The following is a 60,948-nucleotide window of genomic DNA, read 5'->3' on the forward strand; positions in this document are numbered from 1 at the left end:
CTCTCTCTCTATTTCTCTCTCTTTCTCTCTCTCTCCCTCTCTCTCTCTTCGTTTCTCTGTATTTCAAACAAGGGCCCTCCCCCAACCTATAACCTAATATCACCAACGCCTCTCTCTCTCTCTCTCTCTTTCTCTTTATCTCTCTCTCTCTCTCTCTCTCTTTCTCTCTCTCTCTCTCTATTTCTCTCTCTCTCTCTCCTCTTTTTCTCTCTCTCTCTCTTTCTCTCTCTCTCTTCTCTCTCTCTCTCTCTCTCTCTCTCTCTCTCTCTCTCTCTCTCTCTCTCTCTCTCTCTCTCTCTCTCTCTCTCATAGCGCTGCTTTTGCCTGTGCAAAAAAAAAAGTTGCCATGCACTGATCCCTCTCTAAAGGTTTCACCACTTACGAAAACATGTTGGCATTCTTTTTTTCCCCAAAGTAGTAATTAAAGCTGGAGTCCCTGAGAGTACTCGCCCACTTGACGTGTCCCAACGGAAAAACAGATGCGCGAGGGCAAATACGTCCAATACAAATCTTATTCTGAATACTCTCACTCTCTTTCTCTCTCTCTCTCTGTTTTCTCTTTCTCTCTCTCACTTTGTTTTTTTCTGTCTCTCTCTCTCTCTCTCTCTCTCTCTCTCTCTCCCTATCTCTCTCTCTCTCTTTCTTTCTCTGTTTGTCTCTCTGTCTGTCTCTCTCTCTCTCTCTTTCTCTAGCTCTCTAGCTCTGTCTGTCTGTCTCTCTTTCTCTAGATCTCTCTCTCTCTCTCTCTCTCTCATTTCTCTCTCCCTCTCACTCTCTCTCTCTATCTGTCTCTCTCACTCTCCTATTTTTTCTAACTTTCTGTACATATCTTAATTGTATTATGCGTTCGCACACTTCACTGATTGACATACTGACCAAATCGACATTGGGCGATGTGTTCATTTTCCCTTTTTGTTTTTTGTTTTGTTTTGTTTTGTTTGTTCGCTCACTCACTTCATTGTCTGACAGACTCTTCAAGTTGACGGGATGATTTCATCACGCTTCACGCTACTATCTTTCTTTGATTCTCTTACCCTTCTTTATTTTCTGCTGTCCAGTACTGTCCAAGCTATTAAGCAAGCGACTTTGCCCAGCTAATCAAATCACTCATACGACCAACGCTAACCCCTTTGTCGCGTTCCCTCCCTGCATATCGAAGACAAACTACCGCAAACTAAGCTCAGATCCGCGCGTTGGTCCAAGGTACACATTTACACACACCTGTCACACACAAAATTTACAACGACCATCGAACGTTTTCTTGGCGTGTCTAAGTGTTCGGTAAAATGTGCGTGTTGAAAACTTCGATTTCAGCTTTCGGTTTACATTGGTTTTAGTGGGAACAGATGTTTGAAGCGTAGCATGACTGAAAGCAGAGGAAAAGGGAGTGGAAGACGTCGTATAAGAGGCGTTGGTGATATTAGGTTATAGGTTGGGGGAGGGCCCTTGTTTGAAATACAGAGAAACGAAGAGAGAGAGAGGGAGAGAGAGAGAGAGAGAGAGAGAGAGAGAGAGAGAGAGACACACACACACACACACATACACTCACACACACACACATACACACACACACACACAGACATACACACACACACACATACACATACACACACACACACACTCACAAACACACACTCACTAACACGCGCGCACGCCGGTGTTACACGACACTTGAGATTGCCACAAGTTCTCAAATGTCGTATAGTTGTGTTCTTTTATTCTACGTCGCCCGTCTTCGCAGCAGCAGAAAACAACTCGTCAAATTGAGTTCGAGGATTTATTCAGCATTCAATACATACAACTGCAGATCTAGCAGAACTCAAATAGAAGCTGTTTAACATTCAAATCGCGCTGGCATATATAGTAAATACTCAATCTCGAGAATATTCCAGACCGAACATGATACAACTACATTATATGCGAACCGCCCATGGACTAGAATGGTGACGTTCTCTGTGACGTACATCAAAAGGTGCCGACGCCCTTAATCCGATCGAACGCCACGAACTCACACTAAAACAGCATGGTAAACAACTTGTTTTGACAGGACTAGAAAGTTCACCTGCATTCTCGTCCAAGCATAAATATTGTGTTTACAAAATATAATATCGGTACCTTCCCACAAAGTACAAATAAGTCAACTACATGCAACACACAAAACCGAACCAAAGTTCAGCAACGGTAGCGTTTGCTAACATTACCCCCAACACCAGAAGAAATTTACCTAATTTCTTTCAATCATTGAAACGCTACTTGTACACATATTATGTATACATAACAGATTGAAATCCAGGTATGTACATTAGTCTGCTGGAGAATGAACACAGTTTCACTCACATACTCGGCTGAGAAAATCTGCTCCAACATTGTCTGAACCTTTGATCGATTCCACTCGCATATCAAAGTTCTGCAAGTACATCACCCACCTCATGATACGATTATTCACAAACTTCGCAGAGTTCAGGTAGGTGAGGGGTTTGTGATCAGTCTGAAGCACGAATTTCACCCCTTGGAGGTAGAGTTCAAATTTCTTGATTCCCCACACGATGGCTAAACACTCTTTCTCCATGGTCGAGTAGTTCTTCTCGGCTCCTGACAGCTTCTTGCTGGCATAGCTGACCGGAAACGGTTTACCTCCATGTTCTTGCATCAACATGGCGCCGATCCCTTCGTCCGATGCGTCTGTACGCAAGATGAACTCTTTGGCAGTATCAGGAAGGCGTAGCACCGGGTCTCGTGACATCAGGTCGCGCACGGTCTGGTATGCCTTCTCCTGAGCTGGTCCCCAGAGTATTCGGTTGGGGCATCCTTTTCGGGTCATGTCCGACAAAGGCGCCGTTATGGCGGCAAAGTTTGGAATGAACTCTCTGTAGTACCCAGCCAATCCAAGGAAGGATCGCACCTGCTTCTTGGTTTCAGGACGTGGCGCATTGAGGATCTTGGTGACGTTTTCCAACAAAAGCCCCTTTTGACCTTCCTTCAGTGAATGACCTATGAAGTCAACGTTGTCGGTCCCCAAAATGCACTTGCTGGGTCTCACGGTCAGATTGGCTTTTGTCAGGCGGGAAAACAGTTCCCTCAAAGTCTCCAGATGCTCCGCAAAGGTCTCCGTGTGGACTAGCAGATCATCCCAGTAGTACACAACATTCTTCATTCCTTTGAGCATTTTTCGCATTCCCCTCGTAAGGGTAGCACCACTGTTCACCATGCCAAAAGGCATCCGCAGGCACTCATACGTTCCGTCTGGAGTTGCAAAGGCGGTCTTTGGTATGTCCTCTTCGCGCACAGGAATCTGCCAATATCCCTTGCTGAGATCGATCTTTGAGAAGATCTTACTGCCGGTTAACTGTCGGAATAGATCAGTTGCCGTCGGCATTGGTTCAGGGTCAAACACGGTGATCTTATTGACTTTCCTGAAGTCAATGCATACCCTGTTTGTGCCGTCTTTCTTCTTGACAACAACAACGGGAGATGAGTAAGGGGATGATGATTCACGGATGACCCCCATCTTCAACATGTTGTCGATGTCCTTCTTCAAGGATTCCCGAGCCTGAAACGGGATAGGGTATGGTTTTGAGCGAACAGGAACGTCAGATGTGAGGTGGACTTCATGTTCGACCAAGGACGTAGAGCCTGGAACATCAGAGAACCTATGGGTGAAGTCGCCCATAAAATCATGCAGCTCCTTCTGCTGGTCTTCTGTCAGGTCAGGTCCTAACTTGACGTCATCCACTCCCTCTTTCTTGTGGAGGTCTCCCAACTCCGGTAGTTCCTCACCGTCGAACTCGTCTAGTTCGGCTGGTTCTTCCACACTTGCTGCGACCTGTACTGCTTCCGGAGGTCTTTCCACATACAGTTTCAGGAGGTTAGCGTGGTAGATCTTGGACTTCTTGCCGACATTCACCTTGTAGTCGTTGATCCCTACCACGGCCTCAACCTCGTATGGGCCTTTCCACTGCATCAGTAGTTTGTTGTGATCAGTGGGAAGCAGTATCAGCACTTTGTTACCTGGTGTAAACTTCCTGTTTACGGCTTTGCGGTCGTAGTAGTGCTTTCCACTATCCTGAGACTTTCTCAAGTTTTCTCTCGCAATTTCGAGAGTCTCCTCCAGTTTCTCTCGCAACTCGAACACGTACTGGTAACTGTTCTTCACTTCAGGTGTGTCCACATCTTTCGTCCACAATTCCTTTAGTATCTGCATCGGGCCTCTCACGGTCCGCCCGTACATCAGCTCGAACGGGGAGAATCCAGTGGACTCTTGTGGCACCTCCCTGTATGCAAACAGCAAGGCATTGACGTAGCGATGCCACTGCCTTGGCTGCTCACTGCATAGTTTCTTCAGCGTGGACTTCAGCGTCGCATTGAATTTTTCGACCAGCCCATTGCACATCGGGTGATAGGGTGTCGTAGTCAAGTGACGAATGCTCAGCAGCCTGTTGACCTCTTCCATGCATTCAGAGACAAACTGTGTCCCCAGGTCTGTGAGGATCTCTTCAGGAACCCCAATTCTGCTGAAAATGTCCACAAGTGCCTCGGCAACAGTCTCGGTGTCAATTTTCTTCAGAGGCACGGCTTCTGGGTACCTGGTTGCATAGTCTACCAGGGTCAGTACCCAACGATGACCCGCTTCACTTGGCGGTTTGATCTCGCCGATGAGGTCAATGGCCACCCTCTTGAAAGGTCGGTCGATCAAAGGCATCTTCTGCAACGGCACTTTCGGGACCCTTCCTCGAGGTATGGTTTTCTGGCAAATATCGCACGATCGGCAGAATCGAGTCACATCTGCATGCAGTCCTGGCCAGTAAAACGCAGCCTGGATTCTGTCCGATGTCTTCTTGACCCCCAGGTGACCTCCCATAATAGAGTCGTGGGCCACCTCCATCACCTGGCGCCTAAGTGGTTGAGGCACCAGAACTTGACGTAATGGCTTCCCACCGTTGACTCTCGCGTGCTGGAACACTGTACAGGATCTTGGCCTTTACTTCAAAGTGCACAGTGCCTTCGCCCTTAGTCATCTCCTTGACAGGACGACTCCTGTACTTTGTCAAGGTCAAATCAGCTTCCTGTAGCTGAATCAGCCGATCCCTGTCCACGACAGCAGTTGCAGAACTGTTGGTGACCCTGAGTGGCGTAGTTGTTTTGTCCTTCTTCGCCTGGGCTCTGGTCGTCACAGCGCTTACAACCTGCGGCTGGTCGCGGCGATGCACAGTAGCTCTGTCATCTCGTAACAGTTCGCTGATATCTTCATTCGCGAATGGCAGTGGGTCTTCCTCCTCAGCAGCAGGCTGAGCTGAGCCCATTCTCCATTCGAAATCAGGGTCATCAGGACGTCTCGCACCCCCAATGTTCCCAATTAATAGATCGTACAAGGGCTTCTTCAGGCAGACGGCCTCAACTTCTCCGGTGAAGTATGGAGTATCGATCTGGATTTTTACCACTGGTGCCTTCACGCATTTGCTGTCAGCCATGAGTGTCCACTTGAAGTCACCAGTGAACTTCTCTGTCGGCACCAGATCCTCTTTGACGATGACCCCATTGCAGCCCGAATCTCTGAGAACAGTCACTTCCTGCTTCTCAACAAATCCCTTCGACACGGGCATGTTCGACACTGACACAGCTGCGCTGGCGACGACAGAGATTGACCTGCCATTGGCGAGTAGAAGCTGGCCATCAGATATACATTCTTCCACGTCCGATGGTGTAGCCACTTGCTCGGCAGCCCTTGGAAGTATGACGCTGCTCGCACATACTTGTTGGTTCGAGCCACTCGTTTGCCTCTTGTTGTCGTAATATCTCCGTCGATGTTCTTGCGCTTTGTCATTGACATGTCCGTTATTTTTCTTTTGGGGACAGTTGGCGACTCGGTGACCCTTGGCATTGCAATGGAAACACGTTATGTTCTGCCCTTCATTGGATGATGGTGCGGACTCAGTTTGTCCCTTGGCAGGTTGGTTTCCCTGGTTCCCGCTCTTCTGGAAAGGTTTCGATGACTTTGACGTCCCCAGGGTCCTTCCATGAGCAATGAGATAACGCTCAGCAGCATCAGTAATGTCCTTCAAACCCCGCAGTTTTTGCTCTTCCAAGCGGGTCGCCAGGTCCTTCGGGCAGGCATTAAGGAACTGCTCCTTCACGATCAAGTCCCGCAGACTCTCGTATGACTGCTCTTCACCTGATAACTCCACCCACTTCTGCAGGTATGACGACAGGCGCTCCACAAACTGGCTCGGTGTCTCTCCAGACAATGGCTGGCATTCGCGGAAGCGTTGACGGTAGCCCCTTTCAGTGAAGTTGTAGCAACGCAACAGAGCTTCCTTCAGTACATTATAGTCTCTGGCGTCATCGTTTGAGAGTCTAGCGTAGACCTCAAGTGCTGCCCCAGTCAAATGTGCGCTGAGTAGAATCGCCCAGTCGTCGCGCTGCCATCTAGCACTCTCAGCGAACCTCTCGAATCTTGCAAGGTAGCAGTCGATCTGGTCCTTCCCGTCAGCGAATGCTGGAAGTTTCGGTGCCCTGTGTAACATTTGCTGCTGGTTATCTCTTTGGCGTGGTGCCTCGTGCTCATTTTGAACATGTACCATTTCTGTCTGAAGCTCTAAACGCTTCGTCTCCATTTCTATTTGGAGCTCTAAGCGTTTCAGCTCAATTTGCCTTTCTCTTTCTTCACGCTGCGCTTGTCTTTCTTCACGCTGCGCTTGTCTTTCTTCACGCTCACTCTGCGCTTGTCTTTCTTCACGCTCACGCTGCGCTTGTCTTTCTTCACGCTGCGCCAGGAGTCGTGTCTGGGACTCGACGAACTCCGTCAACTGCTTGCCTTTTAGTCCCAGTTCAATTCCTTTTCCCCAGAACTCAGCCATTCTGGTCTTTTCCGGTGCGTTCGTCTGTATTCTTTCACAGCCACGAACGTAGACGAATGTAGTCTTCTAAAAGAACACAGTCTCTACTGCACCTCCGATGCTTCTCTCGTCGCTGTTCACCTTCGTAGACGCAGGCTGCCACCCTCCTCGTCTAACGTGACGGCGCACTCTGCTCACGATACGTACACGACGTACCTCAGTCGTATTTCGTAGTATTAATGCACTAGCTCCGCGACGAAGTCCGTCTCGTCCAAACGGCAGCTAACCTCTGTAATCCCGATACACTCCGGCGTCGCTCACCGTACCGAGCTGCGGCGATTACCAAACTCTTCACCAGTCACACCGAATCCACGGTTCCGTAGTCTCAATACTGATCCCTCAGGATACACCCGATTGATGGCTACCTCCTGTGACTGTCTTGACGCTAGTCCTTGTTGCTGGAAAACCCTTGGCGTTAAACGTAGATCCTTGGCTTGGCCCCCAATTGTTACACGACACTTGAGATTGCCATAAGTTCTCAAATGCCGTATAGTTGTGTTCTTTTATTCTACGTCGCCCGTCTTCGCAGCAGCAGAAAACAACTCGTCAAATTGAGTTCGAGGATTTATTCAGCATTCAATACATACAACTGCAGATCTAGCAGAACTCAAATAGAAGCTGTTTAACATTCAAATCGCGCTGGCATATATAGTAAATACTCAATCTCGAGAATATTCCAGACCGAACATGATACAACTACATTATATGCGAACCGCCCATGGACTAGAATGGTGACGTTCTCTGTGACGTACATCAAAAGGTGCCGACGCCCTTAATCCGATCGAACGCCACGAACTCACACTAAAACAGCATGGTAAACAACTTGTTTTGACAGGACTAGAAAGTTCACCTGCATTCTCGTCCAAGCATAAATATTGTGTTTACAAAATATAATATCGGTACCTTCCCACAAAGTACAAATAAGTCAACTACATGCAACACACAAAACCGAACCAAAGTTCAGCAACGGTAGCGTTTGCTAACAGCCGGTCTCACGCACACTTTTGTTTCTCAGGCAGGCAGGGTGTGTCGAAGAAATTGTTTAATTTGTACGTAATATTTTAATGGACAATACACTGCTGTTATTGTTACATGTATTGTTATTGCTCTCTCTCTCTCTCTCTCTCTCTCTCTCTCTCTCTCTCTCTCTCTCTCTCTCTCTCTCTCTCTCTCTCTCTCTCTCTCTCTCTCCGTCTCTCTCTCACACACACACACACATACACACACTCTCACACACTCTCTCTCACACACACACACACACACATACACATACACACACTCTCACACACTCTCTCACACACACACACACACACACACACACACACACACACACACACTCACTAACACGCGCAAACGCCGGTCTCACGCACACTTTTGTTTCTAGGTTGCTTGTTTACGCCCTCTCTCTCTCTCTCTCTCTCTCTCTCTCTCTCTCTCTCTCTCTCTCTCTCTCTCTCCCTCTCTCTCTCTCTCTCTCTCTCTCTCTCCGCCATCTCTCTCTCCGCCATCTCTCTCTCTCTCTCTCTCTCTCTCTCTCTCTCTCTCTCTCTCTCTCTCTCTCTCTCTCTCTCTCTCTCTCTCTCTCTCTCTCTCTCTGTGATTGACTATATTATTACTGCGCAAATGAGACCGAAGATGAAATTCATTTTGTTTTGAAATGTCCAAAATATGCTGGTATTCGTGAGTACTACATACCTGCAAAATATTACAACCGTCCATCAAGCTTTAAACTGGCGCTACTTCTAGCGACACCAAACAGATCAATATTACTTAGACTTGCAACCTTCATCATGAACGCGTTTAAAATACGCAGTGAGTGGGGACAGTGAATATGAGATATTGCATGATCTTGTTTTATGTGTATGCTATTTTTGTTGTTTTTGTCGATTGCTTAAAAAATAGTAATAATGTTTTGTTTTTTGGAAACGTCAATGTGATGCTATGTATCAGAGATGCAACGATTATGCATATAACTGTTTGCAGATTTGCGTGTGGAAGGGCATGTGAAGGGATAGATGGAGGGACATGAGATGGATGGAAGGATGGATGGTATGGATGGTTGGATGGATGGATGGATGGATGGATGGAAGGATGACAGAGAGACATGAGTGAAGTGTGACAGAGACTGGATTTTGTGTTGATGCATTACTGTCCTTTTTCAAACGTTTTGCTGTTGTAAATGCCTGTTTTCACTGTCGTCATGTCGACTGTCATTACGATGATGATGATTATTATTATGATTAATATTATTATGATTATTGAATCAATAAACCATCCAGACTCCAGACTCCAGACTCTCTCTCTCTCTCTCTCTCTCTCTCTCTCTCTCTCTCTCTCTCTCTCTCTCTCTCTCTCTCTCTGCACGGACTTTCACGCACTTACAGTTCCATTGCTTTGGGTCAGTAGACTGACTGAATGTTTATTTCGTTATTCAACGCAAACACGCACATAACTTGAAAATCTGACATTTGCATAACCTTCTGCGCAATACCATTTGCATTTATTCAAGATTTTATATAATGATTCTGTACTTGCTCAAGGCAATTCTTGAGGAACGTCCAAAACAGCTTTGACAGAAATGTTTTAAAGGGTAGGGGAAAGGCTCATAATATGGACCGGCTCCGAATATGGACCACCTCCTTTTCTGACAAACTAACGGCGCTAGAGCGCTAAAAAAAAAAGTTGTATTCGCTGTATTCACCCTCTCTGGATTATTTGCACATGTCAAAACAGTTGCAGAAACACAAATCTCAAAACCGTCAGGCTTTTTCTCTTTTTTTCACTTTTGGCAGCGTTCACTCTAAATTTGCCGCCTAAAACGGACTCGTTTCTGTCCACAGCCAAAGCTTTTATCACACAAAAATTGCTAAATATGACAGCTAAGACCGTATTTGTTACATTTTAGCAGTGTTGACCCCGGGTTTCTACTGCAAACAAAAAATAATAGCAAAATCTCAAAGTATGTGCGAGTCCCCTAATATGGACCACCTTCAATAAATCGAAGAAAACAAAAGCTAAAGGCTATTTTCATTAATTCATTAAAAAGCTTGCTGGAAATAACCTATAACTAGCCCTCGAGATTTCAAAAAAATATAACAAAAAGTCTTCGTTTCGTGGAAGTTGATAATTTCACTTATTTTCACTCTGTTTTTGATAAGCTTCTTTAGTTTCCTGGTGTGCTTCAAATAATGCTCTCATCAACCCGAAACAGATAAATCTAAAGCATATTTTAATTAATCTGACTTGTACACTAAGTTGTATCATGTTATTTTGAAGTATAGGGGGCTTTTTACAGTGATTCGTGAAGGCCGCTTCACTGGTCCATATTAGGCGCCCAGGCTCCTAAATAAGGACCATTTGTGATTTTTTTCTGTATCTAATTTTTGATGAATGTCTATCAAAGCTATTTCACTCTAATTAGGCCTAACGGTTAACCTAAGAGAGAAGGACCACCAAACACAAAATTAAACTTTTTCGCAAGAAAACAAGCTAATTATCAGCATGAAACAAAAAGTGGTCCATATTAGGAGCATTTCCCCGATCTACGCGAAATGTTTGCTTTGGTTTAGACCAAAAAGCTCCTGATGATTTTTTGTTTGTTTGTTTGCTTAACGCCCAGCCGACCACAGAAGGGCCATATCAGGGCGGTTTCTGTTGATTTAAATGATCAACTATCTTTGAATATCACTTTTCGTGTGTAGTGTGTGTGTGTGTGTGTGTTTGTGTGTACGCGTGTGTGTCAGTGTAAGTGTGTGCGCGTGTGTGTGTGTCAGTGTGTGTGTATGCCTGTAAGTGTGTGTGTGTGTGTGTGTGTGTGTGTGTGTGTGTGTAAGCGTGTGTGCGTGGGTGCGTGCGGCGTACGTGCGTGCGTAACTGGTGACAGTGTGTAAAGTAAGAGTCCTGTGTGAAGTAATGGTGGCGACAGCTGCTGGTCTGCCGACAGGTTTTATTGCTAGTAAAACCAACATCATGCCCCCTGTGTTCTGTCACGTTTTGTTCTGGGTCAGAAACAGTGAGGCTGGTTATTCTGCCGCCTCCTCCAACACTGACCCCCCCCCCCCCCGAACCAACCACCACCACTCCCATCCCCGCGTACACACACGACTATCCAGCCAACCTCACCGCACCCGGCCTCATCTTCTCTGCGCAAATGGACAGTATTGATGTCCTGTAGTGAAGATTTGACCGGGCCCCGCCAGTGCAGGCATTTGTTGGAGCCGAGATGATGTCAACACACATCTATGGATAGAACGAAGAGTGTGAAAAGCGCACTCGGCACACCCATATACGCGCACATTTGGACATACAGAAACCCAGGCAGTCAGACAGACAGATAGGCACACAATTAAACACACGCACGCACAAACTCTCTCTCTCTCTCTCTTTCTCTCTCTTTCTCTCTCTCTCTCTCTCTCTCTCTCTCTCTCTCTCTCTCTCTCTCTCTCTCTCTCTCTCTCTCTCTCTCTCTCTCTCTCTCTCTCTCTCTAACTATAAACAATCATTTATTTAATTATTCAAATTGTGGAGCCGGCCTAACTCTTCAACGTTGGAATATGAAGATGCCCCGGGCGATACGCATAACTAAACGGTTTTTGGCTCACGTAAGTGTAGCCCATGCGATCGTAACTTTGTCTGTCTCACACCGGTGACACTGTGACGGTTCCCCTACGCTTTGTGTTCGGTGCCCTGACCCTTTGTGTTCGGTTCCCACTCGGTTCCCACACGCCAAAATTCGCGGACAAGATCGAGGTACTGTCACCCAAAACATCCATTTATGGTAGTATTACGCAATGTTGCTCTCTGAGAATGGTCTTGTTAGATCTGTGAGTGTTTACACTACATGCCTAGGTGCTGTTGGATTGAAGGTTTTTGATATTTTAGCCGTTATTAGGTAGAATGCCTTCCACTTTACTGCAAAACTGCATAATTCGTAGCATCGGCAAGAAATATCCTACCAAAAAATGCCTGCTTGGAACTGTCGTTGGTCCAGCAAAAAGTTCAACATGTCTGTAGCAGACAGCCCAAGTTTCAAGATTGTAGGGCCATCCAAACAGCCGTAATAATAAAAACAACAAAAGTAGTCAGTGAAATTGGCTGTGTTCGGTCCCCCCACACTTTTGTGACGTAGGCGTGACGGTTCCCATAATTCATTGTGTCGGTCCCCACTTTCTGTGTCGGACCCCACTTTCGACCTAATTTCTCTGTGACGGACCCCACAACCAGCCTATTTTGTGTCGGTCCCCACACCTTCTTGGATTTATGACTTGCCGGTTACTTGTATCATTGTAGTTGAATCTAATTGTCTCGGAGTTATTTTTCAGCAAAAACCGGCAAGGCAGCACCTTTTGTGATACCAAGTAAGTCAGATGACATCAGTATGTGTGTGTGTGTGTGTGTGTCTGTGTGTGTGTGTGTGTGTGTGTGTGTGTGTGTGTGTGTGTGTGTGAGAGAGAGAGAGAGAGAGAGAGAGAGAGAGAGAGAGAGAGAGAGAGAGATTGACACCTTTCCAGATCACTCCGGTTATGCGACACTACCGCGAGCGTCACTACCGCGTGTCATACTACCGCGAGTACGACACTACCGCGTGTAACACTACCGCGTGTCACACTACCGCGAGTACGACACTACCGCGAGTATAACACTGCCGCGTGTCACACTACCGCGCGTACCACAACCGCGAGTACCATAACCGTAGAGAGAACGCATGCAAACTTACTTCTTGTGAGTTTGTGTTCTAACTTTGATTGGAAGCAACCCATTCTATATGTATTCTGATAGTGTGTTCTGATCGTTTTGAGTTCTTGGTTAGCATGACAAACATTGAATTAGTGTTCAGAGAACAGACCAGGCCTTTTTGTTTTATATTTCAAGGAAACATTTCAACCTTTGCCTTCAGCCATGGAAGTCATAAAATGACACGCGGTAATGTTATACTCGCGGTAGTGTGACACGCGGTAGTGTTATACTCGCGGTAGTGTCGTACTCGCGGTAGTGTCGTACTCGCAGTAAGTTCTGTTTCCGTACCCGCGACAGCGGCAGCGACAAAAGAAAACGCGCGCAAACGCGTGACGTGTTTCCGTACTTGCGTTTTAAACATGCGGTAAAATCTGTAAACTCCCGCGTTGCCGCGCGACAACGCGAAAAAATCGCTCCAGGACCCTTTCAAAAAAATCGCGTCGCTTGCCGCTTGTCGCGCCGCTAACGCGTCGCGCGTGTGGAAACACTCCTGGTCATTTTCTATGTGCTTGATTTTCGTCGCGCCGCTGGAAAAACGCTGTCGCGGGTTCGGAAACACAACTTTAGTGTGAGACGCGGTAGTGGTACTCGCGGTAGTGACGCTCGCGGTAGTGACCAGCACCCGATCACTCCACATAAACGCTGGTTCTGGTTGCATTGTGCCGCTGACATACAGCTAATAGGATTTTTTTTAATCCTTTTGTGGTATTGCTGATGATGCTGAACATGTATTTTAGTTTACCAATATGTATCTTTGACCCTGATAGCCTACGAAAACGGAGCAATCATGGCCCAACATTGGCCCAATGCTGAATTTATTGGCGCGGTGTTGAGCCTTAGTCGGGCCGTTGTCGTAGGCTGTCAGGGTTTATGTAGCCTTGTTCCATTGTATTCTGACTGTCATAAAGTAATTAATTTTAAGAGAAAGCAGTCATGAACACAAGGAGCTGGGAAAAGTTGCCTCTTACTGACAACAAGCGTGGATAAAGACACATACTTGACATAGGCAAGTACTCTTTTTTTTTTCAGTCACCACTAGAAGTCCCTGGGCAGCATTTTGCTCTGAAAACTGAATCTCACATACCAGGCCCTTCAATCAGGAGTGGGCTTATGATATGCTGGGTGATCTTAGAATAACCCTTTTTAGCGGATGAGCGTATGATACGAAGAGCGGGGCACGAGGTGAGTGTCTGCAGAAAAAATCTAATAACTCCTAAAATACTAATTATCCTGCAACCATATTACAGTTGTCAAAACCCGAAATATAGCGCTACTTATTCACGTTGCTCTTTTTACAAAAAAATGCGTATCTATTAAATAACTATCCAAAACACAAGGCAGGTCGCTGATTTGTGGTCGGGTGCTCTTATGAAATACCCCCTGTGCGCTTGTGATAGCTTGATTTTTCGGATCGGATGCGCTTATGACTGGTTTTTCGCTGCGCTGCCTAGTTTTTTGCTTGATGACCTGAATGATCTTAATTAAATGTTCTCATTTTACAGATCATGGATTATAGATGTTACCATTGTGGAGAAGGGTTCTCCATCTTCAAAGAAATCATAACCCACACAGTTGATAAACAGTTCGAGTGGATATGACAGAAGCTGAGACCAAACCTGGAGTGGATACAGATGAAACAGAAGATCGAGAGAGAGAAAGAAAGAGAGAGAGAGAGAGAGAGAGAGAGAGAGAGAGAGAGAGAGAGAGAGAGAGAGAGAGAGAGAGAGAGAGAGAGAGAGAGAGAGATTGAAATTAATATTTTGCAGTTTTCTATGCTTTTATTAAAACCAATGATATGAAACTAATCTTGCGTCTTCATAAAACCAAAAGGAGTAAAATTAAAACTCTAACAAACAAGTGTTTATTTCCTTTTCACAAAGTTCATGATAACCGGGACATATTATGACCAGACAAGGCTTCAATGACTGTACATACAATTTAATTACAGTTAATTAATATTAGAAAGTATAGAAAGTAAACTTATGAGAGAGAAAGAGAGAGAGATTGAAATTAATATTTTGCAGTTTTCTATGCTTTTATTAAAATCAATAATATGAAACTAATCTTGCGTCTTCATAAAACCAAAAGGAGTAAAATTAAACTCTAACAAACAAGTGTTTGTTTCCTTTTCACAAAGTTCTGAACAGTAACTTTAAAGCAGTTGCAACATCAAAGGTGGATAAGAATCCTTAGATGTTTTTGTTTCCTGGGCAACCCTGCATCTGCTTTTGACATGACGATCTCTTCCCTGTCTGAACTTGAACTCCACGCCACAAAACTGGCACCGAAACTCTGGCATTGGTGCATGCTTCAGCCTGTGCTGAGTTAAAGCCTTCTTCGATGGGCACACTTTGGGGCATTCATCGCACGGAAAGCTCTGTGGTTTGCTGCTGCAGGAGTGCTGTGCAAGACTGGTCCTGCTCTGGTAAGTCTTCTTACAGGCAGCACAGCTGAATGGCTTCTTCTTTTCATGGCCGTTCAAGTGAGACTCCAGCGCGACTTGACTAACCAGCGCCTTTTTACAGATGAAACACTGGAAACCCTCTTCGTGAGTAGCCCTGATATGTCGCCTGAGATTTGGCAAGTGCTTGTAGGTGTTTCCACAAGCGGTACACAGGTGAGTCTTCCCCCTGTCCTTCTTCGCAGGCTTCGCAGGCGTGCTGCTGGCTGGGGGTGGTCCTGGGTCAGCCTGGGTAGTTTCCACTTGAATCTCCTGAGATATGTCCAGGTCAATACCACTGCCGTTCATGATCCCAGAATACTCCATCTACAAACAGAACGCATCTCAAACCCTAGTAGTGTTTTTGTTTTCAAATCAACATTCCTTTATATAGCTATTCTGATGAACACGTGGGGGAATTCGGGGTCTGTGATTGGATGGTCTCTTCCGATCATCAAAGCATAATGCGGCGGAAGTCGGCCATTTTACTCAATATCCAAAAGCATATTGTCGATAACAAAGACGCATGGTTCCGATTTCTTCCACGTGCATAAAGTACACGCATACCTCGCCAGGTTTGTTTCTGTGACTAGTCGACAGACGATGCCATTTGCTTTGTGTGTGTTTTTGTTGTTGCTTACTGTACATGACATACATTACGTGTAAAATCCAGTTCTTTAACAGGCAACAAACCTTGCAATTTTCCAGAAGCTGCAATCTGAAGCGACCTATCTCTGATTCTAGCAGACGATCTCTCCAATGTTTAACACAAAATCAGCAAACTCTCCTGTCACATAGAACGTCCATTGTATAGTGCAATGTTGAAATGAAGTTACTGGTCTGAAACATTTAGTCGTTTCTTTTGAGACAATCCTTGTTCTCTTATCATCTACAGATTTACCGCAGTCTTCACCACGCGAATTCCCTACAGAAGTCAGAATTTCGAACATACAATCTACGTAGGCAAGCATGATACGTCATGACGTCATATGATTCCTAGCATATTGACGTAATGCTAAACATCCGGTTATCTCGAGTTTTCTCCGTAATACATGTCCGTGGGTTTTTCAATGTTCGGTTATTTCCGTGGCTTCATGCGGAAAGGGAACCGTCGTCTGCAATCAGCGACCTGGACCATTCTGGCACTTGTTGCTGACAAAAACATGATTTTAACACAGAATTTAATGTCAGAATAGCTATATAAACGCCATTGTGATTTCATCGTAGCAATAGGGTCCGATATTTAGACTCGACCAAGTATAATGCGACTCGTCTTCGACTCGTCGGCATTATACTTGTCTCGTCTAAATATCGGGCCCTATTGCTACGCTGAAAACACAATAGCTGGTAATGAAAGTGGTGTGTGTTGCTAGGATAATGAGCGTGAAATAATTGAGAGATGTCATTGAGGCTGCATTTTTGTCTAACCCTTTTTCTGTCTAGGCGCAATAGTGCAATTCTGGCTAGTTTGTCGGCAGTATTAGTAGGAAGTATAAAAAGACACAAAACATCTCACTATTGTCGTACATTTGGTGAAGCAGAGAACTGTATTTTATTCCCCCCTCTGCTTCTTTACCTCTGTAAACTTGTAGAGCTAGTTATTTTTCGATAATGACCCAGCAACCAAACAAATAACGAGCCAGCAACAGCCTGAATCCTCGATAGTGCAATGGGTTGAGAAGCTGTTCTGTTTTGGTACTACTTTTGCGACTGAAAAGTTCAAAACGCTCTATACGTACGAAATATACATCTCTGGAGCAAACAATACAAACATACCGCATTTAAATTAACAACTACAGGCCTGAACACATGAATCTCCATATAAAATCCATGAGTTCGGTTGTTTTCTGAATATAGATCTGCTGTGCACACACCGTTCATCACAAGCAAATTCCCAAGGCAAGTAACTCATACTCTTGCCGACAAGAGTAGTTCCCCTTCTTTTAACGCAGTTTCTTCGACAACACTGACTGCAATCCGACGGTCAGTTTTCAACAATATTTCATTTTATAAACAGATCACACGCAACCAAATGCACACATCTCATCAATTTAAACAACATAAAGCGGTTTCATACACTATTTTCCCCAAAAAACTGAACTTCATACAGTAATTAACGTTGGAACACGGGTGCAAAAGTTCGTCTGCTAGTCCCATTTGACGAAAGAACATTATCTTTAGCGATACTAAAACATAAACAGAACACACAATATCTGCCTTTACCGCCACAGCAGAATAACAGCTTATCTGTGTACTTGATTTTAGTCTAAAACAGGGAAACTGACAAGAAGTGTTAACAGAATGGAATGATTTGCACGGAACTATACAACCGCGCATTAATCGATCGCCTGCGCAGGTTGACTGGTTGAGTGATTCGGATTCGATCAAACTTTCGCACAAAAACTCCTGTTTTCTTTGAATAACTGAAGAAAGGGGGAATAAAGAGGTTACACACCTCGTCTCAGTGATTATTAAAAATAATGGTCTCAGTTCGCGGTCATGAAAAAGCTCGCTGAAGCTCGCATTTTTCATGATCCGCTAACTTCGACCATTATTTTTAATAATCACTGAGACTCGGCATGTAACCTCTACTTATCCCCCCCTCTGCTTCTTTCTCTCTGTAAACTTGTAGGGCTAGTTATTTTTCGGTAACTTACCCAACAACCAAAATCACTTACCCAACAACGGGCCTGAATCCTCGATAGCTCATGGGTAGAGACTGTACACATTGTGGATCTACTTTTTGCGACTCAAAAGTTCAGAACACTCTAACGTACAAAATATACATTTCTGGAGCAAACAATACAACCATACCGCATTTAAACCAGCAACTACAGGCTTGAACACATGAATCTCAATATAAAATCCATGAGTTTGGTTGTTTTCTGAATTCAGATCTGCCGTGCACAATCGTTTATCGCTAGCAAGATTCCAAGGAAAAGTAACTCTCATACTTTGTCTAGCGACACGAGTAGTTCCCCTTCCAGATTTCGGCTGCATCGTGACAAGACTGCAATCCGACGGTCAGTTTTCAACAATATTTCATTTTATAAACAGATCACACGCAATCAATTGCACACATTTAATCAACTTGAAGAACATGCAGCGGTTTCATACACTATTTTGCCCCAGAAAACTAAACTTCATACAGTTTTTAGCGTTGGAACACGGGTGTAAAACTTCGTCTGCTAGTCACATTCGAGGAAAGAACATTTCCTGAGCGATACCAAAACATGTACAGAACACACACTATCTGCCTTTACCACCACAGCAGAATGACAACATAACTGTGTACTTGATTTTAGTTCAAAACATGGAAACTGACAAGAAGTGTGAACAAATTTGAATGATTTGCACGGAACTATACAACCGCGCATTAATCGATCGCCTGCGCAGGTAGACTGGTTGGGTGAATATGATTTGATCAAACTTTCGCACAAAAACTCCTCTTTTCTTTGAATAACTGAAGAAAGGAGGGATAAAGAGGTTACATACCTCGTCTCAGTGATTATCAAAAATAATGGTCTCAGTTCGCGGTCATGAAAAAGCTCGCTGAAGCTCGCATTTTTCATGATCCGCTAACTTCGACCATTATTTTTGATAATCACTACTGAGACTCGGCATGTAACCTCTACATCTCTATACCTTCCTGTCACTGGAAGCAGCAACACTTGAAAGCACAAGTTCCCTTGACAAACGTCATTTATGATTGGCGTCATCTATGAATGACGTCACTGTCGAGACAAGTGCCGGTGTCGGCAAACCTTGTCGCGGCAAACCTTGTCGCGGCAAAGGGCTAAACAGAGATCTGTAGTATCTCTGGGCTAAATAAAATAATGTGTATACGTTTTAGTAGCAACAAGGTAGCAAGAAAGTGGGAACTAAGCAGCGCAGCGAAAAACCAGTCATAAGCGCATCCGATCCGAAAAATCAAGCTATCATAAGCGCACAGGGGGGTATTTCATAAGAGCACCCGACCACAAATCAGCGACCTGCCTTGTGTTTTGGATAGTTATTCAATAGATACGCATTTTTTTGTAAAAAGAGCAACGTGAATAAGTAGCGCTACATTTCGAGTTTTGACAACTGTAATATGGTTGCAGGATAATTAGTATTTTAGGAGTTATTAGATTTTTTCTGCAGACACTCACCTCGTGCCCCGCTCTTCGTATCATACGCTCATCCGCTAAAAGGGGTTATTCTAAGATCACCCAGCATATCATAAGCCCACCTCTGATTGAAGGGCCTGATACGACAGGTGGATCTTTTATTTTAAAAATGTGCCAAATTGCTGCAAGTTGAACAGACTGTATCAAAGTATCACAACAATGGCCAATGCTTCTATTCAAATATTTTTTTAATAATCTTACATTGGTTATAAACAAAGGAAAATCTTCTTGGGTTTCAGAGGTTCAAATGGATTATCGATGCTACAACTGTGGAGAAGAATTTGTGAACTTTAATGATATTATATCTCATAACGTTGACAAACACTCGTCACTAAGGTTGAAGATTCGAGTTTTGACTCTAAGTGCAACAACTGGGAAGAATTCCTATGTGACACAAGACTCCGAGACAATTAGATTCAATGAATACAATGATACAAGTAACCGGCAAGTCATAAATCCAAGAAGGTGTGGGGACCGACACAAAATAGGCTGGTTGTGGGGTCCGTCACAGAGAAATTAGGTCGAAAGTGGGGTCCGACACACAAAGTGGGGACCGACACAATGAATTATGGGAACCGTCACGCCTACGTCACAAAAGTGTGGGGGGACCGAACACAGCCAATTTCACTGACTACTTTTGTTGTTTTTATTATTACGGCTGTTTGGATGGCCCTACAATCTTGAAACTTGGGCTGTCTGCTACAGACATGTTGAACTTTTTGCTGGACCAACGACAGTTCCAAGCAGGCATTTTTTGGTGGATATTTCTTGCCGATGTTACGAATTATGCAGTAAAGTGGAAGGCATTCTACCTAATAACGGCTAAAATATCAAAAACCTTCAATCCAACAGCACCTAGGCATGTAGTGTAAACACTCACAGATCTAACAAGACCATTCTCAGAGAGCAACATTGCGTAATACTACCATAAATGGATGTTTTGGGTGACAGTACCTCGATCTTGTCCGCGAATTTTGGCGTGTGGGAACCGAGTGGGAACCGAACACAAAGGGTCAGGGCACCGAACACAAAGCGTAGGGGAACCGTCACAGTGTCACCGGTGTGTGTCTGTGCGTGTGTGTGTGTGTGCGTGTGTGCGTCTGTGGTAGAAACTTTAACATTTCGTCATTTGAAGACGTCACATTATGGCGTAAGAGGGTTAGACGTCACGCGAAGGAATTACTGAAAGTCTCGGTCATTTTGGCTCATTATTTTGAGCGGGCCGAGACTAGTTGGAAGGCACTATGGCGGAAAAGAGAGTTATCTTTTCATGTCTTGACGTCTCAAATCTTATTAGTCAGAAAGCGCATGCACGTAGTCTCGACCAGCGCGTAGTGTGCTTCTTTCTGAGTACTTTACGTCACAAATTGTACTTTACGTACTTGATGATGACGTAAGTTAATTGTATGTGTTCTATTTCGTTGACTGAGCACGGCCGGGACCAGTTGGCGTGAGCGCTGGGATTTCGAGTTTCATTCGACATGTCAATGCATCGCAGTATGAAATAATACAGGTAGGAGGTTAGACGATATCGACCAAAGTCGATAAGTGCATTCTTCACTATGGTATTGAGTCTGATTTCGTCGTCCATATTGAATCAAAAAGCACTCTTCTTACAAAAAAAAAAAAAAAATTCGTTGGGAGCTACGGCGAAGCTTCGCATGTCAAAACTTGAGAAGCGATGTTGGGGTCAAAGTACCACGCCGTAGCTGCGGGTTTTTGGTATTAAGACTTTGCGAAGCTTCGTGTAGTCGACTACGGGCTCAATTAAGGACAGGCTTAAGTAGGCTAGATCTAGATCTAGTGTCTCACTTTCATGCACAGTGTCACCTATGCTTACTGTGTGTGTGTGTGTGTGTGTGTGTGTGTGTGTGTGTGTGTGTGTGTGTGACGGAGTGATTGAGTTTGTGTTACTGTTTGTCGATTTCTTACGTGAGCCTTGAAGGCTTCGCCTCTTGTTTTTCAAGTATTGATAAACAAAACATGCGGGACGTATGCATGGAACGCCAAAAGGCCCACGTTCTCGAGATCGACCCTCGATACTGGGAGTATCGATACTCGCAGTATCGATACTCGCAGACTCGATGCTCGTTCATTTCATTGGTCTGATCACAGGCGGAAGGTATCGTCTACTGGACTACTATAGAGTGCCTTTAGTTTTCAGCTTCCGTCCGCTGCAGGTTGTTTTTAACCATCATTTGCTTTTAGTCATACCTCAGGCAGCTATCCGTTAGAAGAACTACCAAGTTTCATTGACTTAGCCTACACCCAAAGAGTCAAGAACTGCGATTTTTTTTACGAATTAATTTCGTACTCGGACCCGGCTGGTTTTGGCCTATTTTTGGATCTAAATTTAGATCAGGTAGATCACCACATCATGCACAAAAAGACACGTCACTAGCAAACTATGTCAGACGTCATCATGAGTTTGTGTAAATCAAAATGGAGGCCGGAATCAGCTTGCTAGGGGGGTCCGGGGGCATGCCCCCCCGGAAAATTTGGAAAAAAAGGATGCAAAATGGTGCAATCTGGTGCATTCTGAGGATGATCATTACCAGTTTCAGGCAGCAGATTTTGTCACTGATTAAGACCCCAAAAATTGAAAAAAACACACAAAAATATTTTTATTTTTTGGCTGGGGGGGGGGGTGGGGTGGTTCCCCAACCCCCCCCCCCCCCCCTCGTCCGCCCCTGCCTTTGGTCGGGCGTCAATCCCCGATGAAGACATAGAGAATACTACATGGCTTGCTGTGTCGTACCAGATTTACACGAGTTGTTTTTTAAAATATTGAACTGCGAGCGAAAGCGAGCTGTTCACTATTTGAAAAAGCAACGAGTGTAAATCTGGTACGACACAGCAAGCCATGTAGTATTCTGTTTATCCTACATACTGTACTTAGGGGAAGGGAGGGCAAGTCGACCCCCTCGGGTATGTCGTCCCCCCTCGATTTTGAGAACATGACACTGCAGGGGTGATTATCATCGATTTCATAAGCCAGAGTTACCCAACCTGAATCAGTTGAAGAAAAAAAAATGTCGAAAAAAACGGGCCCAGCAAAGCGGTAAGTCTTTGTCAATTTTGATGGTTTCCACTCTAAAATTGTTGCACGAAAAAACAACACAGTCAGTGCATGGGAGCCGCTGATTCGTAAAATGCACCAGATCTGCAAAAAAGCTATGGCTTTCATAACAACTAGTCGAAAGTTATAGATCTCAGGCTATCCCAGGAGCAATGGTAAATAGCAATGTTCAGCGAGTACCATGATCGGGTAATTCGTCCCCCCCTTTGTCGTGTAACTCGACCCGGGTCACAATACCCGACTATGGGTCCATATCACTCTCTCGTCTGTGTAGACTCTTTCATCTCAAAGATGGACTGTTATAATGCACACTCTTTTATGTTATTATTTATTTTTAACAGCCAAATTGACGTATTGTTGATTTAAATTATGTGCACGCGCGTGTGTATGTGTAGGTGTAAGCTTATCACTATGCGGTGTGTGTGTATGTGGGTGTGCGAGTGGGTGTGTGTGTGTGTGTGAGTGCATGAGAGACAGAGAGAGAGAGAGAGACAGAGAGACAGAGAGAGAGAGACAGAGAGAGAGAGAGAGGAGGGGGTGCGCTTTCCCGTCATTGGAAGTGCGCGTATACTAGTAGGCCTATTAAACTATTTCACGTTCACGCAACCTGAAAAGGGCGACACAAATCAATTACAAGTCCAATTTGTAAATATATTTTCCCATTTGCTTTGCTTTGAACCAGAGCAACTAATAAGTATAGATGTTTGAACATCTATCCCTTCAAATACTCACCCTCCCTGCATAGCCAAGACCTCGATCGACTTTTGACGTAGGCCGACTCATTATGACGTCATTCTCACTTCCGATTAACAAAACTGACACAGAAAAGTTACTTCAGTCAATTTTATATGTCGAGGTGATGCTATTGGGTAATATGAACAACCTTTTCCACCTGGACGAATTACCCGCCCCCCATGGACGAGTTGCCCTCCATGGAGGGCAAGTCGTCCATGCTTCAGGATTTTTTTCTTTTATATTTTATTTAAAAACCGTGCCAGTTGGATCGTTCATATTCCACACAACGCTTACACGAAAGAGAACACACCAGGTTTTACAACAAAAACAATATTTTTTTTTTAAAGACGAGAGGTATAAGCTGCATTCGTTAGAGGGGTCGACTTGCCCTCCCTTCCCCTACATGTATTTTACTAAAAATGTCCTGCATTCGAGGCAGCTAAATTGAAGACGCTTGTTTTGGAACCTCGATCTCTTCTAAAGCCTCGTGCAATCTATTACGTCAAAGCAAAGAAACGTCACTCTGAAAGTGTGGCGTGACGTGTTAGTTCAAAAAATTCATCGAGGGTAATTAGCGAGCGCAATTTTTTTTTCTATAATGACGTTTGTCTCGGTGACCCCGTCGCGATATAACCTTGAATGGTTGAAAACGACGTTAAACACCAAATAAAGAAAGAAAGAAAGAAAGGCATCATGAGCAGTAGAACAAGAGGCGAAGCCTTCAAAGCTCACGTAAGAAATAGACAAACAGTAACACAAACTCAATCACTCCGTCACACATACACACACATACACACACACACACACACACACACACACACACACAGTAAGCATTGGTGACACTGTGCAAGAAAGCGAGACACCAGATCTAGATATGTCTGTCTGCATGTAGCCTACTTGCAGGGACACGACTAAGAGTAATACCTAATATTCTGGACTCGCAACGAAATATACAAACAAATGACAATGAACAACGTTTCGACCTAATGGTCTTCAACAGGTTAAAAAAAAAATGAAAACAACAATACAAATATAAAAACGACTTATCATAGAAGATGATGTCCTCCAAGCGCAAAAGAAGGGGGAAGGGAGATAAATCAAAAAGAAAAATGAGCAATGAAAAATGAAACCAAAACGAAACAAATCAGAATAATAACGCTTGAAAGGCCTGAAGTTGAAAAAGAGAGAGAGAGAGAGAGAGAGAGAGAGAGAGAGAGAGAGAGAGAGAGAGAGAGAGAGTGTCAACAATACCTGCGACACGACTGCCAACTAGTCTCGGCCCGCTCAAAGTAACAATGACCGAGACTTTCAGTAATTCCTTCGCGTGACGTCTAACCCTCTTACGCCATAATGTGACGTCTTCAAATGACGAAATGTTAAAGTTTCTACCACAGACATACACACGCACGCACATACGTGCGTGTGACGTCTTCAAATGACGAAATGTTAAAGTTTCTATCACACAGTACACGCACGCACGCACAGACAGACAAAAGTTAGCATCGCATAGGCTAAACTTACGTGAGCCAAAAACAGTTCCTGCCAGACTTGCTTGACATGACCTCATTTACATGATACACACACGTGTGATTTGAACGATTATTATCTCACGGGTGTCTCTCTCACGTATGTAGGATAACTCGAAGTTTCAAATGGAAGCATGTTAATGTGTAATTATGATGAAAACAATGATTTGATTAGCCTCATGCACACAGAATGCGAGACAGAAAACAGTCCGCTACAAATACCGTTACTTTGATAGAATTATAACTTTTTGTACCAGTGGTCAGATGATAAAACAAATTTAAACCTGCAACTCTCTCTCTCTCTCTCTCTCTCTCTCTCTCTCTCTCTCTCTCTCTCTCTCTCTCTCTCTCTCTCTCTCTCTCTCTCTCTCTGTTGGAAAAAGATGAAAGTAATGTGGAAAGTTTTAATTACGATGAAGGTGAGCAAGACAGTATTTTGAATAATCCGATTTCACAAGAGGAAGTTTTGAAAGCATTAAGAAAATTGAAAGATCATAAAGCTCCTGGACCAGATGGAATAAAAACAAGAGGCGAAGCCATCAAGGCTCACGTAAGAAATCGACAAACAGTAACACAAACTCAATCACTCCGTCACACACACACACACACACACACACACACACACACACACACACACACACACACACACACACACACACACACACACACACACACACACACACACAGAGAAAGAGCATAGGTGAAACTGTGCAAGAAAGCGAGACACTAGATCTAGATCTGTCTGTCTGCATGTAGCCTACTTACAAGGACACGACTGCCAACTAGTCTCGGCGCGCTCAAAATAGTAATGACCGAGACTCTCAGTACTTCCTTCGCGTGACGTCTAACCCTCTTACGTCATAATGTGACGTCAATGTAATGTGACGTCTTCAAATGTTAGAGTTTCTACCACAGACATACACACGCACAGACGCACGCACGCACGCACGCACGCACGCACGCACGCACAGACAGACAAAGTTACGATCGCATAGGCTACACTTACGTGAGCCAAAAACGCTCGCGCTGGACCGGAGTACTCTTCAGACATTCACACACGCACACACACGCACAAACACACACACACACACACACACAGACACACACACACACACACACACACACACACACACTCTCTCTCTCTCTCCCTCACTCCCTCCCTCTCTCTCTTTCTTTCTTACACACACACACACACACACACACACACACACACACGAGTACAGACTCATGCACGCACACACACACACACACAAACACACACACACACACAAACAAACACACACACACACACACACACACACACACAAACAGTAACACTAACACATGTGCACAAAATGAACACACACACACACACACCGCGCGAGAGAAAAAGGCTACAGGGAGGCATTGACGTCAAAGACTTTCGACCGTGACATAACTACGTCACTATTCTTGGTTTACGGTACCATTCGGCGGCTTTGCTACGAGTATGCCATAGTCTTGGTTGGCCGAGACCTTGCACCGTTCTATGAGCCGAACCGCAGTTCTATCCCACCGCGAATTCCGCCCGCCGTTAAGAGTCGTTTTTGTGATTTATTTCGCATTTAGGTCCCAGGTAACATTATGAAGTTTTAATACGATCAATCGGACCTATTATCAAGTTAGTGTATCAACTTTTGAACGAACTGCTTCCAGTAGTTTCACAGCAATAAGCTGTTAAGTCGAGACACACAGACAGACAGACAGACACACAATTAAAGTCTGCTGGACCCTTGTACTAGCGTACTCGGGGATAATACCTGAGTTATTGAAAGGTTCTGAACCACAGATTGTTGATTTTTGTGTGAAATTGTTTAATGTTCTTTTTGACAAAGGTGTTTTTCCGGAAGCTTGGACCGAATCATTTGTTCTCCCGTTATTCAAAAAAGGTGATGCTAATGACCCAAGTAATTATCGAGGAATATCACTCTGTGATGTGAGTAGTAAAATGTATAGTACAATTATCAACTGTAGACTTCAAGAATGGAGTGAACGTTATAATCTTACCGGAGAATATCAAGCTGGGTTTAAAAAGAATTATTCAACTGTCGATCATATGTTTACATTGTTGGCGTTTGTACAGAAGCAGTTTTCCTTTAATCGTAAACTCTATGTGGCATTTATAGATTTTGAAAAAGCATTTGATTCTATCGATCGTAACCTTATGTGGCCAATTTTGTTGAAAAATGGCATAAAAGGAAAGTTGTTCCGTTGCATTAAAAGTATGTATGAAAATGTTAAATGCCGAGTGAAATGTGGTGTACATTTGACTGATTATATTAAGTGTACCTACGGTGTGAAACAAGGTAATGTTTGTAGTCCTCTTTTGTTTTCTCTCTTTATAAACGAGTTGGCTTTGGAAATTATTGAAAAGGGAAGACATGGTGCACAGTTTTTGAATGATTATATGGAGCTATTTATTTTATTATTGGCTGATGATGTTGTTCTATTATCTGAGACTGTGGTTGGTCTACAGACGCAGTTGAATAATTTGCAACATGCAGCATCAAATTTACACCTTAAAGTAAATATGAATAAGAGTAATATTGTTGTTTTTCGGAAGGGTGGATACTTGAGTGTAAGAGAGAAATGGAAGTATGATGGAAAGATAATGCCAGTGGTTAATGTTTATAAGTATTTAGGAATATTGTTCTCCACAAAACTCAGTTTTACTGCCACTTGTTGTGACCTTGCAAGCAAAGCGAAAAACGCATTGTTGTGTATATTAAAAAATGTGTCCAAGCTTGGTAATAATAATTTGAAAGTTTATTTAAAATTATTTGATTCTCAGGTTTTGCCAATTGCACTATATGGAGCTGAACTGTGGGGTCTTGAGAAATCTGCATTACAGTCTGAAAAAGTTCATTTATTTGCCCTAAAGAAATTTCTTGGTGTTGGATCACGCACACCCAACGATTTTGTGTACGGCGAGATGAATAGGTATCCCATTTATGTGAATGCTGCAATACGTTGTGTTAAATATTGGTTGAAGTTGTTAAGAATGGACGTAAATAGATTGCCACATAAAGCCTATAAAATGTTGCGTGAACTGGATGAAAGAGGTAAAAGAAACTGGGTGTCTAGCGTACGTTGTAAATTATGTCAGAATGGTTTTGGGTTTGTATGGATGAATCAAGGAGTGCAAGATGAGAACCGTTTTTTGAAAGATTTCAGAGAAAGATTGATTGATTGTAGATGGCAGGAATGGAATTTTCATGTTCAGAACAGTGATAGATTTGCGTTATATAGGACATTTTGCACTGTGCACGAAGTAAAACCTTATTTATTATTGAACATGGATAGGCATTTGAAAATTATTATGGCAAGATTCCGAGGCGGAATAACAGAACTATTTGTGCACGTTAATCGATATAAGAGATACGATGCAGATATGTTGCTATGCCCATTGTGCAGGGAACGTAAGGAAGATGAGTTTCATTTTGTGCTTTGTTGCCCCGCACTTCGTGATTTGCGATGCCAGTTTATTCCCGCTAAGTTTTATAGAAACCCAAGTTTACACAAGTTTTCTATGCTTATGGCATCTGTGAATGAAGGTATTGTTCGAAAGTTGTCAGTTTATGTGTACAAAGCATTTCGGCTACGTAGTGTTGTTATGTCTTAGTTCACGTAAGCCTACGATATTTTTATTTGAAATGTAATGTCTTAGTTTGTGTATGATTTATTTCATTTGATTTGTGTGCAAATGGCATTATGTCATTGCATATATGTTCACCCCCCTCATAAGGGGCTATGGCCTAAATGAGTAAACAATCCAATCCAATCTCTCTCTCTCTCTCTCTCTCTCTCTCTCTCTCTCTCTCTCTCTCTCTCTCTCTCTCTCTCTCTCTCTCTCTCTCTCTCTCTCTCTCTCTCTCTCTCTCTCTGTGATTGACTATATTATTACTGCGCAAATGAGAGGACGTGGAAGACGAGAAACATGTATTGTTTGTATGCAAAGGATATTGTGATTATAGACTTGATGTCAAAATACTAAGAGAAAAAAACCAGAGTGAAGATGCGAACAGTATTAGACGTGTTATGTCTGTAGATAAAGGAGATTCAGTGGTGCATGTGGCCAGATTCTTATATCGTGTTTTTCAAAAAAGAAAAAGTTTTTTGGACTAGTTACCCAATGTGGAACAGGTGAACGAGACGGCGATGTGTTATACATAGTTTGTGCCGTTGAATGTTAGAGCAGGTTTGATTGCAAATAATGTATGCTGGTGTAGTACACCTGTGTTGATGTTGTACCTATTCAAATTGTTGAATTGTTGATTTATGCGCTGGAAATGTTTGTAGGTTAGAAAGAGAGAGAAAGAGAGAGAGAGAGAGTCTGTGCCGTGGAACGATAGAACATGATTGAAAGCCGATAATGTATGTTAGCACTGTAAACTTGTTTGTCGTTGCACCTATCCATAATTATTGTTAATTCATGCGCTGGATATGTCTTTATGTTTAAGAGAAAGAGAGTGAGAGAGAGAGAGTGAGAGCGTGCGTGCGTTAGTGTGAGTATATATGTTAGAGAGAAAGAGATAAAACCGGGTGATTGTCCATAAATACAAACACACGGCATGTATTACTGCCCCCCCCCCCCCCCCCCCCTCCCCGTTGAAATGAACCTTGTGTGTTTAATCAATAAAATGTCTTACGTCTTACGTCTCTCTCTCTCTCTCTCTCTCTCTCTCTCTCTCTCTCTCTCTCTCTCTCTCTCTCTCTCTCTCTCTCTCTCTCTCTCTCTCTGGAATTCCCCACTATCTGATACTTACAATTTTACGGATCCGGACGAAGCCCTAACACATTGGCTTAGTGCCTTCAATGACATTCATATACGATAAACATGCTCCATGGAGAATAAAGAGAGTTAGGCACATTGTAAAACCTAAATGGTTTGATAATGATTTACAACATGCCATTGACCATCGCGATTTTTTAAAATCGGTTGGCAAGGAAGAGGAATACAGAGAACAGAGAAATAAGGTAAATTCACTTAAACGAACAAAAAAGATAAAATATTTTCGTGACCTAGCATCATCAAGTTCAAAGCAAAACTCAAAGAATATATGGAAGGCAATAAATGAACTTACAAATAAAAAGGCTGCCAGTCATCCGAGTTGTATCAAGGACATATCTCCCGATGATTTAAACACACATTTTTCTAAAATAGCTGAAAATGTGATTAAAAATGATAAGTCCAAATTAAATGATTTGAAAGTTTTAGAAGAATTTTGCAAATCAAAACAAATTTCATGTCAAGCAAAAATTCCCCTTCTTACAGTACCTGAAGTTTTTCACGCACTTACACACCTCAAGCAAACAGGCACCCGGGGGCTCGATGGGCTTGATGGTAGGATTCTTAAATTGTCAGCCCCCGTAATTTCTGAAACACTTACCTACATTTACAATCTCTGTTTAGAAAAAAAATATTTTCCAGTCGCCCTGAAACAGGCTAAAGTCATTCCTCTGTTTAAATCAGGTGACAAAAGAGACCCCTCAAATTATAGGCCAATTTCCATTTTGTCTGTGTTATCAAAACCACTGGAAAAGCATATCAACAAACACATCCTAACACATTTCAACCAAAACAACTTATTCCATCCTAAACAATCAGGATTTAGAGCTAAGCATTCCTGCCACACTGCCTTAATCTCTCTTGTTGATCAGTGGTTGGACAAAATAAACGATAATGAATTCTGTGGTGCCATTTTCGTAGACTTTGCAAAAGCCTTTGACGTAATTGATCACACATTAAAATTCGGTTTGTATGGCGTCGGATATGATACTATCAATCTTGTTAGTTCATTCCTCTCTGACAGACAACAGACAGTTCTTACAAACGCTAGAGCATCGAACATGCAAGCTGTAGATTACGGTGTACCACAAGGATCGGTATTAGGACCTCTGCTCTTCTCAATATATGTTAATGACCTCCCCCTTTATATTCAACATTTATGTGAACTTTTTGCAGATGATACCACAATTCACTCCAGTAACAAAAATTTAACTCGCTTATCAGAATCCCTCCAAGGGAGTCTAAACCAGCTGACAGAATGGACTGACCTAAATCACATGTCTCAAAGAAAACCAAATATATGATAATTACAACTAGACAAAAACGACAGAATTTTATTTCAACTGGTCCCGATTTAATGATTGACGGCAATATAGTGGAAAAAGTCGACCATCACAAAGTTCTAGGTGTCCACATCGATAACAACCTGTCTTGGTCAACTCACATTGAACAACTTAGTAAATTAGTGTCAAAGAAAGTGTACCTCTTATCTAGAATTAAACACTTAAGCCAGGAAGTTATTTTTCACTGCTCATATTCAGTCTCTCATTGATTACGCATCCACTCTATGGGACTCAGCAAGTGATAATTCCCTAAAGCTACTCAGCAAATTACACAAAAGAGCGCTAAAAGTAGTATTACTCAAACAGACTACTCTCACCGACTCGGACTACATCAACACCGGTCCTACCTCTAAAATCAAGAATGACTTATAACAAAGGAATAATGATGCATAAAATTATGACAAAAAATGCACCCGAAACCATTTTTTCAAAGTTCTCTTTGAAGAATTCTCACCACTTTATAAAACTAAACACTCCTCTTCCTAGGATAGACCTATTTAAATCAAGTCTTGTTTATTCAGGAAGCAGCCTCTGGAACGCTCTTCCGGACGCCTTGCGGCAATCCACCAATACGGATTCTTTTAGAACCAAATATTCTTTCCATTTAATGAACTCTATGAACAAATAAACTTGATTTGTATGTTCTCTTTGTATACAGTTGTTCATTATCGGAATTATGGTTTATTGTGACAAAATCACGAAGATTTGGCTCTGTAATGTAATGATATGATGTATGTGTAGTATGACACTCACACACATAGACAACACTGTGAAGGCGTGTATAGTAATGATTACACTGTATTGAATATAAGACTAAAAGGTAAGGTTAAACACAAGCACAAAGTAGAAAGTACTGAAGCAAGAGACTGTTCACTGTGATAGCTGAATGCAGACTGCTGCAGAAGGCAGGGATAAAACTGAGGCTGGCTGTGTGGCCAGGCAGTATGGATAACCATGACTAGTGAGCATGCAGATATCACTACATCTCCCTTCTTAAGAAAAAGACTATTGTTTATTAATAAGTTCTTTTTAAAGTTGATTGGGTGTATTTGTAATTTTGCTGTACTAGGTAATAAACATTGCAATGTAGGCAAACCATAGCCTTTTAAACACATAGTCTTTACATGATACCAATGTATTAAGTAACACCAATCATGAAGTTCTAATGATCATAACCATTAATATTTTAAATCTTCAAATGTCAGTTTTTCTGTGCATTCCTTCGCACTGCCCAAAAGAGAGATACGGCAGTAGTGTTTGTACAGAGTCTGGGTCCAGCTACCAGCATCTGTTATCTATTACTGGTGGGAGCTGACTAGGGGCACCGTTATCTGCTAGCCATGCCAGAGACTGGAATTTCCTAAATTGCAGTCCTGTGGAAAGTCGCAACTGAATATGCACTATATTCTAGTAGCAATATCACTGTTGGTCTGTTCAAGTGTATCCGTATGACTGCAAGATTTTTTTACACTATATGTTACTGTTCTTCACTACAACAGTCCTGTGGATATCTGTTTCTGCAAATAGAAACGGTGAGTCTACAGGTCTAATTTCTGCGGGGCTTTGACGATTCGGCCTGATCGGGTTGTTGTAGCTCCCGCTTGTGAAGGAAGCTGCTGTTGTAGAGGTTCTTGTTGTGGTGGTTTGGGTGTAGCCTCTACTGCTTGGGGAACGTCTCTGATGTGGACTCTGTTCCTCCTGAGCATCTGTCCTTGTTGCGTGGCAAGCTGGTACGACCTCGGCTCCGCCCTCGGTCCGGTGACGGTAGCTGGGATCCATTTCCCTGTCTGGTAGTCCTGGACACGGGCTTGTTGACCAGGCTGAAGGACTGGCAGGTCTTTGGCATGCCGATCGTGGTACATCTTCTGTACGTTCTGGCGATCTTGAAGCTCTTCTCTGATTGAGTTTGGGAGAGAGTTCAGCTTTATGGGCATGTTGGATCGTGCTTTTCTTCCTGTCAGGATTTCGAGGGGACTTGGAATAGATGAGGACAGAAGGGTGGTGCGCAGACATAGAAGGGCAAGGTCAGGATCAGTTCTGGCTTGGCTGGCCTTCTGTAGAGCATCCTTGACTGTCTGCACGTGTCTCTCACTCATACCGTTGGATCTGGGGTATCTGGGGGAAGAGGTTATGTGGTCGAATGCCCACTCTCTTGCAAATGTGACGAAGGCGTCCGATGAGAGCAAGCTGATAAGGCCATGCTCAGAGAACATCTGCTTTAGTGCTCTGATGACAGTGTTGCTAGTTGCGTCACCAGCAAGCTTTCTGACGATGAAGTACTTGCTGTAGTAGTCAGTGAGCAGCAAATACTCATAGCCATGGAGTCTGAACAGGTCTGTTCCAAGGGTCTCCCATGGGCGACTGGGCACCTCATGTGGCATGAGGGACTCAGGGGACTGCGATGGTTTGTGCTCCTGGCAGATGGGGCATGACTTGGTTCTCTGCTCAATGTCCTTGTTGATTCCAGGCCAGAAGACAGATTCTCTGGCACGAAGTCGCGTCTTCTCGATGCCTTGGTGACCATAATGGAGTTGTTCCATGATGTCTTCCCGTTGTGATTCTGGGATGAGCAAGCGTTGTCCTTTCAGGATGAGCCCGTCTTCAATAGCTAACTCGTCTCTGAAATGCCAAAATGTTCTGATGGCTGGTGGTACTTCCTGGAGAGTGTCTGGCCATTCTGTCACGATCGTACTAGTCAGCTGGCGGCAGGTTGCATTGTCCTCGGTTGCTGCGCGAATGCGGCTGGTACGTTCCGAACTGAACCGCACCATGCTGACCCGTATGTCGAGGTCAATCTCCTGCAGGTTCTTTGCACTTGGCAGTCTCGACAGGGTGTCCGCCAGTGCCATGGTTGAACCAGGTTGATACTCCATAACGAAATTGTAGCCCTGTAGTTTCAGCAGCATTCGCTGGAGTCGTGGAGGAGCTGATGTGAGGGGTTTGTTCAAGATCATCACCAGGGGCTTGTGGTCTGTGACGACCTTGAATGGTCTCCCAAAGAGATAGGTGTGAAATCTTTGGACTCCAAAGACAACTGCCAGGAGTTCTCTTTCAATGCAGGCATACCGTGTTTCTGCATCTGAAAGTGATTTGGAAGCATATGCGATGGGCTGTTGGTCCTGGATTAGGCTGGCTCCAAGGCCTTTGATGCTTGCATCTGTCTGCAGTGTCGGAGTCTTGGAGGTGTCAAAGTATCTCAGGGTCGATGTTTCTGAGATTGCTTCCTTGATCTTCTCAATGCTTGCTTGGTGATGACTCTCCCAGATGAAGGGGACGTCATTCTTCAAGAGGTCTCTCAGAACTGCTGGTCAATGTGGGTAGGCACATCTGGATCCACGACGAGTTTAGCTTCTCCTGGGAGGTCTCCAATCCTGTCGAACTGTTGTGGGTATCGACGCATCAGATCCTTGGTGGAACTGATTGGCTCAGACCTTTCTGTGTCAATGCTACAATGGAGAGTGACAACCTTGAGTTGTTCGCATGTTGGCAGGCCCATGACTGCAGGTCCTGTGACGTCTACAATGTGGAACTGTGCTTCTTTCCATGACGAATCTCTGAACTTGCATGGGAAGCTGAAGATTCCATGACATGGTATTGTTGTGCCATTGTATGCCGTCAGACGTACAGATTTTGCTTTGTCTGCAATTTCGCTTGTTGGCATCTCGTCTTCTCGCAGGTGGTCAGGGAACATCTGCCGGAATGTACGTAAGGGTAGAGTATTTCCCTGAGCTCCAGTGTCCACTTTCAGATTGAGATTGTGGATCCCTCGTCGGCTGGTCAGCTTGACGTTGAGCTGTACGAAAGCCTCGTCTCTTCTTGTGATGGACGATATCTTCACATTGTTGAAGGACAGCATGTCAAAGTGGTCTTCTACGTCTGTGGATGCTTGAACATCATGCACAGCTCTGCGGCTGTCATGATGTGCTCCACGTCCTTGGTCACCTCTGGTGTTCTGGTTCCTCTGGCTCTGTTGTTTTTGATTTGAACCTGTGGCAGAGGACCGACACACCTTGGCCCAGTGGTTTTCTTTCCCGCATGATCTGCACTGGGATCCATAGGCAGGACATTTTCTGGGCTCATGTGAACGTCCGCAGTTCTTGCATCTGCTTGTCTGAAGGCTGTGGACATGTGTGCTGGGAAGTCTCATATCCTGGAGTTGCTGTACGTGGCAGGCTGTGGCTTCAAAAGTCCTGCCTATTTGCACGGCGTTCTCCAGTTTCAGCCCTTTTTTCTGGCTGAGGAGGTTTTTCTGGTAGTCTGCGTCAGTTGTATTGGCAATGATTAATTCGATAATGCGCTCGTTGGTTTCTTCTGTTGAGAAATCGCATTTGATCGCTTGCAGTTTACACTTGTTGACGAAATTGTCCAAGGATTCCGATGGGCCTTGTCGAAATGCCATTAACTTCAGGCGTGCAACCCGAAAGTTTTCTGAGGGCTCCAGCTGCTCTCTGAAGCGCTTGAGGATGGCAGCTGGGGTCTGCTCGTCGTCATCCGTCAAGGTCCAGGAGTTATATCTCCTGAGCCCTTCTTCTCCGACCTGAAGGAGGATGTGGGTTGTCTGTTCCGCTGTGGGAACTTTCTTGGCTTTGAAATATAGTTCAATTCTCTGCGAGAATAGTTTGAAAGATTCTGCAGGGTTGTCCGTGGTCCAGTCCATTTTGGGCGCATGTTCCATTTTGAGATGCTTTCCGTAGGACTGCTACCTTATGGAAAGGGTTTTTGGCTCTCTTTGTCTTACTCTGTTTCAAATGTAGCACCTTTATTGCACTAATGTTCAAGCACACAACATGCACCAGTCCTGACATCACTTTCAGAGCAAATATGAGGGGTCTGACACAGTTAGGTACTATAAACATCAAGGCAGGGTGTATAGAATTAAGCTGATCGCGGGATGCGATAACGATAGTTCCAATTGAAACAAAAGGTTTGACACTTACTTTAAAGTCTTTGTTTTTTCCGCTGCCACCATGTAATGATATGATGTATGTGTAGTATGACACTCACACACATAGACAACACTGTGAAGGCGTGTATAGTAATGATTACACTGTATTGAATATAAGACTAAAAGGTAAGGTTAAACACAAGCACAAAGTAGAAAGTACTGAAGCAAGAGACTGTTCACTGTGATAGCTGAATGCAGACTGCTGCAGAAGGCAGGGATAAAACTGAGGCTGGCTGTGTGGCCAGGCAGTATGGATAACCATGACTAGTGAGCATGCAGATATCACTACATGTAATACATTGTTTTGCTGAGCTAATGTATTGTTGGGTTACTTTCCGTTTAGGCCAAAAAAAAAATAGGTCTGTTTACGGTAACATAGGCCAAAAAAATAGGGTCGGTAGGTCGGGATTGTTTTTTTTTTTTTTTTTTTTTTTTTTTTTTTTTTCCAAAAAAACCATATTTTTACGTTATTTTGCCAAAAAAACTAGATTTTTTTTTTTTTTTTCCCCAAATGCCAAAAAAAAGTCTAGGGTCGCGCGAAAAAACTAGGGTCGGTCGGGTTACCGTAAACAGACCTATTTTTTTTTTTGGCCTTATCTTCATTGCTTTACACCCAATTTTGAACACTACCTTATGATCTACAATGCTTCTACATAACGCGCTTCATGTACATAAACTTATATGTTCTACCATTAATGTTTTTATGACTGTAACTTTTTTTTTTTTTTTTTTCCCTAGTCATAGTTATAAAGTTTTGTAGGCCTCTGACGTCACATGACTCAAAGAAGGGAAATCCAATCTCCAATCGATACATAGTAAAATAGTTTAGTCCCTCTTTAGGGCGAGGGCCAGATGCAAAAAAAGCATATCTATGCTTATTCTTGTCACCCTCGAAAAATAAAGATTTGTCATTGTCATTGTCATTGTCATTGTCATTGTCCCTCTCTCTCACTTGTATGTGTGTGTTCAAAGGGAGGGAATCGTGCCATGCATTGTGAACATAGGACAGGATTTATTTCCCTTGGCACACAAGTTCTTCCCTGCCGAAGCTGAAGACTGGCTCCGCCTCATTTGGCGGCACTTGTGCCGTGGGGGTGCGATTTTTAAGTTGGCGATCTGCACAATTCGAGAACATGTTTCAACAGCATGAGGCAAAAACTATGGAAACCGCTCTCAACTGCAGTGACTGACTGACACCGGCGAGAGCCACGACTGAAATGATAGCTGTTCGTTTCATTCCTCTGTGTACAGCAATATCTACTTCATCTCACGGTTTTCTGACCGAAGTTAACAAAATATTGTCCTGCGTCCCTTGTCAAACCAGTAATTTAAGTTGTTGCGGGATTAGTCAGTTGAAAACAAACCATTTGAGAGAATGTTCTTGATATGCTTGCTTTCTCAGAACTTTAAAAGGACAGACCGCCCTTGAGACTATTCTACTTTATCATCTCCTGTAAACATAGACCATTTTGGTCTATGCTGTAAATAAGGTGAAGGTGACTTTGATAAAGCAACCAATCAGCGGCCGCAGGGAGACACACCTTCGCTCTGCAATTACTTCCGGTTCGCTGACCTTGAGACCCCGATGCGTGAGAGTTCCACTGGAGCTGAACATTTGCAAGCAGCTTGCAGCAACAGACGTTGATCTTGTAAAACCAGGTTGGTGATTTGTACTTGTGGATTCTCCATCCGCCCCCTCCCCCCCCCCCCCCCCCCGTGCTTGACACTGTTCATACCCTGTTCATAACTTCTCGCCTTGTTTGATACGAAGTGAGGAGCAATGTCTTTTTGGCAGACGTCATCAAAAATTCAAGTTTTGTAGTGCGCGTCTGCTAATGATGCCTGTTACTGTGTCAGTGTGTGTGTAGGCTGTGGTGTGCAGTGGTGCGTTGTTGATGTTGGTGGTGGTGTTCGTGTGTGTGTACCCACACACTGTAGGCAATATATTAACCTGTAGCCAAGTGTTGGTGTATAGTCCAGTGCTGTCCGGTTTGTTCATGCTGTGAAGATGCTGATGAAATCATTGCATTGAAGCATGGCCGGTATGTGAATGTTAACAGAGACAAATACAGTCTGCACGCAGACTTGTATGTTGCATCATCATAAAATGTTCAGTCAGTCACAAGGCAAGCTAGGATCGTGTTTTGATCAGTATAATGGATAATTCTCTCTCTACTGTCCATCGACATCATTATGTTCTGTCAATTTAAGTGTGTGCGTCTTAGGCCAACAAAAAACAAGAGGCGAAGCCTTCAAGGCTCCCGTAAGAAATCGACAAACAGTAACACAAACTCAATCGCTCCGTCACACACACACACACACACACACACACACACACACACACACACACACACACACACACACAGTCTCACAGAGTTAAAACTAACGCATCATATCTACTCCATGTATAATTTTCAAAAGAAGGTAAACGTATAAAATGACTGTAATTGTTGTTGGTGTAGTTGTCCCTGAAGGAGATCTTTTGCAATCCTCTCTCTCTCTCTCTCTCTCTCTCTCTCTCTCTCTCTCTCACACACACACACACACACACACACGCACACTTTTAAACTGCATCAGCATAATTATCATGGCAAAGCTTATCTACAATTATTAACCTACACAGAGCTTGCGTGTTGGAATTGTTATACGACTAAGAGTAAATAATATGGGTGTCACGATGGTCACACTCAGAGTCAGACAGGTTCACATGAGGTTATTTTCCCTGGTCCTTGCACTCCGAAGTCTATGATATTGTCCAGTGACACATTGTCCTGCTAGCAACCAGCTCCGCGTGCTTGGGCATGAACAGTCACCAAGAAGACCATTATTTCGCATACTGGCTGTGTGAAAACTATTAAGGTCAATGACAGAAAAACCGTGTACTTCCTCACTGCAGCCCTGGGAATTTTTTTAATCCTGTCCCACTCACTTATCGGGATGTTCCTGTGGTACACTATGCACTTTGTCTTTGTATCAGAGAGTTTTAATGTTAATTTGTAAGGACGTGCTTTCCTGAAACAAATGAAGAGTTGGATTACAACGCTGCAGTGTTCTCTGCCCTGGATTGTAGCTTGCCCGTCGTAAATCAGCAGTAGATCTGCGGGTACTGTGTTCATTTGGAAACCTACCATCCGCTTATCTGTCTTTTTCACTGCAGACACTAAGCAATTCACTGCAGACACTAAGCAACAGGTACCTGCCATGTGGTCACTTTTTCCACTGCTGTCCTCAGTCTTATACTTTTCATCAAGACTTGTCACCATAACGAGTGGATCTAAATTCGGAAGTCGTCATGTGGCTGAGGCTGCGTCGATCTTGTTACTTATCCTCCTTTCTGAAACAAAAGGCAAAATGCGATTAGTTGTGATGACTACAACCTACACAAATATAAACAATGTTTTGATACTGAATAGTCGGGTTATACAAGCCATTTTACTTAAATGCAGCATGGGAACCCTACAATATGCGAAACATGTCAACTGACTGCAGCAGCCTGGTTCTTAAAATAATTCTGACGGTCAACACAGTCAACACACTATTCACAGTCCATTTTGAGGAGCAACTGAGGTACTCTCCAGTGGTGGATTTAGGGGGGGGGGGGGGGCCCCTTCAGGGAAAAAAGAGAGAGAGAGAGAGAGAGAGAGAAACAGAGAGTGTGAGAGAGAGAGAAATGATTAAATGACAGTTTCTGAGCTCAGGTGGCCCTAGGTTACAGCTTTTTGCTTCCTTGGAAAAAAAAAATCCGGGGGGGGGGGGGGGGCATGCCCCCGGACCACCCTAGCATGTTCTGGCGCTTCGCTCCCTCAATGTGGGCGTTTTGCACCCTCAATTCAGGCCTTCGTGCCTTCAAATTTGTGCAAAAACGTTTGGGTGTGCCACCCCCCCCCCACCCCCCTCCTTAGGATCCTGGATCCGCCCTTGCTCTCTTATGGTCTTGTTTGAGTGATAACAATCAACTCAGGAGGAAGAAACCAACAGAGGAAAAAATAAACCATTAACATTAACCGCAGAAACATACAGAATCACATGTGCCATTATGTAGAACAAACATCCACAGCAAGCTTTCTTTGCACGACTGTCGTTGTCTCAAAAACTCGCATTCTACCTGCTGTCCAAAAGAAGCTAATCTTACGTTGTGCTGCTTTGAAAGAAAATGCCAACAAAGAAAAGGAAGCTGTTTCAAGGTAAGTTTACCAAGCGTTACAAACATTAGCGAATCATGATAGTGCGTAAACAGCAAACAGCACAATCAAAGAGAAGGAGTCTGGAATGAAACGCGATACAGATCTAGGTAGATCTAGCTTTCAAAAACTGTCTTTCAAATTTAAGGAAGTTGTTGAAAGGCACCAAAATTTACAGACAGAACCATGACAGAGCATGTTTTGAAACTGAGGCAAAATCGTAATCATTTTGACTTTGAGAACAGATTCAGTCCGTTTTCTTATATCTGCATGTTCAAAGAAATGGTGGACAGTTTTATACGGGCAGAGGAAACTGGAGACTCTACTGCAAGTCTTGAAATTCACATAAATCGAACCAAGAACAAAGACATCCAAACATTACAGGCAGTTTAGATTAACTCATTTCACTAGAGGTGACTGCCTAGCACTGTTTTTGATATCCGGGTCTGCTGAAATAGAAAGAAATTAAACAAAACGGATTATCAGTAAGCTTACGTGACACGCTGTAAGAGTGGGAGACACTAGATCTGTCTGTACTTACCGGGGACACGACTGCCAGATCGACACTGCGCTTTCGACAGCTCTTCCTTCGCTCACACTGGAAACACGCTGTGCAGGTCAGACTGTTGGAAATCTCCTTTGGTATCTTCTTTATCTATTTTTCTTGAGCTAAGAAACCGAACAATGTGAAATCGTCTTCGAATGCAGCTCGGTGAGAACTAAAAAGTAAATCCCTGCGCCTTGAATATGTGCGCCATATAAATTACATAAATTTTTTTTTTTTTTTTAAATAAAATAAATCCTTGCGCTTAGAACTGTACCCACGGAATACGCGCGATATAAGCCTCATATTGATTGATTGATTGAATCTATACCACAATCCTTCACGCGACCTGACCTGATCTTGACCCCTGACCTGATCTACATACCACACACGACACAAACCAGTCACCTGCTTTTTTCCCACAAAAAAACCCCAAAACCCCCCACCACCCGTTTTCTTTGGATACACACTTTAACTGCACACATGCCGACGAAATGTTGATCATTGCTTCAATACTTTGAAGATGTTGCTTGGATAATAACCAGGTGAAATTAGTATTTCGGTGTTCAGTCAAATGTTAAAGTTTCTACCACAGACATACATACATACATACGCACAGACAGACAAAGTTTACCATCGCATAGGCTACACTTACGTGAGCCAAAAAATAGTCTGTTTACGGTATCCCTATTTTTTCGCGCGACCCTAGTAGACTTTTTTTTGGCATTTGGGAAAAGAAAAAATAAATTTAAAAAAAAAATAACTTTTTTTTTTTAAAGTCTGTTTTTTGGCAAAATAACTTAAAAATATGTTTTTTGGGAAGAAAAAAAAAACTCCCGACCTACCGACCCTATTTTTTTGTGCCTGTTACCGTAAACAGACTTTTTTTTTTTTGGCCTTACCACAAAATCAATTCATTTACTCTGGATTGATAGTCTAGCTATACAACTTCTGCAGGCATGCACTCTTTTTAATTGTCTTCTTAGCAAGCCACCCACCTGCTTTCCATAGTGAAGTAAACTTTGTGCTGATGTTTTATATGATTGGTATTGTTTAGACTTAGAGTGACATTGTGTTAGCTTTTATTATCCAGAGTGGCAAATAAATGTTTGGTCTGTTTGTTGGGAAGGTAAGTCAAAGATTTGTCATTATTCAGTGTCACAAAAATGTCTTATTTGTTGTTGTTCAGAGTGACGATGACTGAGGTGGCGCTGCCTGGTAAGATCAACCTTGATGAGCCACGGTATGACCAGAGCACCTATACGGGGCGAGCCAGACATTTTTTCATCACCACCAACCCTCTGAATCTCTTCGCATCTGGGAAACAGCTTGATGAAGCCTGTGACATTGTTCAACGATTCAAGTTAGTTGTGTAATCCTTATTTTTACATTTAGTCGAGTTTTGACTAAATCTAAAATGTTTTAACATAGAGGGGGAATCGAAACGAGGGTCGGTGTGTGTGTGTGTGTGTGTGTGTGTGTGTGTGTGTGTGTGTGTAGAGCGATTCAGAATAAACTACTGGACCGATCTTTATGAAATTTTACATGAGTTTCTGGGCATGATATCCCCAGACGTTTTCATTTTTTCAATAAATGTCTTTGATGACGTCATATCTGGCTTTTTGTAAAAGTTGAGGCGGCACTGTCACACCCTCATTTTTTAATAAAATTGATTGAAATTTTGGCCAAGTGATCTTTGACGAAGGCCGGACTTTGGTATTGCATTTCAGCTTAGAGGCTTAAAAATTAATTGATAATTTTGGTCATTAAAAATCTGAAAATTGTAATTAAAATTATTTTTTTATAAAACACAAACACAACAAAACAATTTCATCTTATTTGTCATTATTTGCTGATTCCAAAAACATATAAATATGTTATATTCGTATTAAAAACAAGCTTTGAAATGTAAAAATATAAAAATTATGATTAAAATTAAATTTCCGAAATCGATTTAAAAACAATTTCATCTTATTCCTTGTCGGTTCCTGATTCCAAAAACATATAGATATGATATGTTTGGATTAAAAACACGCTCAGAACAAGCGGTGGACAGATGATGCTACGAGTATACGGTCTTGCGGAAAAAATGCAGTGCGTTCAGTTTCATTCTGTGAGTTCGACTGAGCTTGACTAAATGTTGTATTTTCGCCTTACGCGACTTGTTTATTATTACATATATTTTCACTGTCTTCTACTAATATGTGTACCGGCACGGTTGGCCTAGTGGTAAGGCGTCCGCCCCGTCATCGGGAGGTCGTGGGTTCGAACCCCGGCCGGGTCATACCTAAGACTTTAAAATTGGCAATCTAGTGGCTGCTCCGCCTGGCGTCTGGCATTATGGGGTTAGTGCTAGGACTGGTTGGTCCGGTGTCAGAATAATGTGACTGGGTGAGACATGAAGCCTGTGCTGCGACTTCTGTCTTGTGTGTGGCGCACGTTAAAATGTCAAAGCAGCACCGCCCTGATATGGCCCTTCGTGGTCGGCTGGGCGTTAAACAAACAAACAAACAAACAAACTAATATGTGTATTTCATGTCTAGTCTTCTTCTCAGACCTGTTTACCCTTACGATTTTGGCGTAATTTATTACGATTTTCTGCAAAAAATACGACATTCCGCTATCCGTGTCAAGACTACGATTTTCATAAATTTAAAAAAAAATTTAAAAAAAATAAAAAAAATTTTTTTTATTTTTTTATTAATTCACATGGTTGGCATTGTTTTTTTCAATGGCAAAATGGGGTGAAAAAGCACAGGACTGATCAGAGATCATGTCTGTCTGATGAAACGCTGGAGAGGGGCGGGGATGTAGCTCAGTCGGTAGCGCGCTGGATTTGTATCCAGTTGGCCGCTGTCAGCGTGAGTTTGTCCCCACGTTCGGCGAGAGATTTATTTCTCAGAGTCAACTTTGTGTGCAGACTCTCCTCGGTGTCCGAACACCCCCGTGTGTACACGCAAGCACAAGACCAAGTGCGCACGAAAAAGATCCTGTAATCCATGTCAGAGTTCGGTGGGTTATAGAAACACGAAAATACAGACATGGGATTCTTCCGTAAATTTACGGAATTCCGTAAATTTTTAGGCTCCAGGGATCATTCTTGAGATTCGTGCAAATCCGCTGAGAAAATTTGGGGGTATATGTAGGTATAGACCCAAGTTTTTCGGCCGGTCCGCTGATCGCGACGCTCCATTCCATACTATTCTTGAACGGTTGGTTCCTAAAACGGTCAGACTGTTGCTGGTCGATCCGTATGGGAACGCGCTCTTTGTCTCCTACAGTCACCGTTTCAACGTAGCTATTGGGGATTCAGTATAAGCATACCGTATGAGAATGATTCGGCGCCATTTTTACATCGCTTCGAGCCACCTGCCAAAATGATGAGGAAGCTAAAGCGAGACGAAACCGTTCTAGCCCGGGAAATTGACCAGCAGAAGTACAAGAAAAATCTCTGGAGATTCGACTGGCTCGATGAAGTTGTATCATTGAGCTGGAAAGACGAGAAAGGCCAGAAGACACAAGACGTGAAAGTTGGCGATGCTTTTGCTAAAATCAACTTGCCGTGGACTCTGACAAACTATTTTCTACTCATGCTTTAATTCAAGGTGAGGTAAAAAAAAAAATCAATTTTCTTTCATATGTTTCCCTGCTGTTTGAATTGTTGTTATTGCCATTGATATAGAAGCTCTATGATTAAGCTGAAATATACATTTCAGGGCCATTTTTGTGTGTCTAAAACACTAAAAACCTTCAGCTTCTGGGGGCGAAGCCCCCAGACCCCGACCAGGGGCATTGCCCCTGGACCCTACTGGGGGCCTTCTGCAGCCCCCAGACCCCCACCTTCTTTTTCCTTAATTATCACTTTTTCTGAATCCCATGTCTGAAATACCCAGCATGCTTCCTCCGAAAACGGCGTATGGCTGCCTAAATGGTGGGGTAAAAAACGGTCATACACGTAAAATTCCACTCGTGCAAAAAACACGAGTGTACGTGGGAGTTTCAGCCCACGAACGCAGAAGAAGAAGAAACGCTGGAGAGCCTTCTAGTGGTGAAGTCTCGCCCTCACTCATTCGGCAAGCGCAAGTACAGTAGAGAAGCGCTTGACACACTGAAAAAGGCCTACTACGAGCAAAAGAAAAAGAATCAGTGATGCATGTGCTTTTGATGTGATCTTCTTTGAAATTATGATGACTACAAAAATTGACTGATGTGTTTTGTTTGTGAATGATGGATATATGTGCATGATTGCGTTTCGCAGACACAGTTGTCATGTACGTTGTAATTGGCGACGAATGCTGGATGATTACTATTTTTGTGCCAGGATTACTATTTTTGGGGCTGAGCATTACTCCAAAACACTTATGGGGGTAAACAGGTCTGTCTTCTTCTTCTTCAGCGTTCCAGAATTTTCTGGTTACGTGTGAGCTCGTTTTTCCATTTGGGTTCCCCACACTATGCTCTGAGAGCATAGTCAGCTTCACTCCGCTTTCGTTGAGTAGGCATGCTGAGTATTTTCGTGTTTCCATAACCCACCGAACTCTGACATGGATTACAAGATATTTTCCGTGCGCACTTGGTCTTGTGCTTGCGTGTACACACGAAGGGGGTTAAGTCACTAGCTGGTCTGCACATAAGTTGACCTGGGAGATCGGAAAAATCTCCACTCTTAACCCACCAGGCGGCAGCGACCGGGATTCGAACTCACGACCTCCCGATTAGGAGGCCGACGTCTTACCACCACGCCACTGCGCCCGTCGATGTCTAGTCAAATCTATGGTTTACTGGTTAGCGATACAGGTCATGCCGATCTTAAAGCCACAGAAACTGATAGTTTTGCATGCGCAGTGAGGACTTAGTTCTACCGATTCAGAGTTTTTCGGGCGGATAGTTCTAGTTTTACTTTCATATGCTAAAGAAACATTTTGGAAGAGTACCGTATTTCATAAGGCGCGACTTTTTTCCTCGAGTTTGACCCCTGCGCCTTGTATAAAGCCCCTAATCCATGTATGAAATACGAAAAAAATCAAAGAGACCGCCTGAGTACCAGTCAAACAACTTGTGATAATGCATGTTTCAGCTACTAGTACTAGGTACTACCCTGGTCAAGTTTCCTCTCTTTTTCAATTTTGGTGCGCCCTATCGGCCCCCTGCGCCCAATGGGTGACTGGATTACAATTTTTTTTTAAAAGAAGGGGGTGCGCCTTATGCGCTGTAGCGCCTTGTAACCCGGAAAATACGGTACTGTTGTGGAGAACCCTGAAATACATCTGTCTGTGTGATAACTTGCAAGATAAGGCCTTCTTGTCAAACGATATTGAAAACGGTTTCCATGGCACTTGCAAAATCTGCTGTGGTGGTAGCACGTACAGGCTCCTCATATATACCATGGCTCAGCCTTTAAGTGTCTTCCGCTGATATGTTCTGTGCAGAAAAGGCGAGACTATCCCCAACCTGACAGTAAACCAGCTATGGCGCGCCAAGCAGCTGTACGACTCAGCGTATCATCCAGACACTGGGGAGAAAATGGTCATCATCGGCAGGATGTCGGCACAAGTGCCCATGAACATGAGCATTACCGGCTGCATGATGACCTTCTACAAGTAAGTCTGTGCAGAAAAGTGTGCTGAATGTGTACAAAGTTTCAAAGGAAATGGTTTATTTAGGAGAAAAAAAAAATAGGTGTGGTTAAGGTAACATAGCCACACAAAAAATTGGGTAGGAAGGTTGGCAATCACTTTTTTTTTTAAAATTCTTTTTTTGATGTTTACAAATTAAACCTACTTGACAGGGAAATAAGTGTGCGACTCGAGCGCTTTCGCTTTCATTGCGTTTTCTGCACTCTTTTTCTTGCTTTTTTTGGTGTTTTTTTGACAAATGTAATAAAAAGTTATAGGGTCGGCCCCTAAAAATAGGGTAGGTCGGGTTACCGTAACCACACCTATTTTTTTTTAGGCCTTAAGAGGTAAAGACTTCTCTCCTGTCTTGCTTGCTCTCTTTCTCTTATCTTTGGGCAGGGACGTTGCATAAAAATATGTGGTCTTAAACCTTTAATTGATAAGTAGAGGTCAGTCACAGAGATTACAGGGGGGATGGTGGGATACTGGAAAAGAAGGTGGTTGTGTTTTAGGCCAGGGATAAATCCAGATTTCTTTTCTCTCAAGAGCATATTGTGTACACCCTACTAGGTGAGTAACCTAGGTTTTTTGTAAGCATTTTTCATGCTTATTTTTGCGTAAAGCAATGTTTCTTGTTGCTGAAATAATGTCTGCAGTTGTTATTGCTCCATTGTTGAACAGAAAATTGAGCACTGTGGCGTCAAGACTTGCAACGTTGTGTGTCCCACAGGACGACCCCGGCAGTGATCTTCTGGCAGTGGTTCAACCAGTCGTTCAACGCTGTGGTTAACTACACCAACAGGAGTGGAGACCACCCCATACCCGTCAAGTAATGTACCATGGCTTCTCAGTCTATTGGAATATATGTCTCTTTCATTTACAAATAGATGAATTCCGATGAACTCTTGTCGGGTTTGTGTGGGTTGTATAAGAGTGAATACACGTGGGCGGGATGTAGCTCAGTCGGTAGCGCGCTGGATTTGTATCCAGTTGGCCGCTGTCAGCGTGAGTTCGTCCCCACGTTCGGCGAGAGATTTATTTCTCAGAGTCAACTTTGTGTGCAGACTCTCCTCGGTGTCCGAACACCCCCGTGTGTACATGCAAGCACAAGACCAAGTGCGCACGAAAAAGATCCTGTAATCCATGTCAGAGTTCGGTGGGTTATAGAAACACGAAAATACCCAGCATGCTTCCTCCGAAAACGGCGTATGGCTGCCTAAATGGCGGGGTAAAAAACGGTCATACACGTAAAATTCCACTCGTGCAAAAAACACCAGTGTACGTGGGAGTTTCAGCCCACGAACGCAGAAGAAGAAGAAGAAGAAGTGAGGCATGCTGGAGCACGTGTTTCAGACACACCCCTCGCTAGTGACTGGCCTATAATCAATCAATCAATATGAGGCTTATATCGCGCGTATTCCGTGGGTACAGTTCCTATCGCAGGGATTTTTTTTATGCAATTTATATCGCGCACATATTCAAGGCGCAGGGATTTATTTATGCCGTGTGAGATGGAATTTTTTTACACAATACATCACGCATTCACATCGGCCAGCAGATCGCAGCCATTTCAGCGCATATCCTACTTTTCACGGCCTATTATTCCAAGTCACACGGGTATTTTGGTGGACATTTTTATCTATGCCTATACAATTTTGCCAGGAAAGACCCTTTTGTCAATCGTGGGATCTTTAACGTGCACACCCCAATGTAGTGTACACAAAGGGACCTCGGTTTTTCGTCTCATCCGAAAGACTAGCACTTGAACCCACCACCTAGGTTAGGAAAAGGGGGGAGAAAACTGCTAACGCCCTGACCCAGGGTCGAACTCGCAACCTCTCGCTTCCGAGCGCAAGTGCGTTACCACTCGGCCACCCAGTCCATAATGTCACGTGAGAAAGTTTGACTCACTAAAAGCAAGAGTACCGGTATTCACTCTTTCGCAGCCCATACAACAGAGTTATTTCCGAACATTGTCTATTATCACTGACTGTTTCACTTCTTTATTTGTCATACTCTTTGACAGTAAGATTTGACTCTCAAAGGGGGGGCGGGGACGTAGCTCAGTTGGTAGCGCGCTGGCTTTGTAGCCAGTTGGTCGCTTTCAGCGTGGGTTCGATCCCCACGTTCGGCGAGAGATTTATTTCTCGGAGTCAACTTTGTGCAGACTCTCTTCGGTTTCCGAACACCCCCGTGTGCACACATGCGCACGAAAAAGATCCCACGTTCACAGCGAAAGTCTCAGGGCTTGGAAAACACGAAGACACGCATGCATCATCTCTCGTCTCCAATTATCATGATCGTATTTCGATACTTTGACGAGACAAACCCAATGCTGGTGTGTCGAAGAAGACAGCCACAGCGGGCTTGTTCGAATCAAAGTATCACACCATATCTTCAACGTATTACCAATACCTGTCCCAATATAGACCAGTTGGTCTAAGAGGACGTTAAACCCTAATAGTCTCTCTCTCTCACTCTCAAAGGCGAGGAGAAGCTGTGTTGAAACGTTTTTCTTGCTGCTTTAATACAGTCAACTCATTGAGAAATGGTTAAATTTGAGCTCTTTAAATTCACATGAAATTTTGAATGCATGTCGGATGCTGTTACCTATTAGGTAGACTTTGGTCTATCTTTTCACATATCAAAAATCCAAATGCATACAGATTTAACATCAGAATACATAATATTTGGTGAGTAGGACATTCTTCTTCTTCTTTTGCGTTCATGGGCTGAAACTCCCACATACTCTCATGGTTTTTGCATGAGTGGAATTTTACGTGTATGACCGTTTTTACCCCACCATTTAGATAGCCATTAGCCGCTTTCGGAGGAAGCATGAAAATACAGCAGACTTCCACTAACTCGCGGTCCACTAAATCGCGAATTCGGCTATATCGCAGAGACCTCTTGGACCCCCAAAAAAACAGGACCGACCTTGTAAAAAAAAAATTTTTTTTTAAATTAGTCACGTAAAGGCCAAAAAATAGCACAGATCATGAAAAAATGTTCTATCGTAACCACGCTATCTCTCTCTGGATCCGATGGCCTTTCATCATGCAATAAATTGTCATTTCATCTTATCAGTCTCTCTCTCTTTCTCTCCCTCAGTCTCTCCAAATAGTGTTCTACATGTGTGTGTGTTTTCAGGTTGTGTACATTACGGGTTGATCGAGACCTGCGAACCCTGAAAAGAAAAACAAACCTTTCACGCGCACATGCCCCACTCAGTCAAGAACTTTCATGCCACGATCGGTATCGTCAAATTGGCCACGTGCCTATAGAGGTTAAGTGTCTGACCAGTCAATATGGCCAGTCAGGCGTGCAGTTGAACACTCGAGTCCAGCTAATTGCGATCTCTGCTAGACGGTCTGGGTGGCCACAGGCGCCAATCAAGTGCTTACACTGCGCTTCAGTCTTCTGCAATCTAGTCAGGCATGCAATTTAACACTCGAGTCCCGCTAATCGCGATCTCGGCTAGATGCCCCGGATTTTTTACAGGCGCCATGAAGTGCTTCAGCTTCTTGCGTTATAGTAGGTGGCAGAAAAAGCAAACAATCAAAGAAGAAATCTACATGCTTTCTGCCAAAGACAACGCGTGTCAACTCAGATAGAGCTACAATGTCCCCACCCCCCCACAATCCCAACCAACCATACAATGGGCACATAAGCGCAGAAAAGACTGTGTGTGATAAAGTGTCTGTGTGTCAGAGACAGTGTGTGTGTGTGTGTGTGTGTGTGTGTGTGTGTGTGCGTGCCATCTGCTGATAAAAGAAAACGTGTCACTCGCAGTTAATCTTTTGAGAACTTAGTTGCCAACAGAAGCGTCACACTTGCGAGAAACGCAGTAACACATACACATGAACATTGTAGCACAACCACATGCCAGGCGTGCATGCGCACACACACACACACACGCACATACACACATGCATGCACACACACACATGCACTCACACGGCAAACGCACACACGCCAACGTGATGCTCACAAGCTTTTTGTGACCAACACCCCAAACTGCATCGCGAATCAGATATATCGCGATCAAAAATCTTTGGACCCCAAAGACCACGAGTTAGTGGAAGTCTGCCGTATCAACATGCATTTTGTTATTGTGGTGTTTTTTTTAGTTTTTTTTTTTTTTACATATCTTTCAATTGAAGACTGCTTGTTTTCAGGCAACTGGGGTTGTCTTATGCGCTGGCTACAGGAGGATCCATCACCACGGCTCTCACTCTCAACAGCTTGGTCAAAGTGAGCGAGTTGTTTTTATTCTTAAATGTACCTTGTTTATAGTTGAACAATTTATTCAGTTTTGCACAATGTTTTATGCATGTGTGTATGACTTTGAGTAAGAATTGTTTTCAGTTGCATAAGAATAAGAAGAATAAGAATAAGAATACTTTATTATCTCATAGAGAAATTCAGGCGTGGTACATAACAATAATACAAACAGGACATTGTTTTTACATAAGACATATAGCACTATATAACAGGGCAGGTTATAAACACACCTCCCACATACCTCTCTGGCCATTCCTTGCATTGTGCTTACGCATTCAGTCATGAACACATCCATGTCTCACTTACACATCGCACACATGGACATTCTTATACGCTCAACTTACCCATTCACACATGGACATTCGACCATAAGCAAAAGTATTCTTGGTTGTTGTTTTGTGTGTGTGTTTTTTTGTTTGTTTAGTTAATAAATCACTTGAAAAATGCAAAGTGACGTGACGAGCGCAGGAAAGCACACTAACTTAAAAAGTATGCAGCACATGTGCTTTGCATTGGCCGCAGGCTTTTTTATGTTGTTGTGGTGGTGGTGGTATTTGTCTGTCTGATTCGTCTGAGTCTGTGTGTATGAAATAAGCACAGGTAACTGATGATGGTGGTCATGATAACATTATTTCTACGTAGTAATCATCGTGGGCTGTGATCTGTTTCAGAGATTCCCACCGCTGATTGGTCGCTTTGTTCCCTTTGCTGCCGTAGCGACTGCCAACTGCATAAACATCCCCTGCATGAGAATGAGGTTGGTCATGCAAGATTGAAATAATAAGGTCATGCACCTGAAACTAAAAATAAAAAGGCCATGCAGCTGGAACTAAAAATAGAAAGGTCATGCAGCTGAAACTAAAAATAAAAAGGTCATGCAGTTGAAACTAAAAATAAAAAGGTCATGCAGCTGAAACTAAAAATAAAAAGGTCATGCAGCTGGAACTAAAAATAGAAAGGTCATGCAGCTGAAACTAAAAATAGAAAGGTCATGCAGTTGAAACTAAAAATAAAAAGGTCATGCAGCTGAAACTAAAAATAAAAAGGTCATGCAGCTGGAACTAAAAATAGAAAGGTCATGCAGCTGAAACTAAAAATAAAAAGGTCATGCAGCTGAAACTAAAAAGTGAAAGGTAGTGCAGCTGAAACTAGAAAATAAAAAGGTCATGCAGCTGGGAAAAAAACTAACAAGGTCATGCAGATGAAATAGAAATGTGTTGTACATTTTGCTCGACTCCCAAAGAGAATAAGTCAGCAGAATAGATGAACTTCAGAAATCACTGTCGGGGTTAGTATGGGTTGTGAACGAGTGCTTAACCTTGCTTTTATTGAGGCAAACTTTCCACACGTTCCCTGTTCAGATGCTTCAGACACACCCCCTTTTTTTTTCATTTTTTTTTTTTCAACTGTTTTATTCAACGTTTGTGCATTATTAACAAAAAAACGCATATTGAGTAAACAACAACAAGCATAATGCTTATAGTGGTGTTTACAGTTTTCTAGAAAAATACATATAAATGGCGGCTATTGTACAGTTTAAATGAAAAGCAAGCAAACATGAAAAGAAAATTGAATGAAAATTGTACATCAAAACAAAAATCCGTTTAAGAATACATATATAATATTTATGGTATTAGCGAGTAAGAGATAGAGAGGGAGAGAGGGAGGGAGGGGGAGAGTGAGAGAGAGAGGGAGAGTGAGAGAGGGAGAGAGAGAGAGAGAAAGAGAGAGAGAGAGAGACGAGTAGACGAGTACACACCCTTGCTAATGAATGGCCTATAATGTTTAGTGGGAAAGTTTGACTCACTAAAAGCATGAGTATTCACTGTTTCACAGCCCATGCAAACCCGACAGTTCTTTCTCAACACTGGCTATTCCGGCAATTTAATATGCAAATGAGTGGACAATGTGAGAGAAGAAGTTACAGGTCTGAACCCAAAAAGAGGAATCACAAATCATATCATGGTATTGGTGGCTCTTTAATTTTTCAGGCAGTGTTTTCATACACCGCATGACCCCCATAACTGACATGGGGCATTGGCTCATGACAGATACCATGGTATAACATCTGGTGTGAATACAGTGGAACCCCCCTTTTAAGACCTCGACAAATCTGAGAACATTAGGTCTTAAAAAGGAGGGAATCTGAAAAAATGGAGGTAAATTTACAGACTTTATGAACAGAAAGTCCAAAAGAAAAAACATCTTAAGAGGGGGAAGACTTAAATTGGGGGGGGTATTAAAATTGGGTCCCACTGTTAAAGGCAAAGAGATTGATTGCATAAATTGTAATTGTGTTTTTGCAGAGAAGTTGACGATTCTCATTCAGTTGCAAGCCCCTGGAGCAAAATTTTTGATTAGTGCTTTTGTGAACAAGAAACAATTGACAAGTGGCTCTATCCCATCTCTCCCCTTTCCCCGTCGCGATATAACCTTCGTGGTTGAAAACGACGTTAAACACCAAATAAAGAAAGAAAGATTCTCATTCAGTGAAATATTACTACAGTGGTACCTCAATTGTAATTGTGTTTTGCAGAGAACTGACCAATGGTATACCTGTGTTTGATGAGAACGGCAACCGTATCGGAGACTCCAAGCGGGCGGCGAACAGCGCCATCACACAGGTCGTGGTGTCCAGGATTCTCATGGCCACGCCTGGCATGCGTCAGTACATTTTCAGCTTCTTACACAGTGTGTCTACCATATTTTCAGCACTTATGTACCCCTGTGACAAGCGCTGTGGCCTAGTGAAAAAAACACTGACTTCCCAAGCAGAAGGTCGGGGGTTCAAATGCCTGCCGCGTTTGGTGGGTTAAGGGGGGAGATTTTTCCGATCTCCCAGGTCAACGTATGTGCAGACCTGCTAGTGCCTTATTCCCCCTTCATGTGTACATGCAAGCACAAGACCAAGTGCGCACACGATAAAGATCCTGTAATCCATGTCAGAGTTCGTTGGGTTATAGAAACAAGAAAATACCAAGCATGCATCCCCCAACAGTGACGTATGGCTGCCTGAATGGAGGGGTAAAAACGCACTCGTGCAAGAAACTTGAGAAAAGGGAATTTCAGCCCATGAACGCTGAAGAAGAAGAAGTACCCCTGTTTCAGGTGCTATTTTTAATGTACTAACATTTTGCATGTATGGGAAAAATTAGCACTCATTGAAGGCACAGTAAGCCTCCCGTAAACCATCACAGATACTGTCAGGCTTTTACACACAGTACAAACACCCTTTCATTTAAACACTCACCGCTTGAGAACATCCTAGGTGCCCTCCGTAAAGAGCGAGCAATTTTCAAAGAATTCATTTTTGCGTGGTTTATGTTACCCCTGAGCCATCGTTAACCCTTGTGATCCAGTTTCCTTTTTGACTCACATGCGAAGCAAAAGTGAGTCTATGTACTCACCCGAGTCGTCCGTCCGTCCGTCCGTCCGTCCCGGCGTCCGTCCGGAAAACTTTAACGTTGGATATTTCTTGGACACTATTAAGTCTATCAACACCTGATGTGGCCTGATGGTGTATGGTACAAGATCTCAAAAAGCATGTGCGGCAACTTGACCTCACTTCAAGTTCAAGGTCACAGGGGCCGTAATTGTTGTCTTAAAAACGACCATTTTTCACATTTTCGCATTTTTTTCTGAAGTTATCGAGAATGGCAACCTTAGCTATGTATGCTATACAGGGCAATGTAAGCCCTATCTTTGGACACCAGTTTGGTTGACCTTGCTTCAAGGTCAAGGTCGCAAGGGTCCTTTAAAGTTGGATTGTATACATATTTTGAAGTGCCCTTGACCCTGAACTATGGAAGATAACTGTTTCAAACTTAAAAATTATGTGGGGCACATGTTATGCTTTCATCATGAGACACATTTGGTCACATATGATCAAGGTCAAGGTCACTTTGACCCTTATGAAATGTGACCAAAATAAGGTAGTGAACCACTAAAAGTGACCATATCTCATGGTAGAAAGAGCCAATAAGCACCATTGTACTTCCTATGTCTTGAATTAACAGCTTTGTGTTGCATGACCTTGGATGACCTTGACCTTGGGTCAAGGTCACATGTATTTTGGTAGGAAAAATGTGTAAAGCAGTTCTTAGTGTATGATGTCATTGCTAGGTTTAGTCATTTGACCTTGACCCTGAAGGTCAAGGTCATGTAAAGGTCAAGGTCAAGCATGTGAGTCGTATGGGCTTTGCCCTTCTTGTTTCACAATGTAGTCGTCAGTTTGTAATTTGAATGCGACTCGCTGCAATAGCACGTTATTATGTACCTCTGAATCTATACGAAACAAACGGCTGTGATTCACAAGAACTCTAGCGATAGTTTTTGACTGTTCAGAGGAACTGGCGATAGGCATAAACCGTCGTCTGCTACGAGAACCATGACCTTGCGTGACCCTGCTTCCGGGCTTTTCTTTTTTCAAACTTTCAAAACTTCGTATTGTACTGATCTTGTCTTGATGAAAAAAGAATTCTTTTATGATTTAAGAATGTTTGTGTAACAAGCTGTCAATTTATTATTTACATTTTAAAAGTTAGGTCTAGCGCCCAAACGCACCACGGTCCGATTTTGAGAGGAACACAATTCGCAAAATTAATTCTTTGAAAATTGCTCGCTCTTTACGTAGGGCACCTAGGATGTTTCCGTTCGGTGAGCGTTCAAATGGAAGGGTGTTTGTACTGTGTGTAAAAGCCTGACAGTATCTGTGATGGTTTATGGGAGGCTTACTGTGCCTTTAACACTTTCGCGACGGGACACTGATAAATCAGTAACAGCGCTGACACGCCCATGGACGGGACGCTTATAAATCAGTAACAGCCATACAGGGTACACGACTCGTGATTGCTTCCCGGTTTTTGAAGCTTGCAGTAAATTGAGTTGTTTCCCTTGACACACTTTGCGTGCCCTTCCGCCATATGCAAAATTAGCCTGATTTGTGTGGTTTTTTCGAGAAAAAAAATGAATCGAAGGCGAGCCTTGTCACGGGAGGAGATTCTCCGGATGTTGGATCTTGAGGACCCTGTAGATCATGATTCCGACGTGTTGTTTTCGCCTCAAGAAAGCGATAATAGCAGTGATATTGAGGAAGAAACAGTCCTGTTCAGTGTTGCTAGTATGAGTCGGCAAACTACACGTGTTAGGGTGGTACTGCATGAATCTTCGAATGTGTATTTGCAAGGGGGGCGTGGCAGCACTGATAACAATGGATGGCTGGAGCGTCCTAATCCTTTTGGAAATGTTCATAGGTGTACAGTTGGGACTTTGTTGTGAAAATGTGACTTATATTCAATATGGATTACCTAGACATCATTTGGTGAGTGTCACAGTTTTGTTTCATTTGAGTCAGGATGCTGTGAGTGAATGCGGGATTTGCTTGTTTTTTTCTTTGTACTGTCTCCTTATTTCTGTGTAGAATTTTAACAATATTTCAGCTAATTCATAGGTTTTACACCTTGTTTGGTTATAAAATTATTTATAATACTTTCTGTTAAAAAATAACTTTTAAAAAAGCAGTGGAAAAGAAAACACACACAAAAAAACGTTAAAAAACACAAATTATCACCCTTTCACCCCCCCCCCCCCCCCTTTGCTAAAACAAATTGCGTGACAAACTTATAAATAGCACGACTGAACTGGGCATCCATTTTTTAATTAGTACAAAAAATTTGGTGGTGATTGGACTTAATTCAAGCTTGCTAGACAGATTTCTTTACAGTTACTGATTTTTGGTAAGTTTCTTGGTGGCAAGCTTGGGCAGGCAGGACGTCAACGCCGTGGCAGTGCTAGTCACAATAGTGTTAAGCTAATTAGACAGATTCAGTATATCCAGGTAGTGGGAATATGCAACCTTGATGTGCTGATTTGATGCCATTTTCAGTCTTTCTTACTGGACTTCAAAATGTTGTGAACATTTGTACCGACTGTAGTGTGTTTACTTTTGTTTTCTTTCAGTCATCCCTCCCTTCATCATGAACTACCTGGACAAGAAGCCCTTCCTTCAGGTATGGACATTACTAAACAGTGTCATTCTTAAAAAAGAGAAAACACATTCCCTTGACTGCTTGCCTTTCCATTTCATAGCAAATACTTTTCTCAGTTCACATCAATGTTTTCTTTGCTGAATGATCCTAGCTTGCCTGCCATCTGATTTTTTTTTAATTGAAAAAGAATAGTAAGGGTTGCATGGAAGTTATAGGGTTGTTAAAATGGACATACATGTATATTTTTGCGCAGGTATTTGTTATGTTGGTCGACGGGCGCAGTGGCGTGGTGGTAAGACGTCGGCCTCCTAGTCGGGAGGTCGTGAGTTCGAATCCCGGTCGCTGCCGCCTGGTGGGTTAAGAGTGGAGATTTTTCCGATCTCCCAGGTCAACTTATGTGCATACCTGCTAGTGACTTAACCCCCTTCGTGTGTACATGCAAGCACAAGACCAAGTGCGCACGGAAAAGATCCTGTAATCCATGTCCGAGTTCGATGGGTTATAGAAACACGAAAATACCCAGCATGCCTCCCCCGAAATCGGCGTATGCTGCCCGAATGGCGGGGTAAAAACGGTCATACACGTAAACATCCACTCGTGCTAAAAACATGAGTGAACGTGGGAGTCTAAGCCCATGAACGAAGAAGAAGAAGAAGAAGAAGTTATGTTGGTCTGTGTGCTTTTGAAGCAGTTTCACCGCTCAAGTTTAAGTTTACGATTCTCATTCAGTGAAATAATTAAGACGTGTTTTTGTTAGCATGTGCTCTGTTACTTACTGCCCGTTATGCCGGTTGGCATGTAGGGCAGCAACAAAGGACCTCCACACCTGTCTGTTCTGTTCTGGGCCAGTCTCTGGATGGTACCCCACATTTGGTTCAATCAATCAATCAATATGAGGCTTATATCGCGCGTATTCTGTGGGTACAGTTCTAAGCGCAGGGATTTATTTATTTTTAATTTTTTTTATTTTTTTATTTTTTTATTTTTTTTAAGCAATTTATATCGCACACATATTCAAGGCACAGGGATTTATTTATGCCGTGTGAGATGGAATTTTCTTACACAACATATCACGCATTCACATCGGCCAGCAGATCGCAGCCATTTCGACGCATATCCTACTTTTCACGGCCTATTATTCCAAGTCACACGGGTATTTTGGTGGACATTTTTATCTATGCCTATACAATTTTGCCAGGAAAGACCCTTTTGTCAATCGTGGGATCTTTAACGTGCACACCCCAATGTAGTGTACACGATGGGACCTCGGTTTTTCGTCTCATCCGAAAGACTAGCACTTGAACCCACCACCTAGGTTAGTAAAGGGGGGAGAAAATTGCTAACGCCCTGACCCAGGGTCGAACTCGCAACCTCTCGCTTCCGAGCGCAAGTGCGTTACCACTCGGCCACCCAGTCCCGCCTTCAGGTTCAGGGTCTTAGCATGTGCTCTGTATTGATCGATAACTAAGAACTTGAAGTCAAAAAGGAGACATGTCGCTATTGAATCATTGTGAAGTAGATAGTATTTTGTTTTCATATCTTTTGCTGTGACTGCATGTATTTTGATAATTGATTTTGTTATTTGCAGAGAATGCCGTGGTTGAATGCTCCTATACAAGTTTCGCTGATCGGTTTCATGTAAGTACAGTAGTCAGTTTTGCTCATGGACAATCCGCATTGTCACAATATGAACAGATTTCTTTTTAGATTGTTCAAACATTTGTAAATGCGTGTGTGTGTGTGTGTGTGTGTGTGTGTGTGCGTGCAAATGTAATTAGTAATCCTGTGTCAAACCATTTTTGCATTTCATTTTACTTGCACATGTATCCAGATTATCTTTTAAGGAAAATGCTCATGTGAAAACAATCCTTTTCATATGTTCATTATTACTCATACAAAATTACTAAAAATGTGTTCTCTTGTGTTTCAGTTTGGTCTTTGCCACCCCTCTCTGCTGTGCACTCTTCCCACAGAAAAGGTCAGTAAACCAAGATCATATTTTGACAAGGAGATCAAAGTCATTTATATTTGGCTTCATTGTTTTTAAGTGGACTGCTTGAGATCAATGTTACAGCTAAGGAAAGTTTTTTGTGGATATATTTTGAGTTAAATGGTTACTAAACTATTTATTTATTAAGATTTAAGAATGATAATTCTCTAATGATATTGCAAAATGCAGGTATATTGTTACCTTTACTGACAATGTAAAATACAGGTATTTTGTTTTCATTGTATCTGGAGGACAAACAAGTCCTACATGTTTTATGTTTACACATGCACGCATGCATACAAAACGTCCGCGTACACACATCACATGCGCATGCACACGCACACATGCAGACATGCAGACATGCACACACACACACACACACACACACACACACACACACACACACACACACACACACACACACACATACACACACCACATACCCACACACACACAGACACACACACACACACACACACACACATATATATTCAAAGACGGCTGACAGTATGTGATTACAAGCAAAATTTCCATTTTCTTCCTTCAGTGCCATGGGTGTGAGCCACTTGGAGGATGAACTGAGAGAGAAAATCAAAGCGCTACCAGCTCCCGTGGAAAAAGTCTACTTCAACAAAGGATTGTGATGTGCATGCATGCTTGTTAGCACATTATACACTGTCATTCAAAGCCAGTATACTCGATTTATTTGTCTCACTGAATTTGAAAACAACATCTGCAACGAATCATGGTGCAATTGTCTGCAGTAGAATGCATTATTTTTAGAAAATATTGCCAAACGCTGAATTAGAAAAAATGTGTCGGTGGCAAATTGTGGTGCTCTTGTTCAAGTCAGAATTCATTATTTTGAGAGGGATATTATCACACTATACAGGAGTAGGGAATTGTTTTGTTCTGTTTCTTTGTCCCACTGAATTAGGAAACAGTGTCCACAGTCAATTGTGGTGCAGTTTTTCGAGTTGGAGTTCATTATTTTGAAAGTCAAATATTGTGAGACACTAAATGAAGGCCAATTTGTAACTCTTTCCTTAAATTCTGTCTTGTGAAGATCGTGTGTATGTATGTAGTCTGATAATCAAACAGTTCTGGTTTTGAGGGTTTGGCCTTTTGATTGAGTGGTGATGGTTTGAAAATGTGTACACATTTGATCGAAATCTATTAAACTATGGTATAGTGTGCATCTGATTTCTCAGCTCAGCAAGAAATAGTCTTTCCGGGTACAAATCGGATAAAAATGTTCAGTAACTTCCTGAACTGAAGGTTATATGACAACAAGTCAAATCTGCGCTACACTGTCTTTACGGTTGTTTGTGCCCCCTTAACTGAAGCACTTATATCGACTTGTGATATGAGCGAATCAGTTTTAGACATTGTGCCAGTTTTACACTTCTATAGCAAAAAAGAGAGTCCCGTTAGATGCAGTGCCATGAAAGTTCAATCTGAACTTACAATTCTACAAATTAAGGCATTGATAGGTTGGCATGAAAAATTCAAAGTTTGTTTTCAAATCAACTTATGAATATTGCTTTTAACAAAAGTTTTGCATGGAGGCATTGTTTCTCAGTTTAAAATCTCTATATTAGAGGATTTTTATATTTTTCAGAGGTGTAACTTTGGTTAGTTGAGTTTGAGTATAATTGTATATAGAGTTTTCTTTGGTTTCTTGGGAATTAAAGAGTACCACAATCATTTTTTTGTGGCTGAAGTCACAAGTAATATTTTCACTTTAACTGTCTTCTGAGGTAACAATACATTATCATGCTTATGATTATCCCCGAGTACCCTAGTACAAGGGTCCAGCAGACTTTAATTGTGTGTGTGTGTGTGTGTGTCTCGACTTAACAGCTTATTGCTGGGAAACTACTGGGCGCAGTTCGTTCAAAAGTTGATACACTAACTTGATAATAGGTCCGATTGATCGTATTAAAACTTCATAATGTTACTTGGGACCTAAATGCGAAATAAACCACAAAAAAACGACTTGGCGGCGGGGGGAATTCGCGGAGCCACAGCCAGCCAGGCAGTCTCATAGAACAGCCGAACGCGTCACACATTGACGAGAAATATAGCGTCATAAAAAGATTACGTCACGGTCAAAAGTCTTTGACGTCTTTTTCTCTCGCGCGGTGTGTGTGTGTGTGTTCATTTTGTGCACATGTGTTAGTGTTACTCTGTGTGTGTGTGTGTGTGTGTGTGTGTGTGTGTGTGTGCGTGCGCGTGCATGAGTCTGTACTCGTGTGTGTGTGTGTGTGTGTGTGTAAGAGAGAGAGAGATAGAGAGGAAGAGAGAGGGAGTGAGGGAGAGAGTGTGTGTGTGTGTGTGTGTGTGTGAATGTGTGTGTGTGCATTTTCACTGTGATCAAATTACAAATAAAAGAGAAAGGCCAGTCACCACGCACATCCTCGGCTCGCATGCAATGTATTTATATAGCAAAGGGAATGCCTGTAATTCACACAGATCAATCACTTGGTCTTAAACGTGCACAAGACAAAAACTTTCATACTGGGGGAGCGAGCCAATCTGAAGAGTACTCGGGTCCAGCGCGAGCGTTTTTTATGCTTTAATTTGCTTGTGACATGTCTGTGTTACTACTTTTACAGAATCAAATTACATTATGATTGTATTCTGGGAATACTTTTATCTATCTTGGGGGGGA

General features: G+C 43.0%; 2 protein-coding genes across 2 annotated transcripts; one reads left to right on the plus strand and one right to left on the minus strand.

Moving 5' to 3' along the window:
• Positions 1-14,781: 14,781 nt before the first annotated feature.
• On the minus strand, positions 14,782-15,396 carry LOC138983219 (gastrula zinc finger protein XlCGF7.1-like). Its single transcript, XM_070356631.1, has one exon. It carries the CDS (start codon positions 15,394-15,396, stop codon positions 14,782-14,784), a length of 615 nt encoding a protein of 204 aa, XP_070212732.1.
• Positions 15,397-36,777: 21,381 nt separating this feature from the next.
• LOC138982976 (sideroflexin-1-like) lies at positions 36,778-59,981 on the plus strand. Its single transcript, XM_070356366.1, has 11 exons — positions 36,778-37,332; positions 41,588-41,761; positions 45,828-45,998; positions 46,744-46,842; positions 50,192-50,267; positions 50,969-51,054; positions 52,834-52,961; positions 56,256-56,305; positions 57,873-57,922; positions 58,215-58,262; positions 58,822-59,981. The coding sequence occupies exons 2-11, from the start codon at positions 41,595-41,597 to the stop codon at positions 58,916-58,918; spliced, it is 972 nt and encodes a 323-aa protein (XP_070212467.1). The 5' UTR covers positions 36,778-37,332; positions 41,588-41,594; the 3' UTR covers positions 58,919-59,981.
• Positions 59,982-60,948: the final 967 nt, after the last annotated feature.

This window comes from Littorina saxatilis, linkage group LG12 (assembly GCF_037325665.1).
Source record: "Littorina saxatilis isolate snail1 linkage group LG12, US_GU_Lsax_2.0, whole genome shotgun sequence".
NCBI classification, from domain to species: Eukaryota; Metazoa; Mollusca; class Gastropoda; order Littorinimorpha; family Littorinidae; genus Littorina; species Littorina saxatilis.

Excerpts from the sequence above, each read along its gene's own strand:
- LOC138983219 (XM_070356631.1), bottom strand. The coding sequence starts at position 15,396 with ATGGAGTATTCTGGGATCATGAACGGCAGTGGTATTGACCTGGACATA.
- LOC138982976 (XM_070356366.1), top strand. The coding sequence starts at position 41,595 with ATGACTGAGGTGGCGCTGCCTGGTAAGATCAACCTTGATGAGCCACGG. Across the intron at positions 41,762-45,827 it reads GACATTGTTCAACGATTCAA|AAAAGGCGAGACTATCCCCA; the intron begins GTTAGTTGTGTA and ends TGTTCTGTGCAG. Across the intron at positions 52,962-56,255 it reads CATGGCCACGCCTGGCATGC|TCATCCCTCCCTTCATCATG; the intron begins GTCAGTACATTT and ends GTTTTCTTTCAG.